Source organism: Genypterus blacodes, unplaced genomic scaffold (genome assembly GCF_046128005.1).
Source record: "Genypterus blacodes isolate CSIRO-AG114 ecotype Tasmania unplaced genomic scaffold, CSIRO-AGI_Gbla_v1 ptg000037l_1, whole genome shotgun sequence".
Lineage (NCBI taxonomy): Eukaryota > Metazoa > Chordata > Actinopteri > Ophidiiformes > Ophidiidae > Genypterus > Genypterus blacodes.
The window spans coordinates 811262-882969 of NW_027466850.1; the positions used below are offsets into that span (position 1 = coordinate 811262).

Below are 71708 nucleotides of genomic sequence, written 5' to 3' on the forward strand. Positions count from 1 at the left end.
CCCCCCCCCCCCCCCCCCCCCCCCCGCCCTCCTCCTGATTTGTAGACGGCCTGAGCGACAGAGCGGTTCTGTCAAGTGATTTGTCCCGTGAGAGGGACCCGGCCTCCGCTAGTGCCACTGTCAGCATCTCTGCTACAACTGTGCATGAATGCAGGATACTGGCATTTGCTGAATTCAAGGTGGCATCTTTTCAATTACAGCCCAGTGAAATACCTTTTCAGCCCCTCAAGTGGCCCGGCGAACCGCGGCCAAGGGGGCCCCGGCAGTATAATGACGCCTGGCACAATACTACCACTGTTCTCCGAGTTGTTCCCAGGAAACCGCACAACATGTGCCATTGTGCACTGTGCTTTGCTGGCCAACCACGTTGCCCGGCTTTAGCCAGAGACAGAGAGGAGGTCCGGCTGTGCGGCGAGGCTCGCAGCAACGAGGTTGGTAAGACAGGTTGAGAGGATTGCTAAGACGGAGCCCAGAGTTTATTCACCTCCATCCCATGTTTGGTGTTAAAATCATATCACAAAAAGCTGCGTTTCAAAGGGAAAAGCTGTGAAGCGGAAGCGAGGGGACAGCTGAGCGGCCGGCTGCCAGCAGTAGTAGTATAGAGAAGCCTGAGCATTGTCGCTGCGCTCAACTCGTCTTCACCAAAAGAGGAAACCCAGAGGAAAGTGACAAGCAGAAAAACACGGCCGCACAAAGAGGGCTGGAACTGGATGGGAGCTGGTCCGAGCTGGTTCTCCTTTTATGTCAGCCGTGGCGGTTCAATCGTTTGTGTGTGTTCCTCCTCTGCGGCCCCACATCGCGCTCTCCCTTATACACTTCACTGCTGTTTATGCAGCATAGTGATGGAGCTCTTTCATGGTGACCATAGGGTGCTTTGGCCAACAGCTTCCAAGGAGATCCATGTCACAGGGGCCTGTTTGGACCCTAAACAACAGCTGGCTGGCACAACGCCCACAACAGAATGCTTTGGGTCTGAGGCAAAGCCCAGTGTGTCAAACTGAACTGAGTGCTCCATTTCCTCTGCATAACCTCGTCTGTTATGGGTCAATTACAGATCAGTATCCCTTCTACAGTTTTACTGTGTGGCGGTTGTATTTTGGGAGACTGGAGAAAGTGTGTGAGCGCAAGGAAAAGATGCATTTCTCTCATTTCTCCCAGGCATCATTCATTCAAATTCTCAATTGTCTCACAGAAAGTAATTTAGAACTTGATCAGACAGCGACTGAAGCTAGAGTGAGTGAGAGAATGGCCTCAGGGTGGCGCACCTCATTTATCTTTCCTCCTATCTGTCTTTTATCAGTGTCCTGGATTTCTTCTTTCATTTTAAAGATAGCAAAGTCATCTCCAGTCCCAAGCATCGACAGGAGTTCTCTGGGGAGGACTGGACTAGTTTGCTCCCCTTCGTGTCGACTTTGGTCCTCTGCAAATTTGACACACAACATTACTCTATTGCTCCCCTAGTGGTCAGTGGTCAGACTTCCTTAAATGCTCAAACGCGTGATTTCACACTGTACTTCTGACCTCTGGGCTGCCTTAAATCTGTGACAAAGGGAGGAGTTTGTCTAATCTAATTATCTGTGATGTTTTCCTCATAGATTCGAAAAAACTTCCAGACGTTCTCACACGTCAGCAGACGTTTTACTGGAAACCTCCTCACCCACACAGCAAGGCGTCAGCTCAGACATGAACGAGGACGGGTCAGCCGAAACCGGGGCCGCCGAGGTGAACGCCATTCCTAACGGGAAAGGCCACGATCCCGGGGAGGAGATCGCAGCCAAGACGCCATCTGCAGACGCCACCGAAAAGTGAGTGTGTTCCTAAGGAGATGATACAAATGTAGCAGGAAATTTAGCAAAACGAACACAGGAGCTTCTCTCTTTTCTTGCGTAACTTTGCCTCAAAATCAGCCGCTGTTGTTCCCAGTTATCGACGAAAAACTGCTTGAAAGTACAAACCGCTGCTTCCACCGAGGCGTCACGTCGAGCGGCGGCGCAATTAGCAGCTGCAGGTTGAGTTAAAATAGAAAATAGCTCTGTGGCTTATTCAGTCGACATCCTGCTCACCTTCACGTGTGTTCATATCACACACAGACTGCTAGCTAGCGCGGCTTTGTAGCAGCAAAAACACCACGCGTTGAAAGGTCCTCAGCTGAAGTGAGGGCGAGCAGAGGAAAGGGGGGGAGGTAGGGGAAGTGAGCCGCCCCTTTAAGCTTTAAGCGGGAAGGAAATAAATGCAAAATATTTTTCAATTGAAGTGTGGCTGCAGTATAAACAGGCCCTTGTTGATGTTTCATTGGCTGAAACTGCGAAACGGGTCAGTTTGAGCTTGAAAGGCCGCGTTTAAGGAGAAGGGATGAGCGGCCGCTAACTGGAGGTGTCACATGTTGACCCCCCCTCATGCGTCCCACATTGTTAACAGGACAATCATCGTCCTCATCGTCCTCATCTGCTGAAACAAGGAGCGTGTACAATGGATTTACCTGGAATTACACGCGTCCTATATGAGAGGCAGCAATTGTAACTCTAGAAATACCCTTGAGCAAGGCACTGGTCTCCTTTGTAAGTGTTGGATAAGAGACTGGATGCAGTATAACAATATTTCTTTGTATGAAAGTGTATTGGTATAACTCTGACGCTGTTATTGTTCCTATGACATCATCACTGAGGGTGTTTTTCTACTTTATGCTTTCACTTGGCGTTGGACGGCGTCTCTCTACTCTCTACTCTGATTTGTAGAGAAACTGTGCCCAATAGTGCCCAGAATGCCAGGTATGTATGTGAGCAGCAGAGAATGTTAATGCGCTAAACTGAAGTGTGTTTCCTGTGCAGACGCGGTGTTAAACACTCAAGATTGATGCTCGGTTGAAGAAATATTGCCTGCAACCTTTTTACTCTGTTCTTTTAATGGCTTTGCTTCCTTTTGTCGTCCTCATGTCCTTATAAGAATTGTGTTCTTAGTCCCCACAGAAACCAGAACGCAGACGCCAACCGTGCAGAGAGCCAGGAGTTCTTATCCAGCATGGAGGACAAGAAGACCACACGTTTCACAGACGTGAGTTCACACACACAGCCACCATGCTCCCTAATGTCTGCAGCTCATTGGCTCATTATTTTCACAGGAATCCGGTAATTCCTCTGTTTTTAATCCTGAATATTGGAAAAAGGTCAAATAAAGCAAAAACAGTTTCCTGTCAGGGAATCTGGCATCTAATCAGAGGCTCATTTTCTTATTCCTCTTCAATGTGTGTGTGTGTGTGTGTGTGTGTGTGTGTGTGTGTGTGTGTGTGTGTGTGTGTGTGTGTGTGTGTGTGTGTGTGTGTGTGTGTGTGTGTGTGTGTGTGTGTGTGTGTGTGTACATATTCAGAGCTATTCCCACCAAAAAGAGGAGCTTGGTTTATGTCAAATATTCAAAACTTTGTCGTAACTCGTTTCTTCCTCTTTCCTTTCATTGATATCAGTTTGAGGGGAAAACCTCCTTTGGGATGTCCGTGTTCAACCTGGGCAACGCCATCATGGGGAGCGGAATCCTGGGACTGGCCTATGCGATGGCCAACACGGGGGTCATCCTCTTTCTGTAAGTTGATATCAGCACGTTAGTGGATTTGAATGTGGAAGCGTGAGAGCTGAATCACACACACACACACACACACACACACACACACACACACACACACACACACACACAGCGTCTGACTCACTTGCTCGTCTTTCCCCTTGAGATCTGAACTGCGTGGTATTGTAATTGCCTCGACTTGTATCAACCAAGCAGCAGAACCTCTTCATGACAGTGTAAGTGATGATGATGATGCAGGGAGTATTTGTTTAACATGTTAATGGTGCACAGATTAATAGCGTATTGAAAATGGCATCATTGCTCTATAAGTCAGTGCATTCTAATGAAGGAGACAGACTCTGATACTGTGTTTGACAATTGTGTACAACAAGAACCAAAGCAGTATTCTGATCCTCTGCACCTCCCTGTTTAAGCATAACATATCTGTAGGGTTTGTTTACTTCCCGTCACCGTATGTGTGTGATGCTATATAGTGAGTAGGGCCTGGACAGCATGATAACAGACCCCCCCCCCCTCCCCCTATAGTATGACAGGTCTTGTAACCTAGTTTCTGGAGTCAGAGGGCTTTGTCACCGACCGCTCTCAGAGATCAGTTGCTGACGTCACCGGCTGCTTCAAGGGATTTGTCGGCCTACGACCATCAAAAACAAGAAATCAATCAAGCGCGAAGACATTCCTACCTCTTAATAAGGCTGCAGAATGTGACATCACGCCTCGGCTCTCTCTGCCATATTGGCGTGTTGATAGAATACAGCACAGGATGACATCTCTCTTGACCTGTTTACACTTTACTAGCTGTCATTCTAGATCCTTTTTTTAGATTCGTTTAGCATCCAGGAACAAATGAATGCAATCAACAACATGTACTACTTTAATTACACACACACTCACTATCACAGAGGCCAGCGTGCATCCATGTTATGCAAACAAACACAACAATGGATCCATAACGGCAATCAGAGGTGGAATCAAACTCAAAACCTGTTCAGTTTAGAACATAAATTTGACATATTCATGCATTGATGGATCTCTTCAGACTTCCCAGTCCTCATTTTTGCACTTCTGTATTCTCCAGCTCTTAGATAGATCCACTTTCATTCTCTCATAATAATCCGGGTTGTTCTTCCACAAGGTTTTCTCACCAGATAGTACAGGCAGCATCAACACGTTCCCCTCCTCCTCCCCCCACTGTTCTGACACCTCATCCAGTTGGTGTTAGAATCAAATTGTCTGGCACCGGATCTGGCTGAGACCAGAGTTTTTCCCTGTAAAACATCAAACACCTTTTGTGCCCCAGTAAGCTCGTATAATGCTGCTTTTATTAGAACATTTCAAGGCGGCGTCATTTATTTCATTAACCAGAATAAGATTTGCGACACAGAGCTCCGGTCAAGGGTCATGGAAGATTTTTATATTTACATGACTGGATTTGTTACTCGGGTGGAAAACTTGATGTTCTCTTTGTACGGGGAGTTTGTTTATTAAACGGTAAATTAATCTGGGGGGAATTTAATGTCAGACGCCTTTGGCCACCCTAAAGTACGATTCAAAGACTTGATTTGAGCTCTTGGCCCACAGAGGCACAACGAAAGAAAGAGAGAGAGAGAGAAGGAGAGAGAGAGAAAGCTCCTTATTTTGATCCGAGAGTTGTGACTGGTGTTTGTGTTAGGCTGTCTGCTGTTGTCAAGATATGTTGTTGGTTCCGACACTCGGGAGCTGAAATGAACTCCGTGGCATGAAAGGAAATGCAACCCAGCGAAAAAGATGGTCCTATCGTAGATGGAACGATTGTGTCTTTGCCAAAACGGTGCCAAATTAAACCCAAACCACAAAAATAGCCCCATTGTGCTGCACTTTAGTTCTGTAGGTTGTTCTCATTCTCTACACTGACCCAGTCGCCTACTGAGGACACCTTCTGCACAGCTCAACCATGAAACATTATGAAGCCTTCCATTCATTGACTGTGAGTTCTCTGGACTACTATGACCCTCGAGCCATCAAAGTTCACTCTTATGTAATCGCTGACCGCTGATGAGGGCATGAACTCACTTGACCACTGCAGCAGCGCCAGTCAAAGTAGCAATACTAGGTTTACATTAGGATTTAGACTTTTGATAATATCTTGATATACAATATAGTTAAATCAAATAACGTAACGTCTATCATATTACAACCACATAGAGATTTGAGTGTAGATTTTTTATCCCCCAATATGTTTCGTTGCTTTATGTGGAGCAGACATTGATACAATCCAGCTGCACTTCTCTGAAATTCCAGTGAGGACTTACAACTCCTTTCCACACTGTTTATCGCATCATTATGTTATTGGACGAAAGGGTTAAGTAAAGGCAGTTTGGTCCTGTTGTACGCAGGGAACCAAAACGTGACGCTTCAAGGTTATTAGATATTCAACATTATATTAAATACAGTTTGTAAATTCTCCACTGTTTATGTTGTGTCACTTCTCTTGGCCTGTGTGTGAGTCTTCATCAGGGTCACTTGCCCCAGTCTGGGCAGGAATGCAGTGGGGTGGAACGCCGCGAGCACAACTTCAGCGGCCCAAGTGTGTCAGTCTGTCTGACCGTCAGCAGATCTGTCCTCCCACTGCCATCGCACGGGGCTAAGTCCTCCACCACCAAGTCAGCCCCGCATTCTTCCCCTCCGCTCATAAAAAGAGAGAAAGTGTCAACCCGCCAAGAGTTGAAGTCGGGGTGAAAGACTTGCTGCCTGGTCATTCAAAATGGGAGAGGAATAGTGTGAATGAATGAGCAAGAGCGATAGTGTGTGTGTGTGTGTGTGTGTGTGTGTGTGTGTGTGTGTGTGTGTGTGTGTGTGTGTGTGTGTGTGTGTGTGTGTGTGTGTGTCTGTCTGTGTGTGTGTGTCGGAGAGCGAGTGTAAAGGTTGCCAACAGTAACAGGAAAAGAAGCTGAAAGTTGGAAAGAGTTGGAATGAGGTGGACTTGCGTAGAGGCCTGTAGATCAGGGGCTCTATTCAGAAGAACCTGCGGCGGGTCGGTCCCAGTACACGCATTCTTAGAATTATGATGCTTTTCAAAGAATTCCCCCCCGTAAAATAAAGACAAATTAGTAAACATTAAAGCTTTTGTTTAAGCCTCAGCCTTTCAGACGTCTTCTAAAATGATGGAGGAGGACTTCATGGAGCTTAGGAGATATGTGCAAGATGAAGAGGCCCCCAAACAAAGCACCGTTTACAGCAGGGAACAGAGTGTGCTGATGTAGTTCTGCTTGATCACATTAGAGATGGATTTTCATTTCTCACTCAATGAAGTAAAGCCATAATGCTATTTCACGGCCTCCGTTGATATCATTCCTACCAAAGATGAGATCATTGCAAACCAAACATGTAGCAGATCTTAAATGTTGTCGGGGATAAAATGATGCAACAAATGTCTGCGTCTGCGACATCATCATTGTCCTCTTCAAGAATCCTGTGAAGAGATCCGTTAGCTCCCATCTCATTTCCACCTGCCGCCTCTCCTACGGTTGTCCGAATGCTTTAACGGCGTGTGAATGTAGATGTGTTACGATGGAGACTTGACTGGCTTGAAATCGACTGGATGGCCGAGTTTGAGCCTGTCAGCAATTTGGGAAGGCTGAGATTTAATCGGTGAGTCACAGTGCCAGAATTGCAACTGGCTCCAGCCCTGAGCCAACATTCTACCCAGATATAAGAGAGCAGAATGAGGTAGAAGAGCCTACAATTTGTATAATCTGAAGCCTGAGTGTGCAGCGTGAGTCACCGTAAAGACGAGTCACTGTAAAGACGAAGAAAGGAACTATTAATAGCACCGCTGCCTGTCCTTCATCCGGTCAATCTCAGCTCTGCAGTGAATCTTTCTTTTTAACCTCATCCATCTGGTGTGTGTGGTTATTTTACCGCTGTCTCTCCTCAGTTGGAGTCACAGCCCCGGGCACAGAGGAGCCGCGGGGAGTCGCCTCTTCCATTACAATCCATGTTCACGCATCCACCAAGCATGTGTCTGTGCTGCAGCTGTATAAATACCTTACAGTATAATGTACAGGGGGAAATGTCATGGAAAAAGAGGAATCAGAGACCCTTAATATGATAAGGATGATTAAAATGTTGTCTTTTGCTGTTTTGTTTCAGGGTTCTCCTTACAGTCGTGGCCGTCCTCTCCTCATATTCCATCCACTTACTGCTAAAGTCCTCTGGTATTGTCGGTATGTATGCAGGAAGGACTAATCAGACCTCGTTATGATGATGATGATGATGATGTGATGTGCTGTAGATGTGATCTGGCGTTTGTATCTCAGGTATCCGAGCGTACGAGCAGCTGGGCTACAGGGCCTTTGGGACCCCGGGGAAGATGGCGGCAGGTATTGCCATCACGCTGCAGAACATCGGAGGTGAGGACGATGTCACACACACACACTGCCATCTGCACACACATTCATGCATACACATTTATGGAGGTGTCGTCAAGTGCTGTGCTGTGATTGGATGGATGTTTTTTTTGCGTGTACATTGTTGCTTACTGATGCTGCTGTCCCTCCCCCCCCTCTGCAGCCATGTCCAGTTACCTGTACATAGTCAAGTACGAGTTCCCTCTGGTCATCCAGGCCTTTCTGAAGGTGGATAATCCTGCAGGGTGAGTAGTTTGGTGCACGAGAGATAAAGACTACACACATGAATGCATTGGTTGATAACTCATCTCAGTGCTATCACCAGAGCTCTGTCTTAACCTCATACAATTACACTGGCTGCACATGGAAGCGTTCTGTGAGGCCGCGCCAGTTGGCAGGCCCGGGTGCCGCCGATGCGCTGAGCAGCTGGCTAGGGAACAGCTGTGCGAGGTGAACCTGGAGGAGGACAGCAGCGCGGCCACCGAGAGACACTCACACTTCAAAACACAGCTAGACTCCAGAGCAACAAACGTAAACCGTAGGATATCGCTGGTTAGTGCAGGTGGCTTCAGGCACAAACAACGCGCAATTGGAAGTGCGATGTAACCCCCCGTCCCTCCCTCCCTCGACCCCCCCGCCCACCCTCGCTCAACCTTTACCCTACTTAGAGCCTCTGTCCGTCTAATAGTGTGGAGAGAATTGAGTGGGTGTGTTGATTTGCTTATAAATGTCTCACTAAACCCTGTCTGCTCAGCTCATATGCTGTTAATGCAGTGTGTGTTTAAGTGGCTTCACTAAGAGATGTGTTACACACTGACATCCTGGTCTTGGTGTAGCGGTACTCCGTATCTGCTGTTAACAATCGCTGCGTTAGGAAGGATTAAAGACAAACTGGATTGTCTTGAGATTGATTTCTTCTCGTCAGTGGGTGTTGGTTTATACACACAACAACAACAGCAACAACAACACAAACACCTCACAATAGAATGCAGTGCAGCAACATGCAACAAATGTTTGTGGTGTTGTTCTGTTGGATTGCATCGTGTCGTCGCGCCGCTTCTGGTGTCTCTTCTTTGTTTCCGGCTGAGCAAAAGACATCAGACATCTTTACTGCAGGGCTGGACGTGGACATGATAGGTTCCAAGTGTTAGTATTAGTATTTTGAGAACATTTACACAGCAAATATTGGCATTATATAGCCTAAACAAGGGCGGAGGCTTGTGTCCTGATAATTGTTGGTAAGTAAAGTAAAGCTAGAGAAAGCAGCCACACCAAATATCTCTACTCTTATCAGGAAAAACTTAATTTATACCTTAAAAATAGTAAATAATACCAGAAAAGGCCATGCATATATCCAGAGTTGTGCCAGTGGATGTGAGCTGTCCAGACTTTTGCAATCAATACACACCCGAAGGTCTGTCTGTGTGTTGTCGCACATGTTTGTTCAACCGGTCAGCCTATCAGAGAACTGCTGGTATGTCAGCACAGAGTAGTTAGTTTGTTTCTCTCTGTGAATATTTACTTATCAGGTTTTCGACACTGTTTGTGCTCGTACGTGATTATGCATCTGTGTGTGTGTGTGTGTGTGTGTGTGTGTGTGTGTGTGGATCGTGGTCACAGGGCCAGATGGCCAGGCAGCTCGAGATGGCAGGCTTTGACTACAGGATAGCTGAAGGTCTCGGTGTCTTCTGCGAGGCGTGTTGTAGCATCCACACGTCGCATCCCTGCAGTCTCTCCCCGTATAGAGGACGTGAAATTAATCACTCCTGCTGTGCACATCCAAAAATAGCTCACACTTCTTTTCTTTTTTTTTCCCCCCCTAAGACGAAGCTGCACGTGAGGCAGTAACCACGTGCTCACACTCCTATTCATCTCCTCCAGCACAACCGCAGGTGCTTTGATTCCTTGCGATACGGAGGATTTGAATCTGTTTCCACTGGAGGTCATGAATAGAATCTGTTGTAATGTGACGTATTACTCAATAACAACAACTGTTATCATAAATGACTTATTCTGTGGTCGATCCAGCTAAAAAAGACCAAAACAAAGAGCAATTCAGCGACCAGACAAGCCGGTTAGTCATCCAGTCGGGCTGTAATAATCTGCAGAGCTACAGTCTAAGATAAGAAGTGATGGTGTTTATTTTTGGTTTATAGATTTTACACTCTAATGACAACATTTTGATTTGTTCTCACGCGTGAATAAAACGACAAGAGGTGTGTGTGATAAACCCTTTGTTGGCGGCTCTGCCTCCTCCACCGTCGTGTCTATATGCAGCTCCTCGCTCACACAGACACACACACACACACACACACACACACACACACACACACACACACACACACACACACACACACACACACACACACACACACACACACACACACACACACACACACTCTCTATTGACACTTACCTCCCGCATGGTCTGGATCAATCCCCGGCACAGGCTGGGATTAAGATTGAGTGGGGGTGTTTGGTTGAAGTAATTCTTGGGTGTGTGTTTGTGTTTCTCTGTCTCTCCTCAGTGAATGGTACATAAACGGAAACTACCTCGTGATCATCGTGTCTATCGCAGTCATTCTGCCGCTGGCTCTCATGAAACAGCTTGGTGAGTTTGGGATCATTGGGTTTAATCTCTAATCAACATGGAAAGAATTCTTAATGAAAGAAATGATGATCTAGCATTAAATGTGAAAGTGTAAGATGTCAGATTGGAATCATGTAAATAAAATGTTGTACTTCTTCTAAACCTTTGTCTGCTTGTGATCAGTTTCACAACATGACCTCTTTACCTCATTGGGCCTTTTTGCTCAAGGGCACCTGGTCTAGGCAGATGTTTATTTATCAGCATCAGGGCTTAACCTACATTCTGCGGATGAATAATCATTTCTCTAAACGCTCTGCCGGCCTGACCCCTCGTGTAGCTCCATGTTTTTTATTGGGCCGTTACAAAGAGACGCAACTCCAACAAAGATACTTTAGATAAGGCGAATGATTTTCTGTATTTAAAGGATATTTGGGAGTAAACCTCCTCTTTCTTTCCTGTCTCTATGAGAATTTCCTCTTTGTTCCTTCTCTCCTCTCATATTGTCTCGTGTTACCTGCCACGCTGTCCCGCATCTGTCACTCACATCTGACGTCTCCTGTCAGCGTTCCCTACATTGACCAGAGCTCTCTCATTGTCCTTGTGTTGCAGGGTATCTGGGATACACCAGTGGCTTCTCACTCAGCTGCATGGTTTTCTTCCTCATTTCAGTACGTCCTCTGGATCTTACTCTCCATACATGAAGTCGATATCATGTCTCGCCTCTTGCCTACAGAAAGCATTGAGATTACACTGAGATCAGCCTGTAACCAGTTGTTTTTCCCCCTCTCACCGGCTCGTTAGTATTCCCTTCTCCCCTCTGCCCATTCCAATTGACTAGTGTTTGGACTGTATGCTGCAGTTCCAGACTGTGTCGGTTCTGACCTAGTTTAGGCTGTGTGAGCTGTAATCCATGCATTTCTGCCTCCTCGTCTTTGTCTCCCTCTGTGCCGTGTGTCTGAATGCTAACTGTGTCCCACATCTTTTCTCTGTGGTTGATCTTGTGCTTCTCTGCTCTCTACAGGTCATCTACAAGAAGTTCAACACCCCCTGTCCATTTCGCGACTTTTATTCTCATGTCAATGTCAGCAGTCTGAGTGTCAATGTCACAGATCTTGGCGGCGAGGTGGACCCGGCCTGTATTCCCAAAATGGTCAACCTCAACCCACAAGTATGTTCACGCATGCTATACCATCAGATTTTCAAATCCACCTTCACTGTGATGGCCCCTGACAGCCACCCACTGATCTCATAGTCATCCTCAGCATGTACACACACCACGTCCTCTCTGCAGCATGGACACTTGGTCTGTAGCAGCACTCACTACATTCAAAACAGAGATTTGCGATTCTCTCAAGCGGTTACTCACAGACAATGGGCTCAGACTCATGTAAGGCTCTGAGTTTGGAGGTGCCTGAGTTGTTTAGTCCTTCTAACACAGGAGTAAAACCGGCTTTGGCGTTTTATGGTAGTGAGGTTGTGGCATTTGCCCTCTGAGGACCAAAGAACTTAGTAATGAGTGAAATGGGAAAGCCCTGGCATTTCTCTAAGTGCCCTCATTTTTCACTTACAATGACTGCCGACACAAAAGGACCGAGCTATTGAAATACCCCAGTTGGCTCCATTTATTTGATAGTGAACTACTGTCAACCTTGAGCAACTATTTCACTTTATAGTACATGAGCAAGTATAACTAGCTGTTCCTCATGCTTATAAAACCCAGTCCAGGCGAATCAAATCAATCCCTGCTTCTTAGCAGCTTACAAATAAGGCATTCTTAAATAATGCGGCTCTGCAGCCAAGTCCAAGTTAATCACAAGGAAACAATTAGCTCTCTGTGATGTGTCTGAAGGAGTAATGAGCAGTAAAATGCGAGGTTGGTGGTTAGACGTCTGGGACGGCGCTGCTGTATCTATGGTGACCTGTTGGGGTTGATTTTCAGACGGCCTACACCATCCCCATCCTGGCGTTCGCCTTTGTGTGCCACCCAGAGGTCCTGCCCATCTACACAGAGCTGCGCAAGTATGTTCATATGATGGAACGCTCCTGTCTACTATCGGGCAAAGACATCAATTACGCGGCAAAGAGAAACACTATTGTGTCTGCTTTGTGCTCGGCTGATCATAACCAAGTCACGTTCACTGCTTACAGTTTAGTTTGAGCTGCGTTTGGCACTGCTTGTACAATGTAGCATGTTGGTTTGTTTAAAATTATCCGGCCTGCTTTGCAATTGCTTTAGAATATTAAGTGGAATGGTGTATTGAATCTTTGATGCATATTCCTGTGGGCACAAAGGAAGCCCTGATGCTGTGATATGTGTTTATGTGTGTGGGTACTGTATGTTTGTGTGTGACATCACATGGCAATATCTTCTTATTTCAGTCCCACCAAGAAAAAGATGCAGCATGTGTCCAACATCTCCATTGCAGTCATGTACTGCATGTACTTCCTGGCTGCTCTGTTTGGATACCTCACTTTTTATGGTGAGGCCTGGCCCTCCTCCCATTCAATCATCCATCTATCTATCTATCTATCTGTCTATCTGTCTATCTATCTATCTATCTATCTATCTATCTATCTATCTATCTATCTATCTATCTATCTATCTATCTATCTATCTATCTACCTACCTACCTGTCTCTCTCTCTCTCTCTTTCCCTCTCTCTCTCTCTCTCTCTCTCTCTCTCTCTCTCTCTCTCTCTCTCTCTCTCTCTCTCTCATTGTTATGCTGCGCTGCCTCATTTTGCTTCTCAATTTATTTATGCTTTAAATGAGTAAACGGTCACGAATGCACATTTTGTAACTATTTTGATGGTTTGTTTCCACACCAACACAATATTCAGCCTGAATCCCAGTCTGGACCCAGAGTCAGTCTGGACCGTTCAGCAGCACTGTGGTGTGATTCCGCCCTCTAGTGGTCATTCATATAATGACTATTTATCTTGAACTACTGATGTAATTCACACTTTACAATTTACTCAAGGCCAATTTACTCCTCTTCCTCAGCAGTTTAAATGATTATTGCTGGTTGATATAGTAGAAGCAGATGTTCTTCCAGGGATGTGATCATCTTTGTACCTACTTTCTGTTTTCCCGTGTTTGTCTCCAGGTCAAGTGGAACCTGAGCTGCTCCACACCTACAGCCGCATCGACCCGTACGACACCTTGATCCTGTGTGTGCGCGTGGCCGTCCTCACCGCCGTCACACTTACTGTGCCTATTGTTCTTTTCCCTGTAAGTTAGATTGCAGCACGTGTATTTGACAGATTTACTCTTACAATTATATTTCACCGTGAAACAATGACCTTCTGTTAATATGTTGCTTTCTTTTGTTGTGATCAGGTACGGAGAGCCATCCAGCAAATGCTGTTTCCCAACAAGACGTTCTACTGGCCCCGCCACATTGCCATCGCCATTGTTCTGCTGACTTTCATTAACCTGCTGGTCATCTTCGCCCCCAACATCCTGGGCATCTTTGGGATCATCGGTACGTAAGACCAATCGCAGGACAATGGCACTTTTTCACTCCTAATGATGACAGACAATTTCCAGAACTATTGCCTTCCTTCTTATTGGTTAATCTTTTTGCTTTCCTTTGCTTTCCAGGCGCCACATCTGCCCCTTGTCTCATCTTCATTTTCCCTGCCATCTTCTACATCCGCATTGTACCCAAAGAAGAGGAGCCTCTGCGCTCAGCTCCCAAAATCATGGTGAGACGTCGCACATCTCAGAAAGTATCAGAAAGTATTTACATTTAGCCAACAGGAAACTTTCCATGGCATCACTCTCTCTCTCGCTCTCTCTCACTCCTCCTCTCCTGCAGGCTGCCATTTTCGCCGGGGTTGGGTTCCTGTTTATGATAATGAGCCTGAGCTTTATCCTCATCGACTGGACGTCAGGGTCCAGCAAAGCCAGCAGCGGTCACTAGACACCACACCCTTTTTTTTTTTGTTATTCCAGGTTTGATATTTACTGTAGATTTGTGTCGTAACGTTCTGCTTTGGCTCACACGTCGATAGTGATGATGCCCTATCATTGCTGAGGGAGTCTTGACTTTGAGGAAGACTCTGTCCCTCTGCAGTAGATATGACTCAGATTCTATTCAGCTAAACTGCACATCCAGCCAAAGGGTGACAGCACATGCAGGCCAGGGGAATCTCTTGATGAATTAAATAGCAAATTCACTAATAGGCCCAAACTCTTATTGTGGCTGTGCCTTGTTAGATGGATGTAGGACATATACAGATGTAAACCAAGGTGGCACTGTCTTTACATCTGTCTATCCTGTCCATCTGTAACAAGATGACCTACACACACCCACTGCACAAAATCTGCCACACTCATAACTGAAATGTATAGAATGATATCCAATTCTTTATATGATTTAAAGTATATTGTTATTCTATTTGTACTTATCGGAGCAACGACATCTGTGCATAAATGACAGTACAAAAATTGCCACAGAGAACACAAAGAAAGGTGGCTGCAGTGTGCTCTCTTTGCTCTTTGCTCGTCTCCCTCACGCCGCTGCAGTTTATTTACGGCTGGGTCGGCAACGGTAACGGTCACACCTCTATCTCTGAGCCAGGGGGGCGGATCCACACTGCGTATGTGGCTCAGTGTTTAAAGCACATTTATCACAGCATTCCTTGACAGTATAACCTAGATGTATATTTTTTAATATTAATTTCTACTGAATGAAAACCTCACCCGCTTCAGTATTTAGTGTGGAGAACGTAGAGGATCCTCAGCTAGGGCTCAGTGAGACGCTGGGTGTGTCAGAGAGGGCAGGTGTCTTGTCAGGCGGGCCAAGTTACAAGACTCACTGCAACAAGAAGGACACAGCACAAGGAGAGTGACTTTATCAGTATTACCGTTAAAGTAGCACTGAGGATCTTGTATCTTGATCTTTGCACTGATCAAACCTAGAGCACACCACTATACTGCCACCAAGGCTGAGAAGCTGATACAGATTCTGTCTCATTCTAATCATAAACTGGCATAAAAAAAGAGAAAGAAACAGCTATAGTAGTAATTGCTTTATTTGTCAGAAGCAGTAAACGTTTTGTATCCAGGTCCGCACCAAACTGCACCCATTGATTGTCTGTCGTGGGATAAACACGCCTGATTTGCGTCGTTGTGATTGTATTGCTTTTGAAGACGTTAAGGACAAACCTATCTGACTAATGTTAAGCAATGATTTTAAATATTCCCCGGATCTGCGTCGGCGCCACAATGTAACGGTTTCACCCAGTTTGGACGAAATCGGTAAATAATGGTTTGATTAATGAATAATAACTAACTTGATATTAGACAGTTGCTTGCCAGTGTTACAGCAGGGATGATATTTTTTACAGGGCACTTTTGGTTGTGTTGTTTCAGAAAAAGCAAATGGAAAAATAGAGAGAGATAACCAAAATATGTACAAAACCACAGGGTCACTACATTGAGTGATTAGGAACCATCTAGCGTCTGTAAATACTTCAGTGTCCAGCACAAGCTTGATCCCTTATAGAAATGAAATGTGTCGTACACACGCTCTCACTGTCTCTTCAACAATCCTGAGAGGTTGATGGTTAGCAATAGCACTTTCTTTTAGATAAGCACAACTTCTTCTTGGTAGCCATTAATAAACATCAAATCATTGGTAAGATTAATAGATGTCATGTAAAAGGGGGGTATGTCCCTGTGTGTAACTAAAAGCTTAATCAATCTTGTGTAGATGATGAGACAATGAGCAGTATTGCTGGTATAATATGATATACGGATGTCTTCTTACACTTTACCTGAAGTGACACTTAAGTGAACCTTCCTATGCTTCTACCTTTTACTCTAAAAAACACCCCCTGTTATGATTTCTTTCCTCCTCTGGTCGCCCATCTATATAAAAATCTGAATTTGGGAGCACTGTCGATGCTTTTTCAAATGATCTGTGTTATTTAAAAAGAAAACATAGCTCCCCTGTATTTGAATGATATAATCTACTGTATATGCATTGTATTGGTAAACTTGGACCTATACTCAGATCAGAAGTGTATTTAGTGTTTATCCCACTCTCCATTTAGAGATGGAAGCTTCATGTTTAGTCCTTCTTCGCGCAAAGCATTTGAATCGGACTCAATGTCTGCGTGAAGCGAATGAAAGATGCTTCGTTCATTTTGGATTGTTTTGTCCTGATTTTTGTATTTTGTAGTCTTGCATTAGTGACATAGTTGGGGTCATTTCTAATATCCTTGTTGCTTGTTGGCACACAGTTGCCTACTGTTGTGGAGTTACTAGCCAGCTCGGTGTCCCTGCCCACTGTGTACAGTGCGTGCTGTAAGAGTTCTTTACTATTGTCTAATCTTGTCAATTTGTACACAACAAACCCCCTTTTCTTTCTGTTTATGGATCTGTTTGTCTGTGTATCAGTATACTGAGTGACCTGAATCGCCTGAATCAGCCACTGGGGGCTTAACATGGTGTTGTGTTTGTTTGATTGAACTAATGCAAGGCCTCAGTATTTGACTGTATGTATAAAATAGATGAGTAACACCTTTGTTTAAGTAAGGACGGTGTCATGAAGTGATTGTTTTCAATGGTGCACACATACAAAAGACTTCAAAACCTCAAGTACATTAAAAAAAGGCAACTTGGAGAGGGGATACACTGTGTTAGTGGCTGATACAGGATGATATTTCATGACCTATTTAGTGTGATAGTCTTATATCCTCATTCTCTCTGTGATTTATTGATATGTGTATGATTGAATAGTAACATATTAAATATTGACATCAGCCAGCATTTATAAATAATGTATATAAATGTATACCCTTTATATTCTATATGCATATCTAGTTTGTATAATGTAAATAGCAATTACAGTTTTAGTCTGATTAAAAATATAAATGTAATCATTTTCAAACTGCTTTTAAACCTTTTTGTCCTTCATGTCTATTTTCTTGTATCTCTATATATTTTAATATGCCACTGGCAGTTATTGTACTGTAAACATTGTTGCAATAAAGATAATGAGATAACAGAACTTTAGAATTTTCATCTCTCCAAAAAATGACCTTCCAAGCATCAGACAGGTTTTCCCCATTTGTGCTCCAGGGATCATAAAAATCTTGGAAACTGTTGATCATACATTGAAGAGTCTCTCAACTATTTGTAGGCAATATAATATAAATGGGACAGTTCATAAAAGTTCAAGCAAGCATTTGTTATCGAACAAGGCCTGATTGAATCGGGGCTGACATGTATGTAATTGTACTGGTTAATTATTTATAGCACATTTTTGGTGTTCGTTTCCCTTTAATTAACTTGATTAACGATGTATTATTATAATTTATTTCTAACTTTACAATTTAATTATAATATTTGCTTTAATTAGTTTTTTGTTGCTCAAAGAAAACGACACAATTGTGTAAAATAAAATACTCCAGAATACTAATAAAGAAAAAATAACTGAAATTATAAAAATAAAAAATATTTTTCTGAGAAAGAAAAATGTAAACATTGTGTAAAATTATAGTGCGTTGGATATTTTTTTTGAAGCAGTTGGGGAATCAGTCCACAAGGTGACGCTATCGAGCTATGACACGAACATTCAGCCGCAGAATATCCCCCCTCAGGGCTTATGCCTGTAGTGTAATGTAATGTTAAGATTTCAAGAAGTATCTGCTTATTACTCATACCTTAAAATCATGATGTAATTTAAAATTCCACAAGAATACGTAATAGAATAGGATGGTGGGAAATGGTATCAGAACTGTAGAACACCACATGAACATGAACAATGAAATACTGTAAGGTTGTTTACTGTCTCTAGGTTGTTGCTATAGGCACTAATACAATTTATTCGAACGTGACATTAAATTTCCATTTCGTTTGGGGTTGAACTTCGTATAAAATCGGATGCTAATAGCGACATTTCCGAGAAGGCACGAACAAACCCCCTCCCCCCGTATCAACTACATTTCCCATGATGCGCCGGGAGTGGGCGTTTTGTTTCATGAGGCTGGCCGTGCGGCAGAGTTGGGATCTGACGGCGCTGTGTGTCAACTCAAGCTCTCGTTGGGCTCGTAAGGAACTTCACGGCGGCTACGGGTGTGGCTTCAAACGTGATAAATCTCAACGCGGGTTTAAGAATGCGCAACGGTTTTAGATACGCCAACAAAAACAAGTAGAAAGACGGAGAAATAGACATTTTTTTCACCAAAAGTGGCCGCGTTAATGTGTCCTCGGTAGCTTAACCGGAGGCAGGAATCCGTCCGCTCGCTTTTTCAACAGCTGGAATACTTTTTTCCTCCTCAACTTCGTGGCGTTTTCGTGTGTTAAACCTGTGCTCATGTTGTCCTGTGGGATGTAAAAGTCAGTCGCCTTTCAAAAAAGAAGTTTCTCAAAGTTTCTCTCTCGCTTGCTGGAAAAACTTCCCTTCGATTGGACCACAAACGCGTCTTGGGGAATTTTGTCATTGCCAAGTCTCATTTCTCTGACGGAAATCGTTTTGTTTTATGATTTAGCTTCCCTCCGCCACTCGCCAACAAAAAAAAAGGGAAGTCGCCACACTTTTTCAGCTGAAACTCGCGCTACGCTTTCTTTTTTTGATATCCTTTATTTTTTCTCTGGTGATATTTTCCACTAAGCAGCAGACCTGAAGCGAGCACTGGGAAACATGGGCTGTACAGTTAGTCAGGAAGATAAAGCCGCGGCCGAGAGGTCTAAAATGATTGACAAAAACCTGCGAGAAGATGGAGAGAAGGCGGCCAGAGAAGTGAAACTGCTGCTGCTGGGTGAGTTCTCCGTCTAAACGTCACACTGTCCTGCACGCCGACCGCATTAGGATTAGAGTTGGTTTGCATACTGCAACTGTAGACAATGATGCGTTTGAGGTATAACGGAGCGGACTTTAGTTCTGCTACTTTGGTATGGGGGACATAAATAAACACATCTAAACGGTGCGACTGCGTTAGGCAATAGACAATTATTCCATTCTACTAAGTGTTAGAAGAGGTAAGTGAAGTGGTAGTGACGTATCATCATTAAATTCATCTGATGCCAGGAGTATAACTTTGTCTTTCCAAATCGTGGTCTTTCATTCTTGGCATTCATGCGTTCAAGTCCAATTCTGAAGAAGACAAACGTGGCAGCAATCTCTCTCTCTCTCTCTCTCTCTCTCTTCCCCCCTCCCTCCCTCCAACCCGAATGTACTTTGACTTCATTCTGACACAAATTGCTGCCTGTGTCGTGAATGTTGAGTAAAGTCTGGCCCACACGCCCCTTGTCCCTGCCCCTTGCCCATGAGCTGGGCAGGGATCCATGCACACAACACCGAGCACCATGTTTCATACGGTGTCCAAACCAAGATGTAAGTTTGTGGCGCCTTCATCATCATTTGTGGGCTGTCAGGTCTCAGACATGGCAGGGTCAGTTGATAAAGATTGGGCGGTTGTTTGGATAGAGGGAACAGCTCTGACTGTTCCCAGCACTGCTATATACACACACACATAAACACACACACGCACAAACTACTAATAGAAGAGAGAAGGATGTTGAATGTTGTCATTGTATCTCAGTCTGTGCTTGTTTCATATCACTTTGTTATTGAGCACAGTTGCTGTACTTCTTCAAAACAGTGCTGTTTAGAGATTTGTTTGGGTTTTTAGGGGGGGGGGGAGGGTGGCATGAATGTTGAACACAGCTTCTTGGGAAAACATTAATGTGTCTTGCTTTTTCCTGAACGAGAGTAAATTCTGCCGAGATTGAAAGGGAACATAGAGTGTGTTGTTCCCTCGCGGGCCTTTGAAGTGACGGATGGTTGCTAAGTTGTACCCCTGGTTTTGGAGACTAATTACACGCTCTGTTCTCTACTGCAGGTTTCATATCGGTAATTACTATCTGCTGCAGTGTGTGAGGTTAAAGAGGAATTATAGGAGAGGTCTGAATGTCAACTGAGGCTTCGTGAATGTGTGTGTAAAGGCTGGCCTCACGACATGCAAGGAAGAAACTTTTCCTTTCCCTGGTGTAATTTAAACAAACATGTCACTGCATGAGAGCGATGCCCCCCGATATAAACCTGATGTGTATTGTGGAGAAATTATGGTCTTTAACAAAAAAACCTAAATTCTAGTTATTTGAAACATAATTGCAATTGTGCGGCTGTGGCACACACACTGCTTTGAAATGGAACAGTAATCCTGCTCTTAGAGTTGAGGTGTATTTTTACTCCCCTAACTGCCTCCCATCTTAAGTACATTCTTTTCTTTTTCCTTCAAAGATCTACTAATTGAATAACATTTTGAAATGATGGAGAATTACATTTAACATTTATGACTGAAACTCACAATCTACCTGCTGTGCAGTGGGAAGTGTGACAGAAGTGTGACATCCTCCGAGAAGTGCTACATCACGCCTCCAACAATCCTTTTAGCGGTCACATCTGCTGCAGTGGAATCTGTTGAAACAGCTGAGAAAAGCCTCAGTGCTTCCTAATGGCCATAAAACACCAGAAAGAAATCTGTCCCGTCAGTCCAATAAAGCATAACTGTGAATTGTAGTCTCCTGTCCCCCCAAAAGCAAAGTGAAGAGACTAGCAAGAGAGTTGTGGGGTTGGGATGAAGGATGGACACTGCTGTTACTCACAGGCAGACAGAGAAGTGATGGATGAGTTCTCTTCAAATCATCTGTGAATCACTGTGTTCATTAGAAGAGAACAGGAAGTCTTAACCACCAAATGTTTTATCTCAAATGTTGCCACTGCCTTCGTCTATATTCACCTGACGTGAACAACTTCACACCATTAGGTAACACCCGACTTTTTATCCAATTGTATATTCTCAGAAACAGAGTGTGTGTCAGGTTGCGTGTCTTGTACTTTCCCATAGAGAAAGTCATTAGTTAATGTAGCAGCGAGGTCTTCATACGTTCTGAGGCTTAAGCCTTCATTAACATGAAACAGTCATTCACAGGGTTCCTGCAGATTCTGCTCTTTGATTGACATTTAATCTCCTCCCCTTCCACACTAAAGCTGGCATACGTTTTGCTCCTCATTCATTAGATTTTTCCATTCTTGAGCTTTTTGACCTTCTTTTGAAAAACGGCACAAACAGAAAGTTGTTTTTGACAGCTCTCTCTCTCTCTCTCTCTCTCTCTCTCTCTCTCTCTCTCTCTTACTCTCTCTCTCTCTCTCTCTCTCTCTCTCTCTCTCTCTCTCTCTCTCGCTCTCTGCTTTAACTGTGAAAATCTGCTTCTCACAGCTCGGTTTAGGCAATATTCTTTTGCATAGTGCTGCATGGGATAAACGCAGAAACACACATTTGCCTTGAAGCTTGATGGCAGTGCTATTCTGTAAACATGTTGGCATGCTCGGTTCACGCATGCATGCTGCCTTTGAGCACAGCAGTGATGTGAGAATGTGACCCAGACATTGTGTGATAGATATCTATCTGTGTCTGTAAATGAAAGGAGTGTGTGCAGCATATGTGAGGTAGATTCACATGCAGTCTGCAGTGGAATACACCCTTTCCTCCCACAGCTGTCTGCTGGAAAGGGTGGTGATTAATGGAGCAACATAAAGCTGTGTTATCAGTCTGTGAGGGATACATGCTGATCATGTTCCTGCATGAGAAACAAATGAGTCTATTTTGAGTTTGAAAAATGACATGCTGACATGATATGCAATGATATGCTCTTATTCATTTACTGTGGGAATGGTGGCATCATTCTGTGACAGAATAACCAAAACACACACTTGATCACACATTATAGATTACATTTCTGACTTGATTGCTGCTACATTGTTGTTATGGCCCAAATTCCATTGCATGGTTTGTCCTTGTTGCCGAAATATGGTTGGCACAAGCAACTGTGTAATGCTAATATACTGATTAGCCTGCAGATGGTTTAAGCTTTGATCAAGACATCAAATGTTCACCTTAAAGGAAGGTGCCAGCCTCATTACATCGCTCACACCACCGGGTAGGACATGTGCTGCTGTCAATGTTTAGAGACCAGAGTTTAATCTTATCTGCATCCAAGGGGAATGTAAAGGGTAGCTCATGTAGCTCTGCCACTGTCAACAAGACCTTTTTACGATGAACATTTTTAAACCACAGATAAGAAAATACATGATATGAAGGCAGCCATGTTCCCTTTCCCTGGACTCTTAGTGGTTGATATTGGGCTCAGACAAATAAATCATGTACTGTAAATGGTTTGGTGTGATGGATGAATGGATGAATATTGTAAGGAACATTAACAAACCTTAAACTAACCTTAAAACCAAAACTAAACTTTAATTATATTTTATTTTGATTATATATATTTATTATTATATTGGGAAGCACACCAGCATCTAACATAGTGGTTGTGATAAAACATGACACACCTACAGAGCCAGAGTGATTAACATGGCAGTCATAACAATATTGTGAAATAAGAGCTTGTCCGTTCTTGTCACAAATGTGTTTTCCACAGGAAGTGTTTATCTGGTCCGCCTGTTTTTATTCTCGGATCACCTGGGTCAAGACTCAACGTTTGAAGGCGCTGACTCAGAAATGCCGGACACAGACGGGCCTTAGCTAACCCCTGATCTGAGACAATAGCTGTAATAGTGGTTTATTAAAGTTTATGGCAATCCTTTAATTGTATGTCTGAGCAAAAGAGCAGAGGAAGAGATGTTGCAGGGCACGACAACAAAAACCGTTGTGCTTACCAGGTCAAAACTGTAAGGAAACCTAAAATGATGCAAGACCCAATTTATACCTTTTTCCATTTTATCAAGAATTTCATTGCAACCACTGCCAATATCATATTCCAAGCTGTCAAGACTCCTTGTGGTTCTTGGAGAACAGTTACCCTTATTGCCTTCTTATTGGGTTGATTGGGTAACTTACAAATCCTGATACTGCCGACACAGTATTGATTAGGGAGAAAGAGCTTCTATTGACTAATCCAGCCACTGCGACCATTTATAAAAGCCCCAGTTTAGATGGAAACGTCGGCTGTAGTGACTCTGATAGTCTGGTTGCAGGAACAGCGAGCTCTGACATCTCCCAACTTATCCCCACTACCTCATCTGTTCTTAGCAGTTGCTCATCAGAGGTGTTTGATGGTTAAAAGGTGTTCCTATCAGACCAAAATCATAATCCATTTGTTCTTTAAACCCCTCCATACTACAGGAATTTGATCTGAAATACAGAATAATAAAAAGCAGAATGAGTTGTAATATTTTAAACAAGGTTTGTCCGAAAACACTGAAACCCTAAACACAGTTAGTAGTTCTGCTCTGATTTCTTATCGCATGGTTTATCTTGTTTTGACCCAAAGGAGTAACATTTTGGTAGTACAGACAGTCTATACTTAAAAGAAGTGTCTGCACGTTACCCAGTCATGTTTGATGACTACACACAGACGCCTTCTATTGCTGGTCAGCACTGCATACACATCAGGTTCCTCCCTCTTATTATAGTGAGTGGCTTTTTGTGGGTGTCAGGTGTAATTACAGCAGTCTGATTACACAGAACACACTCTCTGTGGAGGAATCAGGCTGACCTGTGCCACAGATATCAACAACCCTGCGCCTGCATGGCTTTAGAGAATTCTTTCCAAGCACAAATACTCCCGAGAAATCCCATGAAGTTGCATAATACTTGGCCAACTGTATTCTAACTAATAGTCCCAACAAACAGTGGTGGTAAAATATGCTGAAGCATGAAAAAGTATGCAGGGAGCTTCTGTGTTTCAGTGAGGAACGTGGCCATGTTTACTTAACAGGTCTTCACTGCCACCCAGTTAGCTGTGTGACAAACTCGATCTGTGCATGCGTATGCAAAGTGGCTGAACATCCTGCAATTACAGCAGGGGGGGGGGGGGGTTCTGATAAAGCTAGCAGACTGCGTGTCTCAGTGCAAGTCCACAGAGAGCCGGCAGCACCAACCACTCTGCTCTGCAAACACTAACGGCACACAAAATCCCCCACAAACTGGCACCAAACCAGTCTGGCTAAGCGGCTCATATCTATACATTATTCCTGCTGCTTTTCAGAAAGGCTTATCCAGCATACAGTTGGTTATGTTCACAAAGCAACGATGGTATGCAAGTCCTTTATTTCAGTCTGTCTTCATCCTATTAGCTGTTCCAAGAGTAATAATAATAATGACTATTTATACAGCACCTTTTAAAACAAAGTTAGAAAGTGCTTTATAATAAAAACAAAAATGTGTGCTCTGGCTTAGGTCGTTGACAGTGTGAGGATGTGATGACGATGATGTGATAAGCTTCCGCGTGCCCTTTAGCACGAATCATACAGGCAGGAGTGGGAAGTAGATACTGCAGAACGCAGCCCTGCAGACAGCCCTGCACACAGACGCAGGAACTGTTGAGCAACTGCAAAAATGTGTGTGTGAGAGACACGGGACAGAAGCCAAAATAATGTGTGAAGGACTTTCCACGTTTTAACATCATGTGCATCAGTATGTTTACATGCACTCAATACTCTGAGTATCTGTCCTGACTGCGTTTAAAGTCAAAGAATCTGATGAAGCTGTGTAACTGTATAACAGTCTGACAGACTCCAGGAGGTGTAGAAGTACATGATGTGTGATTGACATAGTTTAGGTCTCTTACTTGGATTAAGCGTAGTCCGATTTCTTCCAATTTCAGTTGCCTTAAGGTGTTTACACAATGTTTGATCTTACTGTGATTAAGGCTAAATAAATAGGCTTTTTTCCAGACATCAAAGGTTAAAAGCTGAAGTAAACGTACTGAATGAGTCGTTTCTTCCACCAGGTCACAAATAACTGTTGTGCTTGTTTTCAGCCGTGCATGGTGGTTTCATACTGTGCTCCATAAAAACAACTTATTTTGTCACGGTCCTATAAAGAGAACCATTGATTGCCCAAGTTCAAAGTTTCTTTATACATTTCCAAGTGCCTTTGAGGTATCGGGGATGGAGATGGGATTTCTTTGTCTGGCCATGTCATTAAACACACATATACTGTAACCCATTATACCCTCTCTGCCCTCCCTCCATCCATCCATTTTCTTCTTCTTGCCATTAGAGGAAATGAGCTCATTTCACTTCCCCTCCGTCCTCATTGGGTTATCCTGTAATTTTCTGCATTGGAAGGTCTTCTGCCTCTGGTCTCCCCTGGGGCCAACACACACTGTAAGCTTTGTGCCGGCATACAAGTGAAAACCATCCAAAGTGTACTTGCACAGCAAAATGTCAACCTGTCATCCACAAAGACAACATATTTGTTTTCAGTGGAGGCCATGACCTCTTTATGGTGACCATTGGCTTTCCTTAGCTATCACTGCTGCCCTTGTTTATGATGAGGAAAGGGTTTCATCTTTGATCTGTCAGAAAGTAGACGTTAGGCGGCAGAGGAAAGGGGAGTCGCTACAAGTTGCAGCTGCAACCTGTAATCTCTCCTCAGTGGACCACAGAGTTGCATGTCCAGAGTCAGATTCATTCTTTCACGCACAGTCCAGTTGAGACACTCCCTCCCCTTTGGACAGGACCCAGTTGAATTTCTCACACCATTGACCTTGAACTGAGGGCGACCTCTTGTTCCCGCTGTGTTTTCGTTGTGAGAGTTGCGTGCTGCACAGACAGTGTATCCAGTGAGGTGCCTAACATAGATACAGCAAAATGAGCCCGTGGTGACCGTGGTAGATAGCTGAGATGTCATACTAGGTGAGATGTGTTTTTCCCTGGAGGCTGATGATGGTAATGTTGTGACAGCTGTACTGTCAGCACTGTAATTGAAAGGTCAGTTCGATTCAGGGGCGGCCTTACTCTACTGTGGTGTATCTGAAAATATGATTCATAGGAGTGTTTTGATTGCAGACTTTTCCAAATTTCAGTAGGACCGTTAATCTCCAAACTTGAGAGTTAGGAGACAGATTCAACAGAGAAGAACAGGTTTTGAATGCCAACATGGACAGAATTATTAATGTGATAGATTATTCGAGCAAGAAGTCAGAGCGCCTTTTCCCCCCCACTGTTTCCAAAGCTGCTCGGTCTCACTTTTGACAGTATGTATACCTTTTACACAAATTGAGCAGAGACTGAGAGCGGAGCAACATCCCCAGCGGCTCTGTCCTGAAAGCGAAGCGTCATTAGACCCTGTTTTATCACCGACATTAGGCTTCTGCCCAGCATGTTCATTTCTCTGCAGACATAACTGTGAATAAAATGCCACTCTAACAAGTCTATCTGGGCTTGTTTTTGGGGGGATTGTACTGTATTTCATTTGCTTTTCTCGCTACACCTGCAAGAAATGAACTCTGCATTATTTATGGCAGCGAACGAGACAAAAAAGGGCTGTTAATCAAATTCATGGGAGAAGAAATTTGATTTTGCTTGCGAAAGAAGTAAAGTAGGTCTTTTTGAGAAACTGCTCTGCCAAAAGGCTCCAGTTTAATCTTCAACCTGGATACTAAGTAAGTTCAGTGTTCATATATGGGGAAGAAGGAGAGATCGTAACCATGACACTTCTTGTAAAGATGTCTTTGGCTTTGTTCTTTGGCTTTTCCATGTGTTCTTTAAATAGAACTCTGACTAAATATTCATTGTACTTGTGCATAGTTTCATATTTTCCACATGAACATGGCAAGGCGGACTTCCCGAGATGTTAATCCCTCCGCTCCCTTATCTCGCCTTCGAACCATTTTTGATGGTGCGGCTGTTGCTATGTTGCAGATGGAATTGATGTCATTTCCTGTTTCGTCTCCTCACCCCCGTCATCTGTCACTTCCTCTTTCAGTTGGCTGCCGCAGCAAGTAAAAGAGAAGTACATGTTGGTCTTTTGTTTGACTGGTTGAGGAAACCAGCACGCCCATCCTGTGTCAGTAGCTCGGTTTTTTAGAGTTTGAACGTTTTTCACTCAATAAAACAGGAGGCTGCTGCTCCTTTAGTAAACGCTCCCCTCCGTTATTTAAGAACATTACATTAATGTTAGCAGTACATCATGTGTCGGTGTGTGATTTCAGTGTAAGTGCTAAACCTCGCAACAGGGGGAAAAAGGCATAAAGTTGATGTATTTGCAACACACCCCTAATTAGGCAACAGAATGCCTGGCCTGTTCACTGGAGCAGTTTACAACACTGTTAGCTCCGATACGCCAGGACCGTTAGACTTATAACTCATCTTTCACACATAAGACCCAGGCTCCATTGTTTGTCTGGAAACACCCGTCAGAACTATTTAAGATTTTTTTGGAAAGAATGGGTTCGAGCTGTAAAATGTGTTTGTAGCCGGGTGGATAGTTTTGTTTTCCAGGTCATTATAACAGCTTCTCAAGCAGCGGGGAACTATGAAGAAAAGAGTGCAACACCCCAGATTTAGCTCTTAAGGTTTTAGTTGGTGTGCCACTTGCAAAGTGTGTGTATTTTAGACATCTCCAGCATGAGCCATAGTTTGGCGTGTGGGTGGCAGGGCTACCCTTTTACCAAATATAAGTACAGTCAAATAAACTAAGTAAAGATTTAGGCTTTTGTATCGATTTTGTACTCACTTCATACGGAATTTTGATGTGTTATTGCGCTGACCCTTTATAAAGCAAGAGGCCTTGGATGGTCTGATACATTCTGAACATTCCGTACACACTGATATACGTGGGATCCCAAGCTAAAGTGTATAAATTCAGTAATAAGCTTTTACTGGATGCAGTTTTGAGCCAGAGCCCAGCAGGAAAGTAACCTTTTCCCCACAGGCTGCACATTTATACTTAATATTGCATTAAGTGATTATGTCAATGCAATCATGAGAGGTGATTCTGGTGATATTCATGTGAAACCTTGTTTAACCTCTGCCTCTACCTCAGAACTGTGGCCTCACTCACTTGTGTCATTTCTGTGGCACATACTTTCTCCTTCAATCAAGATAGTAAATCTTTTCTCCCCCAAATGTCATGGTAACGCCACAATCAGATCTGAAGCAGCATAAATCTATGTTGCCCTGCTTGAGTGACAGACCGAGGTTATGCAGTTGTAAATCAAATTTTGTCAAGCATGTTAATGATCCATTTTCTTACAATGCAGTCCCTCATTAAGCAATAAAGATCTGAATATGATCCACAGTTCATCTGACCAATGAACACACACTAAAAACAACAACACTGGGCTATACAAGGCTAGTTTTGGCTGAGTGCGTGTGAGTTGTGAGTTGAGCAAGAATAGCGAGAACTTCTACAGGAAGGCAGGTCGATTTTATCACTCGAGCTATCAGCTGACTTCTCGTGTTGAGGGAAATTGGTAAAGAATGCTGACTCGGCTGCTGCCATTCCGCCGCACTGACGGGGACGAGGCAATGTGTCCTGCAGGAAGGATTTAATCAGAAACGCTGCCAACCTGGAGAGTTGCTGGCACTTTTCTGCTGCTGTGTCTGCATATGTATTAAGTCACGAGAGGTCCTTAGCCAAAACTACAGCACAGCACATCTTTACTCTATTCTTTGGTTACAGAAATGTGCATCTGTGTGTTAGTATAGTTAAGAGCTTTTTATGGAGGAAAAGCCCCTTGGAGCCCTCTTACTGAAGAGAAAATATTTTCTTCCTGAAGCGGAGTACCGTCATGAACTAGTGTGTTTTCATTGCGTCCCTCGCTCAGATGGAAAGTAATAATAGTCTAACATTAGCTATGACAAGGAGGTAAAGCTCGGGAGTGTGGGAAATTCCCAGGGGAATTACTTTATTGCATCCCTTCAAACAAGGTTAGTTTCCACTGACTGACCTCACCAGAAATGTTAAATGCTGTTAAAAATGCCAGCTGAAACTCAAATGAGTGAGTTTTCTTCTCCAGTTGGTTCTCTTGACCACTTTTCATAAATTTTTTCTGACAATTCCGAGCTGATATAACTACATCACTTGGTTCTATTATATTTGTATGGCATCTTAAGAACTGGAACACAAAGTGGCATTGACCCTTTGGTAAATTCCAAACTCTGCCCCAAAACAATTTCAATGTCAGCTCTAGTCTTAGGACTAGTTTTGCACTTTTTTCCAGATTGTGAGAAACTCTGCAAATGGAACCGTGTGCCTTCCATTCCTTGAGTATCTGTCTAACGTTAGCGGGCCGGAGGTCGTGAAAACTAATAAGAAGAGGATATGATGGTCTCGTATGACTTATTAACTATTCTTTCCCACAGACAGGGGAATTTATTGTGGTGCAATGTTTGGCTTGGTGTCATCAGTTATAAAACTTTGACATAAGGCAAGACACCGTGTCAACCAAGCTGATATCAGTGAACATGTACCCACCATGGGATGAATCCTACATGAATCCTACCCCTTATCCCACAGAATAAGGGGTAAAGGAGATGAATGGAAAATGTCTGCGTGTTCTCACAGAAGCCCTACTTTTCCCCCTTTGGTTGAATTTCACAGCTGCTAACAAAAACCACAATGGCCGCTTAAACAAGCATAATTCGAATAACTGTGTAGCTAGGAATGGCTCTCAAATGTTCCTGTACTCAGAATAGCACACACTTTATTTCCATTGTTGTTTACAGTTGAGTAAAGAGCGGAACGTGTGTTTGACTGAAGCAGAGGGGACGAGACCTCTGTGAGTTCCTGTGGTAGTCTGGTGTCGTATCTTTGCATATTTGCAGATAAGTAATTGGACTTGGCACCTGCTGGGTCACTGGCTGCATGTACAGTAGATGATTGAAAAGTGTGTCATGACTTTGATTCTGTAAGAAACGGGCCAACCATTTTAAGGAAAACTTCTAATGTGGCACCACCATGGAAACCTTTGTACATATCGTTGAATTATTGAACCTTAATTGACTTTTAACTTGTATGAAAGACTTGGCTCTTAATATGAACACAGCTTAGATTTGTTTGCTCAAAGCTTAAGCCACGGCTCTGTATCAGACTGTATTGGGTCTATGTTATTCTGAAATAAAACCTTGGTAAACACGCTTGTGTGTGTTAATATTCTGTTCTAGCTCAGTGAATGAACCTTTGTGTGAGTGTACGTGCTAGTGTTCGTGTGTGTGTGTGTTTGTGTGTTGATGCAATGTGACTGTCAATAATGGTTGAGCCTGGCTCCTGCTGCTGAAACGCCACCACTAAACCCAGCTTCAACATTCCTTAAATGGTCAAATTAAGTAGCAGTGCCCATGAGAGGAATGAGGTGGGCGAGCGTTTGAATATTGAGCTTGTTTCCCTTACGTGGGGTTTGCATCAGAGAGGTGGCGACTGAAGTGAAAATTGAGGAAAGCGAACTGAGGTAGACCAGAATTTAAAGAGAGGGAGATGGGAGAGGAGAGACAGAGCAAGTGGGAGAGGTTATTGGCTGCGGGAGGGAAGGAGAGTACGGGCTCGCAGTCTGAAAGAGAGTGGCGGTGGTGGTGGTGGAGGGGGACAAGGGGCAGGAGTTGGAGCGGAGCAGGGTGCAGCTGAGCCTCTGGCGGGGACACAGCACTGAAGGCTTTATTGTGATTTGTAATTATGTGGTTTTCTGTGGGGCCTCAGTTTAGTGCGCTCCCACACTGAGGCTCTTTTTAGCCAGGGAATACTGAGTAGGAGAACAGAGAGAAGGTGGGGCCGGGGTCACTGTTAACTATTCCTGTTAAAAACCCCGGAATGAATAGACGTGGTCGCAGCTCCACGGGATCTGGCTGCTGAACTGAAGCAATGCATGGAGCCATCACTCAGATTTAGATTTGATTGTTGCGTCATGTGTCGGGAGAAAGATTGCCTCTCACCTTCGGCCCTTTCAGACTGTTCTCCTTTTGTGTGAGGGGAAAAATGTGTGTGGCCAAGAAGATGTTTGAATTGGCCAATCAAACTTTTTTTATCGCATGAATCCAGAATAGAAACCCCTGCGTGAACACACTGATTGAATGTAAAGGCTGAATGAAGGTGCAGGTACGGCTTACGTCTTCATGATTTGAAGGGCGAGTCTGCGATTAACTGTTGAATATTATCTATCTGTCTGTCTGTACAACAGCAGTGTGTGTTTGTTGTACACACAAGTAACTGTAAGCTATGCTGGAAAGACTTCTTTTTGCAGATATGTTCCTTCCTGTGTTATATTTGTTGTGCAAATATGTCAAAATGGCTGTGTGTGATGGGCTGTAACAGTGGTGTGTTTTTGAATCAGTGTTTGCGGTCTTCGGTTGAGTGGCTCGGCTTTCTCCGACACCTAAATCTTTATTCCGGGGGCTGCCTCTGTGGACCAAAAGCTGAACTGTTTACTTAAAGGCAGACAGAAAGAAAGAAAGAAAGAACAAGTGGTGTGAAGGGAGACAAACGCAGTAAGAAACACTCAAAACAGAGAAAAAAAACTGTTGCGTTAAGAAAAAACAGAACGTCGAGGCAAAGAAGAAGAGAAGCGATGAAGTGCTTTGTTGCGAGGTTTTGCAGCCAGACAGTGAATGAAGCGTGTAGACGGCTGTATTCAGATGACCTTGGGAGGATAATGAGCGCCGCTTCATCTGAGGCCTCTCTGCTGTGTTGAGGCTCGCATGCCACTCAAATTCATTTCTACAGGCTGTAAATCTCAAACGTTGTTTAAATAAAATGCTTTATAATGATAAAACAGTTTTCCCTGCTAACCTGTGTTAACCTTCTCACGCTGTGTATAGACTAGAGACTAGAAGCCTTTCTGTATAACTGTGTATTGATCAGCCTTCCTGGATAGAATGGATCCAGCTCTGCACTGCACTGCTCTGACTCAAACCTGAAAGTTACGGTTGATTTCCTGTTTTTTCTCTGCCTCTAACATTCAATCTACAGTATGTGTCGGCCTGCATGCATCTGCGTGTCCAATAAATTGAGTTGAGCCTTCCAATAGTACCACACAATCAATGCAATCTAAATCTAAATCTGCCCTTTTATGATTATGATGCTGTAAAAAGAAATCTGCAGTTTGAATCTAACATCCTGTGTGATTTGTGACAAGCCACCTTTAAGGTAGCGTTAGTTTGCCTGCAGTGCACAGGAGGAAGTCTCACTCTAACATGACCGAGTCCTTGGCTCTGTGTTTGTTGCAGCAGTGTGTTTGGCCCAGGCTGACACACACACCCGACCTGCTTTTATAAAATGTTATGTGCAAACCCGTGAGGCTATAATTGGTCGTGTGCGTTCTGTGTCAATACAAGTACGACGACCGAGTGCAGCACGAGTGAACGAAAAGTATTGAGCCGTTTCCAGTGCTGTGTGGTGGATTGTCCTGTACGTCTGCTGAGCTGCAGAGTGAAACATCCTGATTAAGACAAAGATCTCAGATCCCATCATTTATTGCACATTTTACTGTTGCAAGTCATTAAGTAATGAATTGGAAAACACGTGACAGAGATTTCTCCATCACTCTGGTTCCAGTTTGCACGTTTAATGACACGGCCAGACAAAGACCCCCCCTCCCTCACCTCATCCCTCCATCCCTCATTCCCCAAAGGCACTTGAAAATGTAAACAATATGAAGTGTAGAACTTTGACATTTGTGGTGTTCCTGTGGGGCTCATAAAATACGGCAGTAAATGGTTTTTCTTTTCAGCACATAGCATAGAGAGGTACGCTGTCGCTTCAAACAGCCAAACATAATCGCTAAAATATGGATGTTGCGTTTGCACAGCCCTACAGAAAACAGGCAGCTTCTTCCTCGGGCCGAATGTGGAAGAAACGACTCACTAGGTACATTACTATGCATTTTTAAAATGTCATGATACCTCAATTAGGGCAGTAAATCTATTGTTTTCTCATACATTCTATAGACTTGACTGCAGTAGAGATCGGTGTGCTCAGCTCAGAGGAATAGACCTAGATTATGCATCGTAAATGGAGTAAGACTGGCAGAACCCTATTGATTCCGTGCATGTATACATCCTAATTGCATTTCTGCCTTTTAAGTGAGTTTGTTGTACATGAACCCAGAAATGCAACCAATAATTATAATCACAGAACTGCACAATAATACAATGATTGCAATTTTTATTTTATTTTATCTGAACCAAATCACACAGGCCTACATTCAAAGTTAGACGAACATGCGGTCACAGTCTGCTGGATCGCCTCTCCTCAGCGAAAACCCAGCGGGAAGCCGAGGGCTACGGTGACAAATGGGCTGCCCTTTCCTCTCACGTTTGATTAAGGACTGTGGGGAAATGAGGAATTGAGACCACAGCTGGTCTGCATGCATTAAGAAGGGCTTCTGTGTTTGATTCCAGAAGTCCCAGAATACAGGTTTCTTTCTTTTACAGGTGAACAGTCGATTGCTCTCCTGATTGGATTCGATTTTGATTTCCATTTTTATCCTGATTTGGTTTAATTGGATTCATTTCTCAGAATCTATTGAAAGTACCTCTTTTCTTTTTACCTACGGTCCAGTTGAGCCTTGACACATACAGTATGTAAGCCTGATGTTCTCTGAGCTTTGTTTCCCACCGTCTTGGTTGAAGCAGTCTCCTCTTGTTTGGGAGCAAACACAAGGTGGTTTGGGTTTCCTGCCTGGGAAGTGCAAAGTAAACCAAGGAGTGTTATAAGCTGTTGACTCATCTAGGATGTCAGTGCTTGTCATAACTTAAAGTCATATTAGAGTTTTTGGTGTTCGTATGATATCAACGACGGTTAGGTTGCGTAGATGAGGTGGTATTGATTGATCTACCTACAAGGAAGAGTGTGTGTCTCCCCTGTGTGTGTGCATGCGTGTTTGAATACGGGCATAGGGAACAGGAAGGGCAGGGCCGGAGCTATTCGGTGTGTTTCCTGTGAGGCAGGAAGTGAGCAGGGTCAGGCCACAGAAGCACTATGAGTTATTGCACCGAGCTGCTGCCGTGCTGCCAAAATCCAAAGTAAACAATCCACTGGTGCCTCAGTCTTTGCTTCCATCCCATACTGTATTTTAATTGGCCTTCTACTAGATCAGCCCTGATGAACGATTCACGGTCCCAGTGTCGTAGAGAGCAACCGCCCGACCGCTCAGACGAGGCGCAGTGCAGCTTCTGTGCAGATGAAGATCAAAGTGCCGATGTTTGGAAACCTACCTGCTGGGCGGAAGTAACCACACGTAATGGAAACAAGCAGGTATTGCTTCCTGAGCCCGTAGCCAGACCCTGTATGATGTCGGGGGTCGGCCCTTGCCCCATAAGGTTACTGAAGGTTGCTGTATAGTTGAAAAGAGCTATTAGTGTCAGTAATGCAGTCTCAGAGGAAATTAGTCTGAAGATCAAACCGTGACCTTTTACATGAAAAGAGGAGATTTAAAGGAGCAGGGAGACTGATGACTCAGCTGTTCTGCTCCAGTCTGTTTATACTGACATTAAGCACTGCACTGGGTATGAGCTTAATTGCTTTTTTTGTGTTTTGGGTGTGTACATGAACATGAAACTTTATAGTGTTGTGCAACAAATCTATGACTTTGCATTAGTCAGCCAATATTCATCACTTCTCCGCGTGTGGATGACTGTAATGCATCCTCTGCTCATGGGGTGATGTAATGTTTTATTAAAGGTAATGTAAATTGAAAGTCATTTCTAAAAACAATTGGACACACCCATTGATGAGACACGCATGATATTCTATTTTGCTAAACATTCCCTCATTTCCCCCTGTGAGTCGTATATATTTCATAAAATGCCATTGAGGGTCCAATTTATGTCCCCACGACACACATTTCCTTTCTATCTTTCCCATTTTACCCACACAGCCTTCAGTATGTCTCATATTCACACAGGAATTCATATTATCCACGACACAGCTGTGACGTTCTTTGGCAAGACGGAGAGCGAAGACGTCAGACCTCAGACATCGCCAAGCGTTTTTAAATATTTAATGTTGCCATTGCGTAAAACCTTAAGAGCCTACAGTGAGCGAGAGGGTTAGTGGTAGATTGAAACGAACGCACATGTATGAGCACCATCTGTGCTCAATGTAAATAATGGCCTGTTTGAGGTATTGGGTCATTTGAAGTCATTTCTATTTGAGTTATTTTCCATGGGGCGAGGACAGTAGCCTCACACCCTCATGTGAAGCTCCCTGTAACTTATGTTAACCCAAAGCTTTACCTTCGTTGGGTCAACACCTGTAAGCACTTAGCGTCCACAGACCTTATCTCTTCCTTTTCTTTGTCATCTGCAGCATGAAGCCAGAGTGCCTCCTGTCGTCTGGCTTCATTGTGCACTTTGCCTGTGAAATATCTTTGTCGCTAAGTCGACAGCGAGGCGTTGATTTTGGCGCAACGTTGCTAATGAATTCATCTTCTTTGTCTGTTCATCTGTGGCCCAATATTTGATAGCAGCCTTTCCCAACTTCAGCGAACTCGTCATTGTTAATGTGCGGAAAGGCTCCGGATAGCTTAACGTTTCAGCCCTGTGGTTACCATGGCGTTTATCACTGCAGTGGAGCGGAATATGTTTTGAAAGCAAACAGGTCTGTTTTGGCACTGGGAGGATGTGGCTGAATGAAGGTGACTGTGTGTGTGTGTGTGTGTGTGTGTGTGTGTGTGTGTGTGTGTGTGTGTGTGTGTGTGTGTGTGTGTGTGTGTGTGTGTGTGTGTGTGTGTGTGTGTGTGTGTGTGTGTGTGTGTGTGTGTGTGTGTGTGTGTGTGTGTGTGTGTGTGTGTGTGTGTGTGTGTGCGCGTGTGTGTGTGTGTTGTTTGTAACGGAAAGTACTTCATGATGTCTACACAAACATGGTGTCCTTTTGATTGTTTTTAAGTGGCTACATGTTTACTGGATTGCTCTATGATTAGTAATGTTGTAAAAAGGGTAAAGGAATAGAAACACAGTGAGCAGTGTCCAACTACAGCAGCCCCTAAATCCATGGGATGATGTCCAAGTCTCAAGTCTAATCAAACTGTAGGTCCAGGTGCTGTCAATAGTTGGACATTGCACTAGTTCTAATGGATTTCCTTCCAACAATAATCAATATGTTGGTATCAGAAGCACTTTAAGGAGAATTCTAGTTGTAGTATGTGCACACTGAACATTTGAACCCAAAGCTGGCTAGCTGCACCCTGTAGCTACAGTACCTACCCATATCTGGCTATGAGTTCCTCACTAGGCCCCTCATCCTCCTCTGTCTCTCTCTTTGGAAGTCTGGGGCCATCACTCTGGTCAGCTGCAGGGAGAAGAACCTGAAAGGAAGTAGAGGGAACAAAGGGACAGCAAGCCAAACAAAGTTGCAGCGAGGCTTTAGTCGACACGCTGGTTCAGGGGCAATGCACACACACAAAGAAGGCTCTGTGAGAGCGGTGCTCCATATTCCCGTGGAGTACTCGCTCACACACACACACACACACACACAAACACTGCATGCAAGCTCCTTGAAAGTAATTTGACTTGTGTGTTCAATTTGGGCTTCATAAAATCAACCACTTAACATTTGTTGTACAATTGTAGAACAGATATCTGTGGTTACATCCAGGCTGTAAGGACCGGCCTTTCATCTGTGCATGCTCGCTCTGTTCTCCCCTCTGTATAGCTCTACTTTCTCTCACCTGTCATGTTGCTTTCTTTCTCACCTTTTAGTTTTGGTTTTATTCCCGTAGTAGGTTATGAAGTGTTATCAAAATGTCAATGAAGTGAAGTCCCCGTCGCTATTGGACACCTGTCAAAGCAAATAATGGAGAGGAAGTGTTAGAATTCACCCTTTAAATCCTCTGTCTGTGGTTTTGTTGTATCACTTTTGAGGTAATTTGTTATTCTAATCTGTTTCTAATCTGCCTGCTGCGCCTTTATGCCTCTGGTTCTGTCAGTACTTGCTCCATAAATCTACTGTCAACATTGCTTGTTGGCACAGATAACCTGTGTTGGCTTTCACTGACTATTATTACAGTAAATAAAAAATGTGTTTTAACCATTTAAATCTGTGGCTTTCAGTGGAATTGCATGCAGAGGTGACGCAGAGGAACTGGAGCGCATCTTTCTCTTTTCTCTCTGGTCTTAAGTATTCGAACTCTACCTCTCCATCCATCTCCCCCATTTTCTTCTGTGCCTCTCCTTTGTCATAAATTGCTCCCTGATGTGTACATTAGTCTATAGTTTAGTGGGAGGAGTGGGAGTACACACAAGTGTGTACTGCTGCAGAGCTTTTTGTTTGCTCTGCAGCATTGCCATTATTGCGGAAAGTGCAAAACAGTATGCCCACATGTTCCCTTCCAAGCAATGGGATGGGTATTATCTGATTTTATTTCTCTGTTTTTGGTCCTGCCTAGAAAAACAGCTGAATGATATGAATGATTTTATACGATCTTATGGCATTTTATTGAATTTTTCAATTACAAAAAAATCAACAATACATATTTTCTTTCACGGCCCTTCTGGAACATTGACGCCACAAACCCCTAGCCCATTCTGCAAAGGGACACTACTAGACACACAACAGACGGTAGACGGTATCACTCCTGTGTATATACATGTCACTCGTAAAACGTTTGTTGTGTATGTTCAGGCCGTATTATAGCACACCAGTGAGCCACACAATGGTTGAATAGCAGAACATCTACTAACCCAGTTACAAGTGTGATAGAACAGAGGATTCACAGGGTTGTTAATGTACACATGAGGCTGTGCAGACATTATTAAGTAGTGTTTACACTGCAGAGCACTCATAAATATTAAGTATACTATGCACTGTAAAAGACGACAGCATCACTGTCTCAGTTCATTGTGTGGTGAGAAGTGAACGCGTTAATCTATAATCTATATGTTGTTGTTGTATAATCTATAATAATAATGTAATGCTGTAATATTAATCTGTCTGTTAGGAAGTTGTGCTTTACTTGGCTTTGGTCTGTTTTCCTTTTTGGTTGGTGCTCTACAGAAGGCAAAGCTCTTGGTCATTATCGTGATGAATATTGCTAACAAAGTTTTACCCTAAACCCTTTGCTATTTGTGTGGTAAGCATAACAGACGTGCAAGAGTAGTGTGATGAAATGAGGCTTTGTTTGAGATGATGACAGACAATCGGCCCACAACTCATCTCAGTTAGTCAAAGTTATGAAACATCATAGACTCCAGATCGTAGAACAGGAAGTAAGTGCATCTTTGTAATGTGACGAGTCTAATTCAACTCTCATTCAGTAAACGCTGTCAGCAGAGCAGGAGGCAGGCAGCTTGTACGCTCTGAGGAAAAAGTGTGAACCGTTGAGAAACTTCCCATTATACCCCTCCTCGTTTCATTTCCTGTGCTTTTTTTCAACTTGCGAGTGGAGGTTGCTATAGAGACGTAGAGAAGGCATAAACTTCCTGTCTGCTTCCTGTGGTTGATTGCGGCCTCTCATGGCCCTTTTTCCCCTTTACAATCTCTTGCACTCTTCAGATTTGTTCTCTTCACACTCCATGCTGTCATTGCATGTAGATAATTATAAAACGCATCATCAGCTTACTTGATGAGCAAAACATTTGAGAAATATGGCTTTCGGAAGTATTTACATTTAGATAAATCAACCTTTCAGCAATTTACTAAGAGCTTTTACCCAAACCAGAGGAAGTAAACAAGTGAATGTTTCCTCTCCTGATATGATCCTGCCTTTTACCAACATGCAGCACAGCGGTGGAGTGCTATACTAATCCGGTTACTGTTAGTGCTTAACTGTTAATTCCTCCTACCTACTGCCTTTTTTGTATACCTCTCTTTGTTGTTTGCGCTGTAAATATTTCCTGTGAAAGTAATTGCATCCCCAACAAGTATGGCCTTAGAGCTTTGCCTCCAGTCTGTCACATGGACTGAGAAGCATAATTGCTCATCATAAAGAGCTTTCAGATGGAGGTGGAAAAGCAGAAGCTTAATCTGAAAGTTGAAATTGCACTGTCAGTGTAAATCAGTCAAACTTCAAGTGAAATGCGGATTTATGTCATCTGCGGCGGCCGTGTAAGGTGGCCTGGCTCTTTCTTGTCTGCGGGCTTCAAGGCGACGACAGTCTCTGATTTTTAGAGGTGTAAGAAGACCAGGCGTAAAAGGCAGCCTTGGTAGCTCTGTCTGCTCTTTGATCGATGACCTTTCTGTTTGGAGTAATTATACCAGACCGGACTAGGAGGTCAGAGACTGTTGATGTGTGTGTGTGCCTGTTGTGCGAGTGTGTGCATGTCCACCTACAAGGGTAAGATACACAAACTGTTGGACTGGTTTAGGAAAAAGAGAGAGCACACAACTTCTACTGTATGTCATTTCATTTGAATGTGGAATGACAATTTATTAGACCAGCATATTCAAAATGCTTCTTTTCATATTTATTCTTGCCACTATGTCTCAACCCAGCGTTAGCTCGTTCCGTCCTGTTCCGCAGCGGATTGCTTGCATTCGACTGCAACAATCCATAATTTAGTGAACCTATTTTCTCCGTCCCTGTGAGTCTGCCTGTGCATCCATACATGTGCACATCTGGGAGAACAAACATGCATACCGACCCATGTATAATGCATCTGCAGTATATTTCTAGGAGCTCATAGCCAAACGTTGCTGTGAGCCCAGGACCACCTGCCTCCAGACCACGGGCTTGATTATTCACATTCAAAACCCAAGCTCTGGACAATTAGAATGTTTTTATTAGCACTCCTTCTGGATCAAACTCATCACACTCAAGCTGCAGCTGTTGTCATTGTGAAGCGCTGAGACCTGTGGGAGAATGTAAGCTCCCGGCTTTGTTTCGGCGCTTGGCATGAGACGGGAGCTGGAAATCTTAATTGTACGGCGAGGTCGCTCCTGGGAGAGCGGTGAGTCGCTCAGGCTTCCTGGCTAACATGAAACAATAGCAGGCAGGAGATGACATCGTGTTTCAGAATTACACACAAGTCCCACACTGGCTGTCTTCAGGGAGCAGTGTGGTAGAAATAAAATGTAAAATTGTGGAAAACTGTGTGTGATGTGTGTGTGTGTGTGTGTGTGTGTGTGTGTGTGTGTGTGTGTTGAATATTTGCCTGTGTATGTATACACAGGTATTGTCTTTCAATCCCCTTTGCCGTCGCAGGTCTTTGTCTCGCTCCAGAGTTCCAGCCTAGGGTCAGAGGTCGAGTAACACAATATCTGACCTCGCCATATGCTCGCAAGACTAAAAACTCTGATTAAATTATATGGAAATAGGCGCCAGAGTCAAGAACAAGGAGCAATAGAGGACATATAGCTTCAAATGGATCCATAGATCCAGCAGAGAGTTTTGTTATGTTGGATTGTTTGATGGCTCTAAGGAGACGTACAGACAAAGTGATCAGTCATATTACTCAAAATTCTAAAAACATGTACTAATAACTAACATACCTAAGCCAGTTGTTGAACAGCCTCTCCCATAATACAGCCTACATCTGTTAGAAAGCCATAAAGTGTTCAGTCCACATGTGATCCCATCCCCCAGCATGCTTTACTGTCTGGGCACTAAATGAATCACCACATTACAGCGTGTTTGCATAATAGTTGGTCATCCTTTATTGGGAAATGGATGGCCTTGTTTATTTGCTTTAAAGTATCTCTGTGGCCAAGGACAACCGGCACCAGATGTCACAGCACATCACACCAAGCTCAGGGTGCTGCAGACTCTTAACACCCTCCTGTCCAATACCCCCCTGATTCCTACAAGCATTTCCATAATCAGCATCAATTATGAATCCATTCCATCTGGCGAGCTGTGATTAGTGCTGCGGGCACTGTAACCGGTCTGACGGACTCTCTCGCTCTCTGTGCTGTCACTCAGCTTCATGGCTGGACTTTAGACCTGATGAAATGAGGTCGGAGAGACAGTTGGACCAAAGCCAAAGACAAAGTGAGCGAGGCCTGGCCTGTGTTATTGCTAGTTCTTTTTTTCATTTCATTTGTAGCCCAGCCAATATCCATATCCAGCATTTGTCCAAATGCTCAATCTCTCTGATTTGCTCTGAGAGCCTGATCGATCGTGGCCTCGCCCCTCACAGTATATATTACACATGCCGTTTCTCCCACCACAACACTGTGAAGCAGACAGTGTGTAGATGTTAACCATCTATTCAGGGATCTGGCTCCACTATTCCTTCGGGGTCTTTAAAGACACGGTTCTTTCCCTCCCCTCCTCTTCTCACTTTCCACTTTCCTCTGTTGTTCCTGTCCTCCTGTCTGCCAAGATTAATGGTTTGCTGTCCCACTCCTCCCAGGTTGCCGTCAACATGTCCCTCTACATGCTCCCTCCCCTTCCTCAGCATTCTGAACTTGACTTTCTCCTTTCACCTCCCTGTAATGCTCCACTTCGACTCTCAATCTCTAAATGTAACTTTCACGTGCCTTTCTCATCCACTGTAGTAGTTGTAGGGAAACACAGATGTTGGACAGTACAGTAGTGTGGACCCAGTCTTATATTCCTATTTACACCTGGACACTACATGCAGATAGCTTGGACTTACAGGATAGTTGTCCCATCATGAAAACACATTCCATTTACACATGAATGCATCTTGATATGAACCCACACTTCATGCTAATAATCCTATAGTCCAGAAGTGCCTAGCGCTCCGTCTGTCCAGCTGAGCCCAGGCATGGAAGGTGGCATCATGTGTAACAGCACACACCCGGTTACCTGCATGACCAACCTTTCTCTCCTCACTTGCTCTTCCTGCCTCCTGTCACCTTCCGTCTATCCCTCTCTCTCTTTCTCTCCCTCTCTCTGTGACACACAAACCCAATAAACGCGGTTGCTCTTCATTGTGTTTGCTATGCAGCTAATAAAACCATGCAGCAATAGCAATAATGGATATCTGAGACGGGCCTCCATTGGCATCAACAAAGCTGTCTCCATCTTGGTTGCTTGTGTCATCTGGCATGTCTGACACGTCTCTCACTGGTCATGCATGTCAGTCTGTCGGTCACCCAGTACTTTGACTCATTCATAAAACAGACAGGATATCCTAGCATTCATACCTTTCCTTCCCTTCATTCCGTCTCCTCTCCCTCCCTACAGGCTACGAAGGAAAACAGGTGCTTCAGAGTAATTACCTGCTCCACATCAGATTAGTCCAACACATGATTTCCTAATTGCTTTAGCAGATCCACTAGGGTTGTGTGTGTGCTTGAATGTTGGGTTTGTATAGGAGGTGTGTTGAATGGGCACAGCGTTGCCAGGGGATTTGGGAAAGAGTGTTTAGGCACTGAGAGAGATCACTGAATAGGGCAAAGCGTGGAGGCACCTCAGAGGGTAAAAAACTACCTTTTAAATGTTGACCTGAGATCCGATGAGATTAGATAGGTGTTTGCTGTTGTTGTCTGTGATTATCTGTCAAAGTCTGCGTTGTTAAAGCAGAATCCACAAAGGGGGAACAGTGCAAAGAGCAGCTTGCTAGCAGGGAGCTGTCACTCAGACCGTTGCTTCCTTTTTTTTCTCTGTGTTCTGCTCCTCACATCCCACAGATGGAGTTCAGAGACATTTTGTTCCAGAGGTCCCAGTAGCCTGTTAGAACATTGAACCTCTCACACACTTGGAAGACTGTTTGGAATGTGTTCAACGTTCTGTTTTAGTGACATTCTGCTCGGCTGTGCTCTTTTACTATTTAATCTCTCTAATGCATACATATGCCTTCACATCACTGTCCTCCTCTTTATTTACCCTTTCTTCCTCAGCATGCACGCCTCAGTAACTCGTCTGTGTAGCATCCTTCACTTCTGAGTGCTGCTGAGGCAAAATGTTTGAGTCTGTCTCGTGCATGATGCCACTGCAGTAATGTTACATAGACTTTCAAACTCTGATCCATTCTCTCCAAGCAAGTGCTCCACAAGGTTGACAAATGATGTTTCTCTCTCTCTTTTCTCCCTCCATCCGCGTCTCTGTCGCCTCACTTTCTCTGATATACAAAGGGTTTCATTTGGGTTTCTCTCGCCTCTCATCTCTGGGCTCTGGCAGCAGTTGTCACTGTGCTGTCCAGACTTGCTCTTTGCCCGAGGCATGGTGGCCATCTGTCGGGAGCGGGGTGAAGCCCCCCATCCCTGTGTGTTAAACAGACTGATATGTGTGCATGTGTGTGTCTGTGTGCACCATTCTGTCTTTATAAGTCCACTTGTGCTGCTTCCATATCTTCCTTGATTGGAGCTGAGAAGAGGAAGTGCTACATGTGTCTCTCAGGGCCCCTGGTCCTCCGGTCTGGAGTCTGGATTGGCAGATTTCTCTGCACTTAGCTGAGGGAACAGGCGGCATTGAGCCACTCACTGTTGGTGTGTAGGAGGCTGAGAAAAGTGGCAGGGAGAGTTTGAGGACTGATGGAAATTGAAAGGAATTAGATAGTAGAATCAAGAGAGTGGGGACCCGGGACACTGACTAGTGAAAAAGGCCGTTTCATTGCATAAGAGGAAGGTCAGACAGGTCGTATAGTGAGGTCGTCTGCTCCCACTGGAACAAAATATTCAATTGGCAAGTGAACTGTAGAGTCTCCACCATCTTCCTGTTCTTTGAGAATCCCATTACTTCCTTTTTCATTGTTTGTACTCCGTCATGCACACACACTGCCTCGACACTTCCACTCGGTATATTTAGTCTACTGTACACTAGTGAGTGTGTGTGTGCTGAGAATTCATAATGTACCTCTCTCTATTTAGAACAGTGAGACCGGAGGGGAAGCAAGAAGAAATGGCATTCAAATGTTTGCAATTGTCACACACACACACACACACACACACACACACACACACACACACACACACACACACACACACACACACACACACACACACACACACTACAGCTGATGTCATGTGATATTCACTCAGCGTAGGACCCAGGATGGCAGAGTTTCCAAATCTCTGTCCTACTGATGTTTGATGTATTCAGGGCATCTGTGTGTGTGTGTGTGTGTGTGTGTGTGTGTGTGTGTGTGGCAGTCTGTAAACAATGATTACTAGTTCTGGGGTATAGAGAAGGGAGTTCCTGTTCCTAAAAGGAATCCATGCTGCTGTATGATGGATTGTTCTCCTTTAATTAAAGTTTTATCTTCCAGTTTTCCACTACTTGCCTTATTTACCACGTCTATATATTCTGTGCTTTATGCCAAATATAGCAGTTCCACGTCTCCCATGCCTGTTTGCTGAGCAGATATGAAGCTCTACATCTTTTTCTATATGTTGTTTTGCAGGACTGAGGTGTCGACAGAAATAGTGACCACTACTGAACTACACACACGCTATCTAATTCATCTGGACACTTAGAAACGTTTGTGGAAACCTGTTGGCGTTCCTCAGACTTGACACTGTGGTCCGCAACGTTTATTGTCTGTCTAAACTCTGATTAACAATAAGTTGCAGCCGCTTCCGTCCCATTGTTTTGCTAGCGGCTTTGAAATGAGATGCTGCGGCCGGCTGAAGCAGTTGTAGATCAGCATCATCCACGCGTCTCCTCCTCTCTGAATGGGGGTGTGTGAGCGGAGTGAGGGTGCAGTGTGAGGTAGTGCTGGTTGGTCCAGGCCTAAATGTCAACAGCAGCCCTGTGTTCTCTGCTTGCAGGGGCTCACACTGCCGCCTTTGTTTCCTGTTTTCACTCCCTCTAGGATGGGTCACACTTGCTCCAAACACATAGATGTTTATCTATCCCCGCATGTGTACTCGCTCACACACACACACACACACACACACCCACAAACGCTGCCAGTGCCTTAATGCTGCGGCTGGCAGGCCTTTTGAAAGCGTTACATCTTAAATGTGATGAGGCAGAATGCTGATGCAATAGTTTGGCACTGAAGGTTGCAGATAGATAAAGAAATGAGTTGATTGTCTGAAACTGTTAATCTGCTGCTTTGGCACAGGACAGTAGGTAGGTAGCCTCCACACACACTGCCAAGTATGACACTCTGCTCTCTTTTAGATCTGAATTCATCATTTAACCCTTTACCTCTGTGAATTATTCCTAAATGACGCAGTGCATCTTTTATTTGACCGTATACAGCGACTATCTCCTTTAGACCATGGACACGTCTCACCCCCATCATGTCTGTGTAATCATGGAACAGAGTGATGAGACACCATCTTCACCTGCATTCATCTCTGTGTCCTTAAATCAGACTAATTGTTGCCGATAGAGCACTTGACACCAAACAGCAAGTCACTAAGACTCCCTGTAGAAATGTTTTGCTCATTTTAACTTTGTATTCTATCCTGAGCTTAACAACAAGTGCCAGGGTTTCTTTTCGCTAAGGCAGGTTCACTAAAGAAATGGAACTATGTTGGTAACCTTGGCAAAATGATGTTCCACTGTTGAATAAAAGAATAATGAGATTATGGGAACAAGTTGCAAAACCCTGTTGTGTGTGTTCATGTCAGCTGGTGAAGTTCAGTAAGATGTGAAGATGAACTGACAGGATGCTTATGTGGCGTTAATGCTAGAGTTTGTCAATGTCCAATGAATCCAAATCCTATTTAATGGAATATGTCTACATTTCACAAACATCAATCATTTTGTGCGGGGTTCTCCTGTGGTGTGTGTGTGTGTGTGTGTGTGTGTGTGTGTGTGTGTGTGTGTGTGTGTGTGTGTGTGTGTGTGTGTGTGTGTGTGTGTGTGTGTGTGTGTGTGTGTGTGTGTGTGTGTGTGTGTGTGTGTGTGTGTGTGTGTGTGTGTGTGTGTGTGTGTGTGTGTGTGTGTGTGTGTGTGTGGGGCAGCGTGCGTCATCTATTATGGTAGCAAGTCCAACATGGAGGCTCTGAGTCCAGCACGGCTGCCACAGATGTTTGGAATCATTTTGACTCTCAAAAACAAAAGGACACAAGCGGGAAATGATGCATTTCAGAAGAATAGCCCGGTCACAACACAACAACCCTTTGACAAAAGCTAACTCTGATGATGGAAAGCGTGTGTGGAGACTCCAACCAAAGCAAATAATGGTAGAAGATTATGTCACTGGAAAGCTGCCCTCTTCCTCACATTGGGCCCCAAAAATAACAGAGCCCATCGCTATTTTTACCTGCAAAGATATACACCATTACATCATTACAGTGTCGTGGACAGTGAGTGTTTCAGAAACCTGCTGAAGGTACTGGAACCAGAGTATTCTGTGCTGTACCCTGCAGCTACCTGTTTGCTCAGTAGCATCCCTACTTGTGTTTATTCCTTCCCAGCTCGGCCCCCAGCCAGCTCCCCTCTCACCCCCAAACAAGGACAGGTGCTCAATTATAGCTACCAATGTGAGTCTTAATGAAGCAGAGAGCGCAGAGATGGATGGGCTCCTCTTTGACTCAATTACAAATACGAGTCATGTCCTTTTTATTTTAATGAAATGAATGGAACCACCGAGCGCCCTGACAACAACACACCTTGTTTTCAATAACTTGTGTGAGTCAAAGGCCACCTGTGACTTCATTAAAAGTTTGTTCTCCCAAGTGCCAATGTTGCCTACGCCATGAAGCTACCTATTACTATAGAAGGAGTCATTTGCTCTTACCGTAACCATCATTTCACTTGATTGTGCTGCTGTTAATGACTCTCACCATGACTCCATCCATCCAGGGTCGGGCCCTGGGTCAGGCTTGCTACAGCCTTGTCACTCTGGCACCTATTTAGTGAACATCCGTGTTGGTTCTCTCTATCTGTCTTACTGTAAACCATGACCTTTTTAAGTATCTAAATGATGATGGGAGAGGTGAAGTAATGGTGACAGACGTACAGAAGCCCACTCACTGAAACGCACTTGGAATCTGAACACAGTGTTCTTTCTTTCCACCCTCTGCCTCGTTTTTTTCTCCTCATTCTCTTAATTTTAGAAAGTCCAAATCTCTGCCATGAGTCAAACGCAACCACAGCTGTCTTCCACTTTGCCCCGTTGCTAGGCAGTGAGCGGTATTTATTTTCCTCCAAATTCTGGAAATCTTTTCATCTGGGTCTGGTTCCTTAGTGTCTTGGTCAAATAGTTCAGTCAAATACTGCTGTTAGGAGTATTTAAGTACTGCAGGACAAAAGGGCTTTTCTTCTGCGGTTCTTGTTTGAATGGAAAGTGGCTGAACCCACAATGGACCTGGAAGTATTTAGACGTAATAAATATTGTGCAGTTTGGCCTTGGTTTATGCACAACGGGGGGAAAAAAGATATGTTCAAGAAACCACTGATGGATGATAAGAAGAAAAGCTGTGTGCAGAACATGTGAGAAGGAGTCGAGCTACAGTGCAGACACAAGTCATTAGAGCAATCATCTCAAAGATATAAGTACTAGGCTACAAGCTAAAGCTTATACAATGCTTCATCCCACGTACCGGTCTGAGAGGTGAAACCCCTGTGGTTGGATTTTCCTTGACAGTGTGTGTGTGAGAGAGAAGCTTTGTCTGTTCATCGTGCAGGGGGCGGTAAACACTGTCCGTTTCCACAAACAGCATGTTTGGAAAGTACAGTACTTGTATGAAAGAAGTGTGGTTGTGTATGTGTGTGAGTGTGTGAGTGTGTGTGTGTACATGCAGCTGTAGGGCTGAGCCTTCGTTACAGTCATAGTGATAATGCAGTATTGACCACGGATCAGGTGAAGGATGTGCCAGGGTTGGGCTCCATCAGACCCACAGACTCCCCTCTCCTCACCAAACCACAGCTCACTGTTACTGCCCCAATCTGCCCCAACACACAACAACCGCTCCTCCATCATCCTAAAGCACATTCCCTTGGAGGGTTGTTTCACTAAGTTTAACCATGTGTGTGTTTCATTCAAATCATTTCATTGTAACCTGGATTACTGCAGCAACAGAGTAACCCCCCCCCCCCTCACATTAAAGTTATTCTAAGAGAATGAGAAGCATAACTTGTAGGCAAAACATTGGAATTTCAAACAGATTTGACATGCTCAGTCACACACACACACCTAATCAGAGTCTTGAAGTCAGACACACACACGGGCACAGGGTCCATTGTGTTTATAGTGTACCCTAAACGGAACTACTGCCTTCTTGTTCATCAAAACAACACTTTCACTCAAGTATGTGCATAACTTTACCTCCTAGCAAGTTCAAGTTCAGTGGGCAAACTCCAAAGGCCATGTTTACTACTATCGTGTGTGTGTGTGTGTGTGTGTGTGTGTGTGTGTGTGTGTGTGTGTGTGTGTGTGTGTGTGTGTGTGTGTGTGTGTGTGTGTGTGTGTGTGTGTGTGTGTGTGTGTGTGTGTGTGTGTGTGTGTGTGTGTGTGTGTGTGTGTGTGTGTGTGTGTGTGTGTGTGTGTGTGTGTGTGTGTGTGTGCGCGCCACATCAGTGTATTCTCAGGTCTATGAACTCTGTGTTGTGGCAGCCTGGCTCCATACTCACATACCTGCGGCCGAGCCACAGAGGCTCCAGGGGCACAGTCCACTCGTTTCTGATCTCGGCCTCTCCCTTCTCATGTGGGAGTGCGAAATTAATGATTATTCATTTCTCTGTCATTGATGAACACTGTATGAATCCATTTGTTAAATGATCAACATTGAGCCATCTTTACTTTAGTGCTTCAGATAGAATTCCATTTCAAACCTCCTCAGGTTGGGGTCAGTACATGTTTGACCTGGCACATGTGATTCATAGGCAGGTAGGATTCAAGCTCCAATTCGACAAATGATTAGATTTCCAGTGAATGGAGTGGAGTGTGCTCAATTTCATAGAATCTGCCTGCCGCTGCCCGTCACCAGGATGTAGAGATGGGCTGAGTAGTGGGAGTGCTCTCCACATGACGAACTGAATAATGCAGTTGCTCCATCATGTCGGGTCATAAGGCCCATGTATGTTGTTCATGTTTTGCTTTAGTGACATCTCCTCCTATACCACAATACACACAGAGAACCTTGCTGGAAGGCTGCGTTGAACACTTGCTCAGACTGACGGACCATATGTCCTCTCGCTCGCCTATTCTGAGCTCATAAACCATGAAGGAGTTTGGGTTGACAGCTGTCTTTTGATTCTATCTTAGCTGATTCCTACCCCGGGGGCTTCACAGTGAATGTCTGTGTGTGTGTAGTGGTGTATTTTCGGCAAGGGTCACAGCAGAAAGACTTCACCTTAGGCCAGTATGAGTGGAAAGTGCAGTGACTGTCACCTCCGGGTGTGTTTCTGTGTGTGTAGTGTTAGATTCCTCGTGGCAGATGAGCTCTCTTGGCTTCCCCAGGGCTGTGAGAATAAACACAGCAGTGGATAAGTAAAGTCCATATCCTGTCTGTGAAAGACATCTCCATTTAAAATGTGAACCATAACAAACTGCCTCGTCTCAAAGGCAAAAGAAGGCGAAGGAATGTTAGGAAGGTAGTGGGAGGATGAAGAGGCTGTGGTCCTGCTGAGGGTGAGACAGGGTGGGGAGACAGGGTGGGGTACTGCTGTTATGAAAGGACAAAGATGGAGCTGTATGAGAGGAGGGAGGGTTGACTTTAATAGGCCAACCAGACCTTGTGTAGCATGTTGGATAAGATGTTTCAGTTCATTAACAGGGTCTTAAGTTACCAACCTCAATGTTAAGTTGGACCAGCAGAAGTCAAACAATAAGAGAGAGAGAGAGAAACGGTCTGGCTCAAGATGAGGAGAGCAGAGCTGTGTTATGGAGCTGCAGCCCGGGCTGGGAGGGTGAAGGAGGAGGGGGGGAGAAAGAAAGACGAGGGCCCAGATGTGCGACTGCCCTGCAGGCTGCCTGTTTACATTTCTCTGCTAATGGGAGCGTATTTTTAACCTCTGCCTGTTTTTGTTCCCTCTGCAGGTGCTGGAGAGTCAGGGAAGAGCACCATTGTGAAGCAGATGAAGTGAGTGACTGCATGTTGTTTTCCTCTCATTACATCTGACAAATTAACATGAAATACTGGGCACAAGTTAAAGTTTATGGAGTCCTTTAATGGGACTCACCTGGTATAATGTGATTATATGCTATGTCATTCTCTTAATAGACGATTCCATATAAAATTGAGGTTACTCGCCTTTAAGTGCCTGATTTGATGATTCCATGTTACAATTAAAATACAGTTTAGGTGAGAATCGACACACACACATGGACACACACCTGCCAATATGATACACTTCTATACAACGGTAAATACATTCAGTTGGCCAAAACTGTGCCTGCTGGTCTTCTTGTTAAACAGAGGTTTTCATATTCTGCACAGGCCTAATTGCCTTCCTTATGCATTATTGAGCCTTTTCTCAACATTTTCCATCATAGGATGTAGCTTGTTTCTCAAATGAGGAGTCCCAGCAGAGACCATAAGGGAGCGCTGAGGGAAGCATGCACATGTCAGCGTCCTTAGCTGTAACCTCTTCACATTTCTTATACAATACAGCTACATTTCATCTGAAGGATCTGGGAATCATCCTATAACATTAGCTAGTCCTTGTGAAATGTTTGTATCTATGACAAGGCCGAGTCTTGTTTACCTTCTCCGTGCAGCTTGGATACACATGGATGTTCCTCCTCTGATAATTGCGTTCTCTTGTTGGCTGATAAGTATAGAGTGTGGCCCAGTTAGCTGGACCCTCCTTGGCCCAGGACCAGTGGGCTGGAAATAGGCCACGCTAATGCAGGCAATGAATGCATAGTCAACATTAAGCAAAAACTAAGAAGTAAGCCAACCGTTGAGTGATTGATCAGAGTGTTTGCTGTGTGCACGACTGCATCCATATGAATACGACTGCTGTGTGACAGAGTGAAGGTCTACACATGGACCATGGCGGGGTTAATGCTTCCCTATGAGCTCTATCCATGTGCATGTCTTACTCTGTGTTGTTACCCTCGATCAGAATAAAGGTAACAGTACGGTGTAGAGGGCGGGGCTATATGTGTAGCTCCTCCCTTGATGTTTGTCAGGCATCAGTGTGTTCTCAGAATAAAGTGATTATTCTGGACTCTTACTGCCCAGCTATGCCTCATCCACAGGAGCCTGAAGCCTGAAGCCAAATGTTAGATTTGAAGGAAATAAGTTGAACAGCAGTGTTGCAAAGCAAAGTGAAGTTTGCAAAGCGCTTCACAAACCAGACAGAAATACTTTGATCCAACCGTTAAATGTTAGGATGATGGAAAAAACAACACAGGGGGCTTTCAGTTCTTATTGGCTGTGCTCCTCTTTCTCAGTGGGCTCACTTGCATTTTAATGAGGTCTCATTCAGCACAGCACACAACAAATGAGCATCCTGGCTGAGGGACCGGCCTCGGGGCTGTGACCAACCAGGGGAGATGGTTCTGTTTGGTTTACAGCTCAGCAGCTCCTGTCAGATCCTTTTGCTTTTCCAACCACATGCCTCATTCTGTCTCTTGCTTGCTCCAACAGCAAGTAAATATTTGTTTTAGTATCCTCCAGCTGAGGGATACAAAAAACCCAGAATATTGTTGGAACCTCAGCCCAGATTTTCCCTGTTTTCTGAATATTCACACACAGTATCAGACACATCTACACAATCCGTCTGCAGAGATGACTTTACCCTGCACAGTGGATTAAGGCCCTGCTGAACAATGAATATAGAACACTAGATGAGTTATAGCATCTCTCCAAGTGCAGTGTTACCTTTTTCTCATATTTATGTAACTAACATTGATCACAATGGGAATCTAGCATTAATCTCCTCATGCTTGTTGTTGTTTGTGCTCAGGATCATCCATGAGGACGGATACTCAGAAGATGAGTGTAAGCAGTACAGAGCAGTTGTCTACAGCAACACAATCCAGTCCATCATGGCCATCATCAAAGCCATGGCCAACCTCAAGATTGACTATGAGGAAGCTGCAAGAGCGGTAAGTCTCTCACAGCAGAGTTCAAGCTGACACGTCTGAATGAATGTGAAGAAAAGGAAATGAGATGATGTTTATACTTCTACCTGAGAGGAAACGGCAAAACGTGATAATACTGATCGGCAACTCTCATCTCAAGTGTAATGAGATCATTCCTACCATGCTGTGCTGAGCATCATAGTTAACCTGCCTGTCGCCTAGCAACGTGAGCCATGAGGAATTTTTCATTATGACATCTTCACATTTTCATTATTTGCATGGCCTTTCTTCATCAATTTTTGATAGAAATTCCCGTACCTTCCTCCCAGGCTGGATGCTTTTACTATTTAATCACCGATGCCTTGTCCAGTGTATTACCTGTACATTTGTATAGATTATGGAAACAAGTTACATAAAGTAGTCTGGATCAAATCCCCTGGGGCTTTAAAGAGGAAGGAGTAGCTTAAGACATAAATTAACCACAGGGAACCTATTAAAGTGTAGCATAGCATAATATAGCTGTCCCAAGATATAATCTCTACTGCTCTGCCTCCATCTCGACCATCTATGTCTCCCTGAGGAGTTGAGCCATCTGAGTTAATGCTGCTGAATAATTCCTCTGTCAGGGTGCAGCTTTCACTTCCTACTAAGCAATGGAGTGCGGGGCTAGCAGTTGCATTAAGACGGACTCCTGCCGGGCCGTGTATATTGTGTTTCTGCACGTATGGGTGCTCTGGAGAAACAGAGCAGATCTGCCATCCTGCAGGGCACCACCCGAGGAGACGCATCACAGAATGAAACTGCAGGGATTGCTTACAGGAGGGAGGAGAGAATGCCATTTCATTCACTGTGGAGCTGTCGTCGTGCAAACGGGCTCCACGTCTTCCCTCCTCACAGATCATCTCAAAGATCATCTTTCAAAGTAATAGAAGATGAAGCACAGTCTGTCAACTCCTACATCAAAGTCAATTTGAGTAATTATGTTTGGCTTGATAGAATGTGGGGGAAATAGAGACGGCCATGCTGCGCTCACTTTTACACTCAATTAAAATGGATTCCATAGAAACACAGATGCTAAAATTATCATTTATTTCTTTTAATCTGTTTCTGCCTGGATGCTGCATATGGAATGTTGCCACAACAAAACCTCAGACTGGAATATGAAGTAAAGCAACAGTCAATATGTTCCATGTGTTAGAGATATTGTTGTTTGTCATTCGGCTCTTCTTGATGACCTTTATTCTGAAAGAGTAAAGGTGGTTTCATCCTGAAGTCAACAAACTGGCCAATGCTAAACATCAACAAGGTCTTTCTCTCTGCCAACATGACATAAGTTACACGTCAAGATATAAATGAATTGTAGTTCAACCCAACAATCCAGACCATAAGATCTTAATGTATTGTTTGTGTTTGCATTTGTGTGTGTGTGTGTCTCGCCTCGTCAGGATGATGCCCGCCAACTGTTTGCCTTGTCGGCAGCAGCGGAGGAGCAGGGCATCCTGCCAGAGGACCTGTCCAACGTCATCCTACGACTGTGGGGCGATGGCGGCGTCCAGAGCTGTTTCACACGCGCACGCGAGTACCAGCTCAACGACTCGGCAGCCTAGTGAGTTGCTCCCTTGCTTTAACCCAACAGTAACACAATGATTACCGCGGATCATTGTGAAGAAGCATTGTGACCGCACTTTCAAAATCTCCTCCAACTCATTCAGACTTCCTAAGACACTATCCTCTGATGCTTAATGAGCCGCTCTGCACCAAGCACACAATGACAATATTATTTCCCGTCTTGCAGAAGCCAGTCTACACACACTCCTCCCTCTGCTGAGCCATATTGGCATGTACCTCAGTGATTAGCACAAAGGAAGGAGCCCAGTATTATGACTGATGAGACAATCAGCAGCCATTAATCAGCACAGACCTCCTATTCATACAGGGTTTCTCCTCCGCCAGCCTCTTGGTGCATGGACTCCTGTGTGTGTGTGTGTGTGTGTGTGTGTGTGTGTGTGTGTGTGTGTGTGTGTGTGTGTGCTCTATATAACCTGCAGAGCCTTTGCGAGTGTTAAAAAATGTAAAAACCACATTCAAGCATTAGCAGATATTTCCTTAACAACCCAACTTCCCAAAACATGCAACCATTACAACAGCGAGCACTTGACTTTGCTTTTATGAGATGAAAGGTCAGTAAATGTTTTCTTGCAGCATTTCCTGTCTGTAATCTTTCTCTTATTTGAACCTCAAGCTTTTAAGCAGATATTTAAAAAGGCCAGCTCTGACTCTGAACTCTAACCCTATGGAAGCCCGGTGATTAATGATGAAGACGTTGGTGTTTTGTGTAACCAGCAGCTTCCATGTTTCTCTCGGGTCGTGCTGCCGGTCTGCAGCTCTCTCAGCTCAGAGCTTTATTGCCTCAATGACCCTCATCCCTAAGTGTTCCATTTGTTAGCCACATTGTTATAATGTAACCATGTAATAGTACGGAGAGCACGAAGTACAGGTGAGAGGCTGTCGGCGAGAGGTGAGAGATCATCACGTTGATCCAGAGGGACGCATTAACGCTCTGAAATCAGAATCCAGAGTCTCCAGCTCCCTGAGCAGAAAGTACTGCATTGATTTCTGTTCAATACTCCAGGGCTTGGAAATACTATGACACATCCGGAACGTGCTATAATCCCCTCTGCAGCGTCTCACAGGTGACTGCTTTGCAGTTAAGATGGCATTTGCAGGTAACTTCCATCGGGACAGAGATGTGCTACCCGGTGTAATCATAACGTATTCATCCGGACTTCACAGCTCTTATTAAAGCCGTTATGTTGCTGAGAATAGGCTCGGTGTTCCAACACATCAAGAGAATCTGCTGCTGTATAAACCCTGTCTGAGGGAGAGAGGGAGAGAGAGAGAGAGGGGGGGGAGAGAGAGAGCGCGTACAACTCATAGTAACAGGAACCACTCCTCTTTCATCGATTTGATCCAGAAGAATGTGTACTGTGCACTTTAAAAACATCAATGGTTCCTGCAGCCACTACACAGACGGATAAAGACACAGTCCTTAATGTTGTAATTGCTTGTGTACAATACGTGAAGGCTGTGAGATGACCCTCAGAGTCCCTGCCTGGTTGTGGAACAGCACAGGTTACCATGGTGCTGAGGTAACGTCTGTGGAAGAACTTTGACATGATTCTAATTTGTCCTTTGATAAATATGCAGTGTGATTAAACACCTGAGAGTAGGTTGAAGCCTTGTGGCATGTTGCGGTGTTGCAGATGTTGCCTTGTGCACCAGATTGCTCTTTGTTATACAGCATTGTGTAATGTATTTAAGATTGTATCATCGTCTATGAAGCCCCTTAAGTAGTCTATCAGGCCTGCAGGTCTGAGAGGGCAGATGGCTTATTCTGCTTGTGTTTGCAGGCAGGCAGAAACACACACACACACACACACACACACACACACACACACACATACACACACACACACACACACACACACACAGTTGTCAGTCATTGTTGTTGGAATGACCACAAAGTGCCCTCTAATGGAGCCACAGGCTGTTTCTTGTAAACAGTTCAAACTAATCAAACTAAGGAGACAGTTTGGTAAACAAAGCACAGGGACCCTGGCTTTAAACAAATTCAATATTTAAAACATTGATTTCTTTTCTCTCCATGTCATTCTGCTGTTTCTATTCTTTTTTAATAAACCAAAGGGAAGAGCTTGTACATATTATTCTGATCATAGAGCTCAGTGAACTCCCCTCACTGCTGTTAAGGCTCTCAAAGGGGAATTAAAAAAAGATGCCCCAGTTCTTTTTTCTTTTTTTTCGAGAGGTTACGCATATTAAGATGCTCAGAAAGATATTTACTAATAAAAAGTTTCCTGTTATTAGAATACCCCAAAATATCTCTATCAGCAATTTAAATATGAAGAACCAAACCCAGCACACGACTTACAGAGCTGCTACAGAGCTGCTACAGAGCTGCTACAGAGCTGCTACAGAGCCCTACTGGAGGCTCTACTGTATTCCTCACCTCTATGGGAGACACTTTAACACAGCACCTTTCCTTCAGTGTTGTTACCAAAACGTGTGACTGTGTGTGTGTTTGTGTTCATCAGTTACCTGAACGACCTGGGGAGGATAGCCAAGTCAGACTACATCCCCACACAGCAGGACGTGTTGCGGACTCGAGTGAAGACCACCGGCATCGTGGAAACACATTTCACCTTCAAGGACCTGCACTTCAAGTTAGTCACCTTTAACCTGCACGTCTTCATGTTTTGCTAAAAGGGTTTTCGTGTGTGTGTGTGTGTGTGTGTGTGTCCCTTTACTAAAAAGTCTATATTTAGTCAGCAATTTGTAGAGCAGTGGTGAAGTTGCTGTCTTGTTGAGTGTAAGATCTCTGCGTGCCTCTGGGGAGCTCCACACACAACACACACACATACACACACCCCTAACACAGAAACGGGAGAGGAGCAAAGTAGAAGCTTGTCACAGCTGGGGGCTGGAGTGTCAGCGGCTCGGTTGCATCACCACTTTACTGCACTGGAGAGAGAAACAACGCAGTGAGAGCAAACCGGAGAAATGACAAATGAAGAGGAGAGTAACTGGCTTCACCTCAGTTTTCACTCATGTGGCTCATGTGCTGTGTTTTCTTTGAGTATAGATGTCTATTGTGTTTGTGAGGATGATGTGATATTGGCCAGTGTGATTATGAAACCTGCAGAGTGTAAGCAGCTCTCAGACGGCACACACTGTACTGGTGTCTGCTGGAGACATTTGGCAAATGGCTGATGATGAAACTGTAAGATATCCAACCCAAAATGTTTCCCTTCGCTGTGGTGACTCCATCAAAGCTGTGTGTGTGTGTGTGTGTGTGTGTGTGTGTGTGTGTGTGTGTGTGTGTGTGTGTGTGTGTGTGTGTGTGTGTGTGTGTGTGTGTGTGTGTGTGTGTGTGTGTGTGTGTGTGTGTGTGTGTGTGTGTGTTCTGAGCCTGTGTAATGTTTATGTCTTACCACAATCTAGTCTCTGTAGGGTAATAAAGCTAATCCAGCGTGCCTATGTTGACCTTCAGCTCATGTACGGGGTGTTCACGTTGATTTCACAGTTTAGACTAACACACTCTTTACTGACTCTGTACTGTGTGTGTGTCATTGTTCTGATACCTAAAGCTTCCTCTAACTTTCTACATGTTTCCACCAAAATCTGCACAGTAGCAACGGCTTAGCGTAAAGAATGAAGGGCTGTGTGAAACGTTATATCAGTCTGAGATACTTAAACTCCTGTGACTTCAGCTGCTTTAGCTCTGCCATCAGGAGCGTTCCCTCTCAGTCAGCTAGGTACACGCCATCTTCATGAATAAGTCATGTTGGCTCGTGGTAAACAACCTGCCACCATGACTCAACCTGTCTTAAAGCGGCTGTTACCACAGCAACCGCACTGTGCTAAAATGCCAACAAGTGCCAGTGAAAGGATGAAGCGCTCGGTGCCTTGCTCTGCCCTGATGAGAGTGTGAGCACCAGAGGGAAGGGTGTGAGAGCAAGAAGGGGGGAGGGGCTCTTCCCTTTTCGTCTAGCGTTAAATGTGCTTAGTCACTATTCTACTGTTGTTGGAGAAGTTGTGTGTGGGCCTGCTCTCTGATGTTAATGCCCTCTGTGTGCAGGATGTTTGATGTTGGAGGCCAGAGGTCGGAGAGGAAGAAGTGGATCCACTGCTTTGAGGGAGTCACAGCCATCATCTTCTGTGTGGCCATGAGCGCTTATGATCTGGTCCTGGCTGAGGATGAGGAGATGGTGAGTCCTGAGCAACCGGCTGGTTGGTCCGTCAATCATTTCAAACGTTGAGGTGTGTGAACTGTGCCTCACTTCACCTTAAACTCCACGTTTCTGCCTGTGCCACTCAGAACCGGATGCACGAGAGCATGAAGCTCTTTGACTCCATCTGCAACAACAAGTGGTTCACCGAGACATCCATCATCCTCTTCCTCAACAAGAAGGACCTGTTTGAGGAGAAGATCAGCCACAGCCCTCTGACCATCTGCTTCCCAGAGTACTCTGGTACAGAAGGAGCAATCTCAGTACACACACATACACATACACACACACACACACACACACAGGCCAGTCACATTCATATCCAGCACACCATTCTGCATGATCATACCTCAGACTTATGGAGCTCTTCTTACTCTCTTGTGTTCCTCAGGCCCTAACAAATACGAGGAGGCCCAGGCTTACATCCAGACCAAATTTGAGGATCTGAACAAGAAGAAGGACACCAAGGAGATCTACACCCACTTCACCTGCGCCACCGACACCAAGAACGTGCAGTTTGTGTTCGACGCAGTCACCGACGTCATCATCAAGAACAACCTGAAGGACTGTGGTCTCTTCTAGAGTCCCAAGTCAGAGTCAGGGTGAGAGGAGAGAGGAGAGAGGAGAGGCTCATGTATCACAGCTCTGTTAGCCATGGAAGTGAAGGTCTTGTTGAATAACCGCTTTGTGTTTGTGTTTTTGTGTGCGTTTGTCTCATTAGATTACTTGAAGTGTTGCGACGACCAGAACGATGGAGGGGAATATACACATGAATCATGAATGACTGCACTGGCCAACCACGATTTCTGCTTTGATCTGCTTTTTATAAAGATACCTGAGAGACTGAGAACTCAAGGCGGCTTTGCAGAATTTCATTGATCTGATCCAGTTGCTCGTATTTGTTTAACTCTTTTGGGCTATGACCACAAATCAACATTTATTATTGTATTTTTTGTTTGTTTTTGTCGTTCATTTTCTTTATTTTCAATTACTAGAGGAGGCAAAGGAAACTCTTTTTTTTTTTTATATCAGTGCATCCATTTTACGTTAGAATTTCTGATGTGCAAATTATTAAACTTTTAATCACATGAAGCTTATTTTATAAGAGAAGCAGCACAGGCACGGGAAGTAAAATATGATTGATTAAAGTAAAGTGCTTTTTTAAAAATAATGTTTACATAAGTTCATCACTCATAGCCAAACCGTATATTGTCCTGCATGACCGAAGAGTAGCTCTGTAATCACACAGCTGATGATCTAACATTCCTACAAAAATCAAATTTCGGAAAAAAAAAAATAAAAAAAAAATAAAAAAAGCAGAGGAAGAAAAAAAAAAACCACATCACACATTAGAGGGTAATCACAGCAAAATTCTAACAGATATGTAAAGTATGTGTGTACCTAACATTCTTTTCTAGTACATTTCCATGTCTGTTGCAGTATTTTTGTGCCTTGACTTCTGTTTACAAACGATTCCTTGATATGCTTTCAGTCCTGTTTGACCTACTGTGCGCCTGTATTTTTCTTCCATCTTCTGCCTAGCACCTATAAATATAACGTGATATTAATGAGACGGAATCTAATTGAGTAAAAAAGGTTAGTGTTTTTGGTAAATATTAAAATGCTTTAAAGTACTATATGATTTAATTTAAATAAACGTAGAGATCACCTGACTCTTGTACACTGTTTTTACTCCTTTTTTTCACTTTTTTTTAACGGTTCAGACTGATTTCAAGTTCCATGTCCACGTCCCTGAAACTGCATAGAAAGAGAGTGTAGTAGTTTAGGTATACAGTATATAGGTTGAATCCAAGTCTTTTAGGTTTTTGCAGGAGGTCCAGGAGTCTGTCCATCTGGATCTCGAGCTTTTCCATCAAATCTGTGAATTTAGAGGCATTAAAATAAGCAAATTCTACTTTTCATGCCTCATTTAAGTCCAGACAGCACACTTACTGTGTTTGTGCACAGAGCATAACTTCAGCCTGGAAGTTTCATCCTTGGACAGGCTTGTGGCGCCATCTAGTGGAGACTAGTGAATTGCATGATTGACTGCTTTAATATTTGATCAGAGATTTGTGGCTTAGATTTAGTTGGGCGGTCTCAACGGGTTCACTTTGCGCTGCTTTGCTGATCTCCTTCCTGTTCAGATTCCACAAGATCCTCATGAATTGCATTGTGTAACATTGTACCTGTCTCTCAACACCGTCCATATCCCTGTTTACTCGTGAATGCTGGTCCTTTTGGTCCGTGCTGTTGTAATTGTAACTTTTTGAGAGAAAAAATCTAGGATGAGCAGCCCTCCTGTCAGGGTCACCATGGAAACAAACCAGGGATAATGGATATCAGTTACTGCCAGGAGAGCTTGAGGTACCATCATAATAATACGCTTACGTTTTGTTTATAGTGATTATTTCTATCCTAGACACAGACAGAAACAGAAGAAAATGATATCTGAAGCCAGGGTGTGTGTGGGGGTGTGTGTGAGCAGAGGTAGGCCATGGTAGCCTGATGGTAGTCTGATATCTGCTGTCTGACACATGGTACAGTCATAAACGCTGTCCACCACAAAGAGCAAATGGGGTTAAACCAGCCGTGTGGAAACGATCCACTGCAGCATCTGCTTGTAGAAATTTATGAAAAGCATTGGGAAACATCAGCTAAGAAGAGAGGATCTTCCACAATCTGATATGAAACGTTAGTGCTGGTAGAAGCTGTGGGTCATCTGGACCTGTATGATCCAGTAAGTCTCTCTGGAGATTAGCTTGTCCACATCCTGGTTGTAGCCGTTTGCCTGCATCTTCACCTCATACATCTGCTTGAAGCTCATCTGTCCTGTAGAAATAATACGTTTCTTATTCAATTTGTATTTATTTTGACTTGTTTTTAACGCGTAGACTCTGCTTACTGTATTGTAGTGTGTTGTGTGCTGCACAGTTCCTCGGTTGTCATTGTCTTGTTATTGTTATGTTGTGCTGCTGCAAAATGAATTTCCCTCCTTGGCTAAATAAAGGTCCCAACTGAACTGAGACGCCATCATCTGTTCAAACCTGCTAAAATAAAACCGTGTCTTCACCGTATCGATCACAATCTCTCATTTAGAAGACTTTACAAAGAAGCAGCATAATCAGAGTTCCTCACTGCAGCGGGTATCATCGTACCAGCTTCAGCTTTTGTCTTCAGCTGCAGTTCATTGTGCATTCTGTCGCGCAGAAAAGACACAGCTGAGATTAATTATGCCCATAATGGCTTAATGACAGTCATTATTCTCCTGCTGTCTCCTCTCTGACATTCAGCCAGACACGTCAGACTTTTAAAGCCATTGAACTGTTCCTAAGAGGGATACCAAAGGCGCCAAATCTATAGTTTTGTCAGGTATGGAGTCACTCGGAGGCCAGAAGGTGTGGGAGAATGAGGAATGCTGAGTCAGCAGAGGTGTGAACAGATCTAGTGAAGTCCACACACACACACACAGCAGGGGGGCAGATGGGTGTGTACTCATTAACATGCAGGACGCTGACTGTGACAATGGCAGTGGCAGTACTCTCGTCTCTGTGTATTTTTGTGCCTTTATATCTGTCTGCAGTGTTTCCATGTTATTAATATATATCGACTACAAAGCTGTTTATTATACTTTCATTGCCAATCACTTCCCTAAATTGATACCAGTTTTGTAATTTCTGCAGCAGCACTTTCAATAGAGGGCGCTGCAGTCAAATAAATGTTTGATTCCAGCAAACACACACACAACAACACAGCAACTGGCTGCAGGAAGGAATCAAGACAACGGGATGAGTTCAGAATAAGAGAGTATAAGAGAGTAGGTGTAGGGTTGACATCTGTAATTTAAGAGATTTGGATTTAAAGTTTCGAGCAGATCAGACTGAATCTAAGCTAGTAGACAGATACTTTCTCTGGCCTTTGTTATCTGAGCGTCCTGCCTCAATCATCCCCGTCAACACAGTCTGACAGAATTCCTCCTTTACTCTGCCTGGTTACATTTATGATCGTCATGTCAAGAGATAAAATGGAAAGAAAAACATAGCTGGGACTGTTTAGACCGAATGTTTTATAGAACATAATGAGTCCGGGTTGCATTCAGGTACGAGCACACGCCGTAATTAAATCCATTAGGCTTCATGAAAGAGCTGCTCAGAATAAAAGCCATTCTCAGAAAATTGAAATAATCACAATGCAGCTCTCAGCATCCTGGTGTAATGACTTAATGCATGGTTTAGAGTGTGTTGGCTGCTGGATTCAAAGGTGGAGGTTTCCCAGAACCACCCTTAATGTTTCCCTTTCTGTTCTTTTTTAGAAACATTTTGTTGGTATACGTGAAAACATTCATTTGACAACCTGCAGGCTGCACTCTATTATCAATATGTACACAAATATAATTACATCCTCCTGAGACCTGGACTGGACTCATTTCACATGCATTTATAATTTATCCTTGCTGTTTTGGATTAATGGATCCTAATAAGTACAGAACAAAAAAAGAAGCCTGTGATCATATGTGGTATTACATATGAAAACAAAGAGTTGAACACATTTCTTCCCGTCTGCTGTGTTTCCCAGCAACCCAAAGTGATATTTAGACCTTTAGTGGCAGCAAAAATATGTCCAGACATGAGGACAACAGGTCCACGTTAAAACCAAGGATGTATGAGGGTTAGGGTAGGAAAAGTATAATGTCCACATCTGAGGACGCAGGGTTTAAAAAGGATATTCAAACCAAATTTACTACAGATTAGTTTATATGATTCTGTGAAAGCGTGGATATAAGCTTGTCATTGAGAATTACAGAGGAGAGGCCTGATGTGAGACTTTATCCATTAACTGACACCATTATCCTTACAAACAGCCCACAGAGAAGGAGTCAGATAAGGACTGAGATGTAATAGAGGTGTGGAGTGCTGCTACCTGACACAATCATGCAGATTAGAGGTGTGAACTAGGTTATTATGACATGATATTGCTAGATAATGTATTTTAGAGTTTGCTCAGAATACAGATGTGGCACAGAGTCGGGCTGGTGCAGTAAGTTCCAACATGCCGCAAGGGTCTTTATGCTAATGTTGGATTTGCTGGTGGTACAAATCTGCACCTGAACAGCAGCCATCAGGTCTTGAGTGCTCCCCTGTTCCCGTCAGCACACGCTATCCCTCATCAGCCTTCACATTTACATACACATCTTCTCCCTGAATGGGGTGAATAGAACTCCGAGTGCTAAACTACCGGGTGGACCGATGGCTCAATGCCCCAAACGAGTGCAGATCCTCACATTTACATTCCAGGCTTTTGTTTTGGACATTTACATTTATATTTAGTGACTTGACTTGGGAGACGCAGAACTTCGCCCCTTCTTATTTGGAGGGATTTACAATGATAGGCCAAGCTTCATTTACATTAGCAAAGAGCTGAAAAAACACACTCCAGGTTGCATGCAGCCATCACACAAGTCACATAAAGTTCTTTTTTATGTACTTCACTGGTTAAATACTTGTATAGTTTGAGTTAGAGGTCTTTAGACTGATCAATTCTCTTGGAAGCTTGAGTCCATGTTAAAGCACCTTAATATGTTCCAGGATTCCAGATTTCCAGAAGTATTTGATGCATTTTCCTCCTAAACCTTAGCTGCTGAACCCCGTGTCACCACAGGGGGGCAATGTTGGCGCCTTATTGAATAATTATAGGAGCATTATAACAGATTTGAAATCCATAACAGCACAGTTAGTTTAATTCTGCATATATACCGCAATTATATCGTGAACACGTTTTTAAAAAGTAAAATTCATGGGGAGTGAAGCTCTGTTGATCAGTTGCTGACTTTAATCTGTGTTAATTCCTGAATTTCTGCACAATTACAGTTTATAAAAACACAATTACAACAGAATACCAAACTACGTAATCCCCACATCATTGAAAAAAAGTATAAATCAAATTTCAGTATAAATTTCTTCTTCCTCCTCTTCCTCTTTTTATAGAAACACACACTCTAAAGTTGCATGTGATGCTCGCTCTGAGGTCAGATAATTGCTCACAGAACTCGCTTGCTAATGAAGCCTCCGAGCTCCTCTGCGCTGTGATTGGTCGGTTCGGCACTCGGGCTCGACTCTGATTGGCTGCTCGTCTGCAAAAAAGCAGCGGAGCCTGAGTCTGCAACCTTCACTCAGCACATCTGCCTCAGTGAAAGCAGCTGGGAGCCCGACTGAGCCACAGCACCGCAACAAACTGGACTTTTCCTCCTCTTCATGGCATAAACTACCTCTTTTATACAACGTGTGTGCTAATAGAAGTGAGTTTGAGTTCCGGATTTACTGTTTTATTGACGTTTTAAAGCTCCCGTTTTTGCTTTGAGTCAGTTGCTTTAACTTATTTCTGCCTTTTCTTGCAGGATTTGTGTGGATTTGCAGATGAAAGACACTGGAATGGTGAGTTTGAAACGAAACGAAACGAAACACTCTTTTTATTGATCCCGAGGGAAATTCTTGTTTACTCTTACCTTATTTATACGTTTCCGGCGCGTTTGTAGCTTCACACACGCGATTGCGGTCGCTGCTAACTGCCACGCTGTTATTAAGGATTAAAAAATGAAAGTAACCATCGGGCTTTATTTAAATCTGAATCCGAAACTAGTCTTGGTGTTGAGCAGTGCAGATGGACGGATGGAGCGGTCAGTGATGCTAAGATGCCTTCAGGGTCCGTTGGGCAAGCATTGAAACATATGGGTAGGCTTTGGATTGCTTGATTGTGAGTGTGTTGTTGTGTAGATCTGCTGTGTAATCGAGGGGATGATGCCTCTTTGCTGCTGGTCCATGTCTGCAGCAGACTCATCAGCTGTTTGGTTGCATTCTCAAGTTCTTGCAACATCTAGCAGAGTTATGATGAGAAAGCAGAGGTGCAGAAGGTCAAAGGCTCAGTGGACAGAGGAGGAGGTCAGAGGTTAGATTGGTGACATGAGCAGAGTTCAAGGGCCCCCCCTGTTATGCTGGAGTGTATTGGATGTGACCTCAGTGACACACACAGTGTAGGGATCGATCTCACAGCCTGTCTCTTCACACATCTCACCTCTCTGTTAGGACCGTTTCTCTTTCAATGGTCTGGAGTTGTGGCGTTGTCACATTTAGCTGAAGGTTTGCGGCACAAGTCGGGTAAATTATAACGTTGCTCCGTGTGGTCTGGATGAAGCAAAGCCTCATCCTCAGCGTGAGAACGGGACAATCTGCTCCAAATGGAAAGGTTCTCATCCATAAACTGTTTTGAGTTTGAGTTAGAGGTCTTGTGTTTGTGTGAATCCCCCTCCTGTGCTTCAGTGCATACATTTGTACTCGCACACACTCGTCAGGTGACCTGTTTAGCTTTGTAGCCCCCCCGTCGCTCACTGGTTGATGTCGACCAATCAGTGTGTAGAGTCAGAGAGGAAACAGGAGTATGGAGTTTCATGTGTGTTTCATAGACGTGCCGCACCCTGAAAGAGGCCGGTCCCTCTGCGGCCAAATCCAAATCCACAAGATCTCCCCAGTTCACAGTGGAGATTTGAGTTAACCCCTCGTTGATCCCATGACCCGCTCCAGTCTGTGGGCAGATCTCTGTTTAAGGAAATCTGTGTGTTTGCTATATTGAGTCATTGATCAATAAGGCGTCTGGTTCAGGTGCTGCTGCGGCCCAGAACATTAACACACACACATTTGTTTTGTATGGATATATTTAGCTCTCACACAGACAGATTATCGTAGGAGGAAGAGCGTCTGTGACATACAGTGAGCAAGCCCCGGCCTGTCCCGTGTCTCTGACCCTGTATTTGTCTGTATTGGGTCAACTGTTATTACAGCGATGGAACACGTAAGAGAAAGACTGAATGTGCTGGCTTGTGATTTACCGTCTGCTGTCTCTGTCCTCTGCCCACAGCTCTGTCTGCGTGACTCAGGTGACTGCTTACAGGAGCAGGTGCAATACATGATGAGGTCACTGCAAGACCTGAAACAACTGAGGAAGACCTGCCCGGCGACCAGACCTCCTCTCACCGCCCTCAACAACACACAGGCCTCCGCTCTGAGCCGTCACTCTGCCCTGGCTCGGGCCTGTCAGCAGAAAGCCCTGCAGAGGGAACAACGCGCCCGCCTGAGGATGTCGGACGCCAGCACGTCCAGCACGTACGACTCTGCCTGCTGCCTGGCCAGTCCTCTAGAGGAAGAGGAGGACGCCGTGAGCGGACTGGGCCTCAGACTGGGCCTGGGTTCTCCCAGCAGCCAGAAGAGTTTAGAGTTTGACTCCGGCTACTCTGAGGCGTCGTGGCAGGACGAAGGCGTAGTCCTCAGGCGAACGAGGAACGTGCGGGTGTCTGCTTCTGCCTGCCTCCGCACAAACAGAGCCCCCAGCGGCAGAGTTCGACCCAAATCCACCTCAGATGCGTGTTTAGAGCGCTGGACGTCGTTTGAAGCCAGCGACCCCGAGGACTGGACCACCTCTTTGTTGACGCGGGGACGCAACCGACAACCTCTGGTCCTGGGTGACAACAGCTTCGCGGACCTCATACAGAACTGGATGGACTTGCCCGATTGTCCCGAGGCGGCCGAACTGAAGCCGAGCTCCAGGCGCAAACTGGCCAGCGGGTTCTTTGGGAATATGAGGAGGAAGCTGGTGGGATTTTCTAAGAGCGTGGAGGACAAAGTGAGGATGAGATCCACAGACTCGGCCCGCCTGAACAGAACTGCCAACTCGTCCAAACGTCTGTCCTGTCCCGTGGGAGTATCGCAGTCCAAAGTCCCCTTCTTCCATCAGTCTCACTCGGGTCTCCACGAGCCTGACACAGACTTCTACCAGTTCACGGCCCTCATGAAGTCAGGCAGCCGGCAGCCGATCATCTGCAACGACATCATCGGCTACATTTAGTGTTGGTCTGTCGTGGAATTTTGTGTACAGATCTCCTTCAGTCACTTTATCTTTTACTAAAGCAGTGTTCTCACTTTTATATGCTGTGATTAAGCTACCATAAATAAAGATGGTTTCCTATTTGAAAGCCTTCGTTACTCCAATTCATTCATTTCCTGTGTGTCACGTGACTTTGACAAATTAAGATCTCAGATTCATTCTCAGATGTCGACTGAGTTCTCAATAGAATCAGGGGACATCTGAGCTTCATCTCTGCTTCTTCTCCCCTCTTCTTCACTGCCAGATGAGGTCATTGTGTCGATGTGTAGTCTTGCAGCCATTCCATGAGTAATAAAGAGTTGATATGTTTAATCCTGGTTCATCTCTGTGCTCTCGTTTGATTCTGGTTGATCCAGTGGTACCTAATGTTCTGTGACGGTTCTGTTCCTTCACCATGACAAAAGGTTTTGTCAAGAGGTCGTAAACGCAGCAACCGAGCTATTTACAGTCCGAGAACAGAGTCTGGATCAACACAGGACCCTGTGTGCCCGATGAGGTCATTCCCCCTGTGTGTGTGTGTGTGTCTGTGTCTGTGTGTGTGTGTGTGTCTGTGTGTGTGTGTGTGTCCCAGCACAGCGAGGTGAGGAGAAACAAAGCAGCTGGAAAGAAGAAGTTTACTCTCCCGTTAAGCTTAATGAACCTGAAACAACCAATAAATGCATTTAACCCTTCGGCTCCTGGCCTGGCTGTCCCAAATCACCAGATCTTTCTATTCAGTGCACCAACACACACTCCTGTTCGCTTATACGCTGTTGTTGCATATTCAGTTTAGTTTGAGGAGAAGGAGAAGCTGCACCAGGCTGAGGTAAAACTTTTCCCATGTTCCCTCAGTGGCCTTGCACTTGGGGAACCACCAATCATGTGTGATATTGAGGACCGGGGGGATAAGAGCAGAGGGAGATGGATCTCACTGGGTGCCATTTGTCTCAGCCTGTTTATCTGGGTCTCCTGGTGGAATGTCACTGCAGCGCTCAGCGGGGACAGAGGGGAAACTTATCGGAGCGCTGCTGAGAAATGGAGAGAGTGCTCCAAAGGAAAAGTTTGCAAAGAGAAAGTGAAGAGAATCTGTGTTACGCTGAATTCTAGTTTGAGTTTTCATCTTAACACACACACACACACACACACACACACACACACACACACACACACACACACACACAGAGACACAGACACACACAGACACACAAACACACACACAAGCACGCACACACACACACAAACACACACACACACACACAGTGGTTCCTATTTACTTTATCACCTCAGCTGACTGAGAATTAATGAGTGTGTGTGTGTGTGTGTATGCAGCATAATAGTAGTAGCTGAGGTTACATTTAGGTTCTCATTCAAATTGAAGCAAATTAATCCACATTGCAAACCTTTTTATATCAATATTAATAGATACATTTAAGGATTCATCTGTGTGACAACTACCCACACACACACACACACACACCCGCTGGATATCATATATCTGTATTAGAAGAATGAGCTGCACACACTCAGCTTTACAAGCCAATTAAAGCCAAACGGTGTGAACTTCAGACGCTTCTTCATCCATCTGTCTTTGTCTCTAACTCTCTCTCTCTTGCTGCTTTTATTAATTCATTATTTGGTTATCAATCATGTTGATAGAGGCGCACGGCGGCTTGATAAGATCGCTCTCTGTAATCTGGGCTCAGAAGTGGATGGATGAAAAAAGGGGTTGCCAGGTTTATCAGCGCCCTGACCTCCACTCAGGCAGAGAGCAGAGTGAGATCAGGGCCCCTCATTACCGAGCGGGGCTCTTATTTGTTCACGTGACGACAGCAAACAGTGACATATGGACGGCCTGCGACGCTTGTTTTCACCCAAAGAGAAGAAGGAAGGATTCATTCAAAAGTCTTGTGCTTTTCATTGAATTTTGTAAAGAAGAAAGGCGGTGGACGCTGCAGGAACAAACGCTGTGTTGTTTCTGAGGAGCTGCTGACTTTGATTACACAACGATTCCACGCATAACCAAACACTGCGTCACGTCACAAGTCATTACATCATCATCATGTGGCAGTTTAACACAAAGTAGCATGGTATGATTCTTCCCCCAGACTGTAGATGTGTAGGCTGAGGGTGGAAGAGGTTCAAACCATTGTTATTGAAACTTGCACGGGACTGCTGCCATCCAGCTGTGCCAGGTCATTAAACCAGTGTCAGCTATCAAATAACGAAATGAATGTGGAGAGAATTACTTTCTGCTCTGGCTGAATTATGAAAACATCCTGGCATAACTCAGCTCTTCTGGGTTCAATGATCTATAAATACGTTCCATCAAATTCCAGAGCTCCGGCGTCTGAAAGTCATAGCCCAGCAGAAAGGACAGGCCGGTCCTGGAGAAGAGCAACCAGAGGGCCGGGCTGTGTAATCAGGCTTATGACAGACGGGCTTTAGTCTGACTCAATGTGTGTGTGCAGCTTCAAAATGTCTGGATTTGGGTGTTGGAAGGATTCCCAGCAGTGTTTGTCTTTCATATCTGAGGCCGCAAAAAACCTCACAGACTGAGGCGATTAAAAAGCAAACTGCTGAAAAAAAAAATGAAAAAGCTCCGTCACTGATAGAGAAGATCAACTTATCACTCTCATGTTGCCTGTCAGTGCTGCAGGAGGGGAGAGATAGAGGGGAGAGGGAGGGGGGAGGGGGGGGCTCACATACTGCACACACACACACACATATATGTGCACATCAGTGTGTAGATACAAATGCAGGATATTCCTTTTAACCTATTAACTCACAGAGGCTGGGACAGGAAGTGGAGAGGGATGTGTGTGTGTGTGTGTGGAGAAGGGGGGGGGGGGGCTGGAGTCTCTAACTCAGTCTGAATGTGATTAATGTTCATTTCTCACTATGAAAGGGTTATGTAAATAAAATCAGTCAGAGCCAGCGTTCAATACGAGCCCTTCACTCAGCACACAGACAGATCATGCTCTCACTCTTACACACACACACACACACACACACACACACACTCCCCCAGCACAACCCGGCCAGCACCTTTTAAAAGTAATTTCCAGGCTCATTAATAAAGTGCTGCTGTTATCCTGAGCTGCTTAATAAAACCCAGAGAGTTGCATGCAGTCAGTAAGTAAGTGTAAGTATAAGTGAGTGTGTGTCTGTTATCATAGCAAAAACAACACAACCCAAGGATTCTTATGTGACATTTATGATATTTTCCATTTATTTCACAAACACTTGGACCTCGACCGTAAAATGTTTGGACGTAAACACGCAGCTGCTTTTTCTTTAACTTATAAACTTATCAGGAGGTTCATGGGAATCATAACAGAGGCCGAGGCCCGGGCATCGTATCCCAGGAGGCTTTGCTGTGGTTCTCATGGCCACACCGGGCCCCCGAGGGTCAGACGCCACTTCCTCCGCTCGGCACAACACACAAACGCACAACCACCCTGGTATAAATAAGAGTGCCTGATTAGAGGTCACAATAACAAAGGGTTTAGAGTAATGTAGAATACAATTAACACAAATATAGGAATATGACTTGCACAGTTCCGTGTCGGTGCGCTGCTTTCCTGCAGGAACAAAGTCGGTTTCTGCTCCGGCTTCTTCCATAAACCAATAAAGTGGAGGAAAACATTTGTGCTGCATTGCAGAAAGCTGATAATAATATGTATGAGCGCTTGTATTGTTTCTACCCCGGGTGATGTATTGTGTGTAAGTCACATATGTTTAGTTTAATCCATCACGTGTGCAAATGCATCATTCTGCACGCCCGATTCTTTCCCTGCAGTCGTGCTATTCTGCAAACGTTGTAGTATTAAAGCCGATATCTGCTGTAATTCAGTTTCTCTAAGCTGTAATGAACAGCCAGTATCTGTGGAATGTGCTTCTATTCTGTTCTCTCTATTCTTGTGAATACCTATGAGAGTGTGTTTGCTGGGTCAGGGCCTGCCTGAGCCTGTGTTGTGTCCCAGTTCCCCCCCACCCTCCCCTTCCCGCCTCATGTTTGGCTCAGTGACTCATTAGATTGGGGCTCTTTAGATTCTGCGGCACGTTCTCGTCGCCTGCAGCCTGCAGCCTGCTGCCAACGTGCCGTCCTCCGGGCGCTCCGCCACGGAAAAACAGAGACAAACACCACAGCAAAGGGGACGGAAAAAACATTAGCTTCTCTGGAGACACTTAATGCTCCATGTTTCTGTTTCTTGCACGGTTTCAACGCTCCCATAAAAATGGTAATTTCCCGTCTTTGTCTAAAAAAAGGACTTTGCTGGCTGAGACAATGGGACGGCGTGTTTGGATCGTGTTTGGAACGTTGCTTACCTTTGCTTCAGCCTTTTTCCAGAGCTGCAAAATGTTCTGGACTTAACGAGCGTCCATGCTGCAGGGAAGGCTCAGAACCAAACCATGGAGGAGGTCTCAAACCCCCCAGATGGTGAGAAACTGCGGACATTCCTTCATGTCTTTGCTTTCTGAGGACTGAAGTGTGAAAGTGTCTCGGTGCATTCATCTACACACATGCAGGCTCCATTCACGACCTCGCCTCCTCAGCCCTGTGTGTGTTTATACTCAAACAGGGAAGGAATCAACTCACACAGCCCAGTTCAGTCAAACACACACACGCTCCCTGCCAAACACAAATATTCACACTGGCATACACACAAACACACACACCAACACTGCGCCTCAACCTGGAGGGAGTTCCTCTGGAGTGGAGCGGAGGGTTCACATCAAGAAACCAGGATCTCGTCTGAAGAGTTTGCTCGGAGGTCTGATCAATGGCTCCGAAACATCAGGGAGTGACTATGAGATGCAGAGCTACATGCACATACACACCAACACACACAGACACACACAGACACACACCACATACCTCCAGTGTCCGGTGCTTTTTGGGT

The 71708-nt window shown here is 44.3% G+C and overlaps 3 protein-coding genes across 3 annotated transcripts; all 3 read left to right on the forward strand.

Moving 5' to 3' along the window:
* The first annotated feature begins 1609 nt into the window (after positions 1-1609).
* LOC142996193 (sodium-coupled neutral amino acid transporter 3-like) lies at positions 1610-17416 on the forward strand. Its single transcript, XM_076147093.1, has 15 exons — positions 1610-1805; positions 2958-3051; positions 3458-3573; positions 7702-7775; positions 7869-7961; positions 8122-8203; positions 10487-10569; positions 11158-11216; positions 11570-11716; positions 12488-12567; positions 12928-13028; positions 13655-13779; positions 13888-14032; positions 14152-14255; positions 14369-17416. Exons 1-15 carry the CDS (start codon positions 1684-1686, stop codon positions 14471-14473), a joined length of 1530 nt encoding a protein of 509 aa, XP_076003208.1. The 5' UTR covers positions 1610-1683; the 3' UTR covers positions 14474-17416.
* Positions 17417-18562: 1146 nt separating this feature from the next.
* LOC142996263 (guanine nucleotide-binding protein G(i) subunit alpha-2-like) lies at positions 18563-59567 on the forward strand. Its single transcript, XM_076147197.1, has 9 exons — positions 18563-19322; positions 50093-50135; positions 51970-52111; positions 53533-53693; positions 56200-56328; positions 57744-57873; positions 57984-58137; positions 58286-58496; positions 58616-59567. The coding sequence occupies exons 1-8, from the start codon at positions 19205-19207 to the stop codon at positions 58474-58476; spliced, it is 1068 nt and encodes a 355-aa protein (XP_076003312.1). The 5' UTR covers positions 18563-19204; the 3' UTR covers positions 58477-58496; positions 58616-59567.
* A 4509-nt stretch (positions 59568-64076) lies between these two features.
* On the forward strand, positions 64077-67116 carry LOC142996316 (PAK4-inhibitor inka2-like). The gene is made up of 3 exons (XM_076147281.1): positions 64077-64189; positions 64289-64325; positions 65803-67116. The coding sequence occupies exons 2-3, from the start codon at positions 64308-64310 to the stop codon at positions 66784-66786; spliced, it is 1002 nt and encodes a 333-aa protein (XP_076003396.1). The 5' UTR covers positions 64077-64189; positions 64289-64307; the 3' UTR covers positions 66787-67116.
* The last annotated feature ends 4592 nt before the right edge of the window (positions 67117-71708 follow it).

What these genes read in the sequence shown, in the direction of transcription:
- LOC142996193 (XM_076147093.1), top strand. Translation starts at nt 1,684, where the DNA reads ATGAACGAGGACGGGTCAGCCGAAACCGGGGCCGCCGAGGTGAACGCC. An exon ending in AGACCACACGTTTCACAGAC is followed by an intron (nt 3,052 to 3,457) that starts GTGAGTTCACAC and finishes CATTGATATCAG; the next exon opens with TTTGAGGGGAAAACCTCCTT. An exon ending in TGCCTATTGTTCTTTTCCCT is followed by an intron (nt 13,780 to 13,887) that starts GTAAGTTAGATT and finishes TGTTGTGATCAG; the next exon opens with GTACGGAGAGCCATCCAGCA.
- LOC142996263 (XM_076147197.1), top strand. Translation starts at nt 19,205, where the DNA reads ATGGGCTGTACAGTTAGTCAGGAAGATAAAGCCGCGGCCGAGAGGTCT. An exon ending in AGTGAAACTGCTGCTGCTGG is followed by an intron (nt 19,323 to 50,092) that starts GTGAGTTCTCCG and finishes TTCCCTCTGCAG; the next exon opens with GTGCTGGAGAGTCAGGGAAG. An exon ending in ATGAGGAAGCTGCAAGAGCG is followed by an intron (nt 52,112 to 53,532) that starts GTAAGTCTCTCA and finishes TCGCCTCGTCAG; the next exon opens with GATGATGCCCGCCAACTGTT.